At 38.9% G+C, this 72,089-nt stretch overlaps 1 protein-coding gene across 3 annotated transcripts; it reads right to left on the bottom strand.

The window, feature by feature from the left end:
- Window positions 1-49,728: 49,728 nt before the first annotated feature.
- LOC135678977 (nucleobase-ascorbate transporter 6-like) lies at window positions 49,729-54,009 on the bottom strand. Of its 3 annotated transcripts, none has more exons than XM_065192279.1 (15): window positions 53,725-54,009; window positions 53,386-53,620; window positions 52,916-53,013; window positions 52,655-52,831; window positions 52,477-52,577; window positions 52,309-52,384; window positions 52,113-52,172; window positions 51,814-51,998; window positions 51,491-51,587; window positions 51,292-51,378; window positions 51,146-51,204; window positions 50,962-51,053; window positions 50,518-50,595; window positions 50,273-50,433; window positions 49,729-50,205 (listed from the first exon to the last, which is right to left on the bottom strand). In XM_065192279.1, exons 2-15 carry the CDS (start codon window positions 53,507-53,509, stop codon window positions 49,987-49,989), a joined length of 1,614 nt encoding a protein of 537 aa, XP_065048351.1. In that variant the 5' UTR covers window positions 53,510-53,620; window positions 53,725-54,009; the 3' UTR covers window positions 49,729-49,986. The 3 variants fall into 3 exon arrangements, with proteins under 3 accessions (XP_065048351.1, XP_065048350.1, XP_065048352.1); XM_065192278.1 differs by having other exon boundaries at window positions 53,801-54,009; XM_065192280.1 differs by lacking the exons at window positions 52,655-52,831; window positions 52,916-53,013; window positions 53,725-54,009 and having other exon boundaries at window positions 53,386-53,589.
- Between the last annotated feature and the right edge of the window lie 18,080 nt (window positions 54,010-72,089).

Below are 72,089 nucleotides of genomic sequence, written 5' to 3'. Positions count from 1 at the left end.
TTGAACCTTGAAAAGTGTTTTACGTAGAAAGCAGTTTGCAGTTATAAATGGAATCCGAATGTAAGCGTAAACTGCAGTGTGAAGATCGTACGAAAACACGATTTACGTTTGAATGCAGATTCTGAAAGATTAGAGCTTAGAAACTCGTTCGTAAAGGCGCAGAGGGCAGTAGCAATGTAGGAGGTTTGCAGTAATGATAAAGTGCTCAAGGTAAAAGCAAACCAGAGATTTAGAGTGGTTCGGTCAGTCTTGACCTACTCCACTTTTGGCTTCCTCCTCCGACGAGGTCACCGACGTCAACTAGCTGCCTTCCTTCAATGGGCGAAGGCTAACTGCCCTTTTACAGTTTCTCTCCTTTTGACAAGCTTAGGAGACAACCTTTACAGATCCTTTCTATCCTCTCTTTACAACTCAAGACTTAAAGAACAGAAGGAGGAGAACTTTAGGACTTTACACAAATTTGAGCTCTTAGAATCACTGAAAAGATCAAGAATTCGGTGTGGATCTGTTGTCAATTCAGTGTTGAATGGGTGGGGTATTTATAGGCCCCAACCCAATTCAAATTTGGAGCTCAAAACGATCACATCCCGGAATTCCGGGATCAGGCGGTTGCACCTCTTGACTGGAGAGGTGGCACCGCCTGGCAGAGCTCGAAGACTGAGCTCAGGCGATTGCACCTCTCTGCCAGAGCTCGAAGACTGAGCTCAGTGGTTGCATCGTCTGGCAGAGCTCGAAGTCTGAGCTCGGTGGTTGCATCACCTGGCAGAGCTCGAAACTGAGCTCAGGCTGATGCACCTCTCTGCCAGAGGTGGTTGCACCTCTCTGCCAGAGGTGGTTGCACCTCTCTGCCAGAGCTCGAAGACCGAGCTCAGGCGATGCATCACCTGTCCAAAGAGGTTGCACCTCTCTGCCTAGAGTTCGAAGACCGAGCTCGGTGGTTGCACCTCTTGGCAGAGCTCGAAACTTGAGCTCTGGCGGTGCTACCTCTTGACAGAGGAGGTTGCACCGCCCAGTCTCGCCTGGAGACTGAGCCCTGGGCGGTTGCACCTCTTGGCTGGGGCGGTTGCACCGCCCAGTCCCGCTGGAAGACATGGCCTGGGCGGTTGCACCGCCTGGCTAGGGCGGTTGCACCGCCCAGTCCCGCATCCCAGGCGGTTGCACCTCCTGGCCTAGGCGGTTGCACCGCCTGGTGCAATCAGGGTCCGAATGGTTCGCTCCATTCGGCCCAATTTGAATCTTTTCAGGGGCCCAATTGCCCCAAGATTAAGCTAATGGGATCACCTCCCATTTTCAAGCTTAATCATCGTGCTAACTACGATTAACTCTAAGACAACTCCTGCAGCTTTGCTCCGATGCGTCAATCGCTTCTTCCGGCGAGTTTCCGGCGAACTTCCGTCGATCATCCGATAAACCCTCGGTGATCCTTCTGCGGACATCCGGCATACTCCTGGACTTTGCGACGATCCACTTGGCGAGTTCCGACGAGCTTCGCTTGGCAAGCTTCTGGACTTCTCGGATCTGTTCTCGCTGAACCTCCGACGACCGTCCGAACTTCCGTCGAACTCTCGAACTCCCAACGTGATCATGATCTTGACTACGGCGCAACACCTACTGCTTGTCTTACTCTTATCGTAGTTAATCCTGCACAACAAATCAAAACTTCGATCGAGACAATTAATCCTAAGCAATTAACCAAGTTGTCCGACATGTCATTGGTCTCTCGACGCTTCGTCCGATTCTTCGGCGCATCGTCCTCTCCTGCAGCCTATTGCCCAATCGGCCAGTTGACTCCGCAACTCCGATATCCTTGGCACAATACCCGCTCTTCTTGGCCCGATGCCCGAGTCCACGGCCCGAAGCCTTCTGTCGATACGTCGACCGATCCACCGGCCCGACGTCCAATCTTCTGACATGTTCCTTCGGCACAACATGATTTTCCTGCTTTAATTGTCTCATCCTGATCGAAGCATCCTGCGTGACTCAAAACGCAGATTAAATCATAAACATATATCAAGTAGTTTCATCATCAAAATACGAGATTCAACAGTTTCAAGCTAGCAATTCTCGGTGATGTTCAAGATAGCAATTTCTTCTCTTTTGAGAAGTGTAATTTTTGCTTTCTTCTTGAATTGTGCACGCTAGTTATCTCCCCCTTAGTCATTGTCAAAAAGAAGGGAAGACCCTTTTTGTCAATTTCTAAATCATGACAAAGGTGAGTAATCATTCTTATTTCAAAATTTCATAATTGAGATAAACCTTGAATTCAAATTAAGGAAATTTTAATCATGATTCATATCATATGCAATACATCACATCAAAAGCATGAGTATTGCATGCATCATTTTAGCAACAAATCGTAGCATTTCATCACATGGCAAGATATCATCAAGTAAAATTACGATGCAAGTTCTTGATATTTTAACATGATGCAAACATGGCATATGGCAATCATAGCATTTCAATTATCAATTTACCATATATTTCGATAGAAGCTTCTTTTGATATCTTAACATAATTCAAATTCAAATATGGCACTTATTGTAACATCCCTCATTTTTGAAAATTTAGTAAAAGGTTTGTTTGTAAAAACTAAGGATTATTTAATAATTATTTTATATTAAATGATTAAATATTTATGGCTAGGGACCTAAGAGTAAATATTAGAAGTATGATATAATTTATTTAAGATTCAGACTTAAGTTTAAAAAAAAAAAAAAATTTAGTGGACATGTGTCATTAGCTAACCTAATGGTGCCACCTAAGTTTGCTCTAAGGATGACATCTAGCACTTTTCATGCATGCTTGCCACCTTGAAACTTTGCAACTCTTGTGTTAACCAAAAGTAATTAAATAAGAGATTAAGGGAGAAACTAAATATAACATTCAGATGCTGCATCCAACGTGAGTTTAAGAAGAGAAGAGAAGGGAAGAAGAAGAAGAAGAAGAGGAATTGAAGAAGAAGATTTGATTGAGGTTTTAAATCAAATCCCCCCATTTGGGAATCAAATTTGTTTAAGGCAAGTGTTCTAATCTCTTCCTACAGAATTCCTAATCTCTGTTTTCCTTTTAATTCTTCATAATGCAAAAGATTTCAGCTTAGTACCAAACCGTTCTTTCCTTTTGATACAAAGCCATGAATCTGAAATTTTTTGGTAATATGACTTCTGTACATTGTTTTCGATCTAACATTTAGCACTAAACTCTGATTTAGGTAAACCTATTCCATTTGAAAGTAGACTCAAATATCTTTATTTTGACACTAAGATTGAATGATTTGGAGTTTAAATGCCTACTAAGACTTCTGTTTCAATTAACCCTACAGATTCTACAAAATAGAGACTGAAATTTCTGACCTCTTGTTGCTTAACTACTTATAACTTTCTGCTGTGAACTCAGATTCATACAAAGTATGATTTATTCGAAGCTAGACTCAAAATTCTTTCTTTATATACCTGAGTTGAAATTTTCGGAGTATAATTGCTAACTAAAACATCTGCTTTCATCGACCCAATGGATTCAGTAAAACAGAGCAAATATTTTCAGACCTTTGGCTATGAAATTATCTGTAACTCCCTGTTGTAAATTCCAATTCTTGTCAAACTTAATTTTCCTAAAATTAGATTGATAAAGCTTTCTAATGACAAATATTTTGCATAAATTGGAGCATAATTGGTTATCTAAATAGTTCATACAATGTCCCTATCAAATTCTGCCAGAATCGAGCTTTGGTCGATTTCGGCTCTCCTTGTTTCTTTTCTTTGGAAATCGATTTCGGCAAACACTCTTCAGTTAAGCTTTACATTATTACCTTAAATTCCTGTATACTTTTGTCCTTTATTTATTTGTCTGCAGCTATCATCTAAAGTTCATGTTTTCAACGTAATGATTCGGCACATGCATCCCATTGTTCCGCATTTGCTTTCAATATGTGCCTCTTCCAGTTTCATTTCTTTGGATATTGAATTCATCTAACTTTCTTATTTCAATTGAGCCATATGTGATTTCTTGAAATCCTTGTATACTCCTGCTTTTGTTTCCTTTTAAATCTGAATACATTTGTGAAAGATTCTGTTTGTATCGTATTGACTCGAAAGGCATATGTACATTTCGTTGTTCCGCATGTGCTTCTGATATGTGTCAATGTTATTGTTCATACTACCCTTTTGTACTCTGGTGTCTTGTGGGATATTGTGAACCTTTGCCAGAAATGGTAAAGGGAGTTATGCTTAGAGCCCGCGATTGCTCTGTCGGCCCCATTGACTTCACTCAGACGTGGGTGGATGGAGCTCCCAAACGTGGGAGACTTATGCTTGGTGGTCATCCAGAAATGGATGGACCATATTATGTTATGATCCCACTTCACCTTCTATCTGTTTGATATAAAATTCAGAGCCGACCTAGCACTTGGGCAGGGTGAGATGGCTCGAGTAAGAAAGGGCTACCCGTGGATGGAGTCGAGAACTCATCACGGCGTGGAGCCACCACTGAGTTAATCCTCACATGCACTATGCTAGAGTACGACGTTTGAGCTTCTATTTCATATTTGTTCTTTGATATGTTCTGAAATGCTTCTTATGCTTCCGAAATATTTTCATATGCCATTGATACGTTCTGAAGCATTTCATTCACCATTAATATGTTCCGAACTGTTTCGTATGTCATAGATATCCAAAATGCTCCTTACGTCTTTGTTATGCCTTGAAATTATCAAATGTCATCGATATGCTCCTTATACCAATGATATGTTCCAATTTCCTTTCTCCTATTGTTATGTCTAATGCCTATTTTTGAACAAGGTAAACCTTTGTGATTTTATATCAAATGAGATGACTTCAAATGAACACTTGTATTTCTGCTTTTGTTATCTTGATACTAAGCCTGCTTGAACTTCTCCTATCGCCATGGATATGTTAGACACTTGCTGAGCTCTTTATGCTCACCCCGTTGCTATATAAAATTTTCAGGGTAACTTGTCACGCACTGAAAAGCTAGAATTGGGTTGAGGCAGTGGAAAGCTAGAAGGTTTTGGGGCAAATCTTTCGTAATTAATAAGTTGATATTGTATAAGTTCTTTTGTGTATCAACGACAAATCTAGATTGATGTATCTTGTAAATATTTGGAAAGTACCTGTTGCGTTGGGATTTTGGGAATGTTAAAGTTTAAACTGTGTAATGATATAAACATGTAGTACATGTTGGTTTTGTGATTGCATTAATTGCCACGCTTATGGATTTATGATATAGTTATGGTTTAGTTAAGTTGCTTTTGGATTTTAAGAATCATCTAGTGACATGATATATGATTATAAACTGCACATGTTTTATGAATTGAAAAATTATAGATATGAATGACCTGAATGTTTTCTCAGTATCCTCAAATGTGTGAACGGATCCTGGAATGAATTGTTGTTGAATTATAATACAAAAAAAGAAAAAAAAGAAAAATTCAGCGGGGCGTGACAGATATGGTATCAGAGCATGGTTTGAGGATCACTGAAATATTTGATATGTTGACGTACAAAATATATTGAGGTCTGGTGAACTATAGTGATTGGTGAAAATTTTCTTTGATGCATTTTAGGAATCTAGGATGACGAGGACATTTAGTCCTCCTACTTCATCTACTTTTGATTAATTAAGTGCGATAAAAGATTTGATCGGGGATATTAAATCAGAGTGGCTCAATAGAAGCATGGTGAACCTAATACAATGGTAGCAAAATAAAAAATAAAATAAAATAGATGATACGATTGGAGAAAATATTTGATGTACGAAATTGTTCTGATAATCAAAATAATCTTTAGAGATCAAAGATAAGAATAGCAAGGACAAGTTTAAAAAAAAAAAAAAATTAGAAATGAATCAGAATGTGATAATAAGAGGGTCAAGACATAATCGATTTAAAAAGGGAAGTCACCACAAAAGATTTATTGGACCTTTTGAGATTTTTGAGAGAGTTGGTTCTGTCGCTTACAGGATTGCCTTGCCACCATCATTGTGCCATATCCATGATATATTTCATGTTTCATTGATCAGAAAGTATATACCTGATCCCTCTCATATCATTAAGTATTAGTCGATGGTGATTGATAAAGACTTGTTTTATGTGGAAAAGCCCACTCAGATGGTTGATAAAAAAAAAAAAAAAAAGATCTTGCGGAATCGGGTTATCCCTCTAATTAAAGTGATCTGGAGATATCATTCTGGAGAGGAAATGACTTGGGAGCTTAGGAAGAAATGATGAAAGCTTATCATCATCTAATTAAGATCAAATCATGATTCGTGATTCATCATAAAGCAAATTAATTTTCAGTCATCACATAAGGCATTTAAAGAATTTTTGAAACATAGGAGAATGATTAATTTATGCATGCAATGTTTCAATCAAATTCAAGTCATGAATACCAATACTTTCATATTGTGAGTATCAATTCATGAATACCAAAAGATATTATTTGTGATTCTAATTTTGCAAGATCAAGATTATGATTTAGATAAAACTCATTCAAATCAAATCGTTAACTTGAAACTCATAATCAAGTCATCAAAATCAATTTCGAGATTCATAAAATATCATGAAATTATTACTCTCGATCAGATGGGAAAAGCATTTTTTAAGTGATTCTTTTTTATCTAAGCATACCTTAGTCTTTATATGTCAAATCAAGATAAGCATGAAAGTTCAAGACGTAAAGGCAAAATCTTATAAAACAACTCATCAAGCAAGATTTTAAACATCTATTTTCAAGCCATATACAAAGAGTAAGTCAAGGATTCAATTATCTCATGTCATGAATTCCAATAGGCATCTAAAAATATCAACATCACATTAAAAAGATATTTTAAAAAGATATATAAATAAGTGATTCATTTGTATCATTTCATTCATTCGGAAGATTCTCCTCTTTGGTAAATAAATGTAGGAGAATAAAATGAATTAAGGAGATGTAACATGATTGAAGCATTGAACATGATTCATATTTAAAATGTGTTTCATGTCACAAGTATGAATCAAGCATTTGTAAAATCCGAAATCATCCTCAAAGTCATATTCAATAAATTCATACATGATAAGCATAGATTTATTGAAAAGACGATAAGATAGAGGATCACATTTCGTTTTTATAAATTTCTATTCATGTGTTTTGCTTCTTATACGCATGCTTTTACCTTTAATAAAATAAGTGTCAACATTTAAGACTGAAAGGTAAAAAATAAATCATCAAGCATGATTCCATGATAACATCCTTTTAATATCTTGATATTCATCATCAAGTATGATTTCAAAAAGTATGTTAAAGAGAAATCATTAAGACCAAATGCATGATACACTCAAAATATTCATCATGTTTATTTTCATGAGATTCACAAGATTGGTAAAATAAATTCATTAATCTCAATAGGATAGAAAATTATTTCCATTTCATACAATTGATTTTTCAAGTCTTTTGTGAAAACATGTATCATCATTTAAAATCGAAACATAAGTTTCGTCATGAAGCCGTCAAGACCAAACACATCATGATATCACATCTATCATCAAAAGACTATCAAGAAATTCTTACATAGATGTACATGCACTATGTCATCTTAATATGTCATGAGAATGTCATCTTAATTCATCATAGAAACGATTAAACCAAAAACATATTAATCTAAAATGAGAGTTTCAAATCAACATTTACTTCAAAAAACTCATGCATGAAATTGTCAATCATTGTATCAAAAACATTTAATATTTTCTTTACATCATTATGCATTACTTCAAATCAAACATAATTTCATTCAACAATGTTAATCAAACATAATACACATTATTACTTCTTAACCATGATTTCATATTTTCAATCAAAATCATTTTGTTTTTTATCATATAATATACAATATTATCATTTTCGAAATTACTAGCATGATTATAATTTTTGTATTTTTATTTTTAAACATGTAATTTTCAAGAAAATTAATTCTAAACTAAAAAAGAAAATACATCATTAAAGCATCAAGTAATTTCAAAATAAATCAGGGGGATTTCGATTACCATATCATTGAAAGCAGTTAAAGCATAGTTTGCCACCTCGCCTTTCTTGATTTTCTCCTCATCTTCGGAGGAGCTAGATTCATCCCACTTTGTGTTCTTCTTTTTTGGCCTCTTCCTCCGTTCAAGTTCATTGTTTATTTTAGATTTTTGTTTAATAAACTTATTAAGATTTAGTGTTTGAAGTTCAAGTTCATCATTGTCCTCATCACTTGAGTCATCGCTCAAGTGGTATTCATTTGTCCAGAGTTCCAAATCCTTCCTGTTCTTTGGAAGGTTGATTTGTTCATCATGTGCATTGTGCACCATTTCATATGTCATCAACGAACCAATTAGTTCTTCAAGTGGTAAGTTATTTAGGTTTTTAGCTTCTTATATTACAGTTACTTTTGAATCTCACTTCTTAGAAAGAGAACATAAAATCTTGTTTACGAGTTCAAAATCCGAAAAACATTTGTCAAGAGCTCTTAGATTATTGACGACATCCGTGAAACGGGTGTACATGTCGCCTATAGTCTCACTTGGTTACATTCTAAAAAGCTCAAAATCATGCAATAAAATGTTAACTTTCGAGTCTTTGACTCTACTAGTTCCCTCCTGCGTGATTTCAAGTATTCGTCAAATATCAAACGTCGTTTCACATGTAGAAATATGATTGAACTCATTTTTGTCCAAAGCGCAAAATAAGGCATTCATAGCCTTTGCGTTTAAAGAAAAATACTTCTTCTCCAAATCCGACCATTCGTTCATCGATTTAGAGGGAAGTTGAAAACAATTTTCAACAATATTCCATAAATCTAAATTCATAGAAATCAAGAAAACTCTCATTTGAGTTTTCTAATAAGTGTAGTCTAATCCATTAAATAACGATGGACGAACAATCGAAAAATCCTTTTTAAAGTCATGAAGAGCCATTTCTCTCGGGTGTAAATCTGAAATGAGAAATACCGGGCTCTGATACCAATTGTTAGGATCAAGAGCACTAAGAGGGCGGGGGGGGGGGGTGAATTAGTGCCGCGGATAAAAATGTCAACTTCGTCAAATCTCTCGTACGATAAAAACCGTTTCCGATGTAAAACCGATTTCGGAAACTTAGCTTGAAAGCATACGTAAATGTATTGAAGGTAGTAAGCTATTGAAGGGGTTTGCAGTAAGGTAATAGCAGGAAACAAAATGCAAACCAGAGAAGACGGGAGTTTATAGTGGTTCGGTCAATCGTGACCTACATCCACTCCTCCGATTCCTCTTACGTCAAGGCCACTGGCATCTACTAACGATCTTCCTTTACTAAGCAAAGATCAACCTCCTTCTTACACCCCTCTTCTCCTTTTATCGGGTTTAGGAGACAACCCTTATAAGTACTCACTCTCCTCTCTTAAACAGAATTCTAACACTTAAGCTAGAGAAGGGAAATTCTAGAGATTGCAGCAGCGTTTTCTCTCTTTTAATCTCTCAGTGCTTGTGTGTTTTACACAGGGATGAGAGGGATATTTATAGGCTCCAAACGAGTTTGAATTCCGAGCTCAAAATTGTCATCTCCTGGAATTCCGGGGTCTGGCGGTTGCACCGCCTGGCAGAGCTCGGAGATTGAGCCTCTGGGCGCTGCCACCGCTTGGCAGAGCTTAGAGACTAAGCCTCTAGGCGGTGCCACCGCCTGACAAGGGCGGTTGCACCGCCCAGTCTCGCTCGGAGACTTAGCCCTGGCGGTGCCACCGCCTACACTATTTCAGCTTACTGGTTGGGCTCCAAACTTGGCCCAAACCAGTTCGAACTCGGGCCCAATTGGCCCCTACGTGGGTTATAGGATTAACACCTAATCCTAACCCTAATTAATATGCTAACTATAAATTTAAAGACATTTCCTAAGCTATTACAAAGTCTGCAAGTCAAGACCTCTTCCGGCGAGCTTCCGACGAACTTCCGGTGGTTTTCCGATAAACTCTCGGAAACCATTTTGCGGACATCCGGCAAGCTCCTAGACTTCACGATTTAATCTTGGCGAGTTCCAACGAGTTTCTTTTGGCAAGCTCCTGGACTTCTCGGATTTGTTCCCGTAGAACCTCCGACGACCGTCCGGACTTCCGTCGAGCTCTCGAACTCTCAACGTGATCATAGTCTTGACTCCGAAGCAACTCTTGCTGCATGTCTTTCTTTTATCATAGTTAATCTTGCACACTTAAAACAAAACTTCGATCGAGACAATTAATCCTAAGCAATTAACTAAGTTGTCCGGCATGTCATTGGTCCCTCGATGCTTCGTCCGATTCTTCGGCGCATCGTCCTCTCCTACGGCCTATTGCCCAATCGGCCAGTTGACTCCGCAACTTCGATATCCTTGGCACAATACCCGCTCTTCTTGGCCCGATGCCCAAGTCCACGGCCCGAAGCCTTCTGTCGATACGTCGACCGATCCATCGGCCCGATGTCCAATCTTCTGACATGTTCCTCCGGCACAACATGATTTTACCTACTTTAATTGTCTCATCCTTATCGAAGCATCCTGCGTCACTCAAAATGCAGATTAAAACATAAACACATATCAAGGGGTTTTATCATCAAAATATGAGATTCAACAAAGGAAAGAACACATAAGAATTATAGTGGTTTGGTCGTTGTGACCTACGTCCACTTTCGATTCCTCCTCTGTCGAGGTCACTAGTGTCCACTAATGGTCTTCCTTCAATAGGCAAAGACCAACCACCTTCTTACAAAACTTTCTTCTTTTCATGGATTTAGGAGATAACCCTTACAAGCCTCACACCTCTTTTCAAATGATTATAAAGCTGAAGAAAGAGGAGGAGGACTCTTAGCACTTTTACAACCCTTTTACACCCCAACACTTAAAGATTTGTTCACACTTTGTTGCTCTTTTGTTTCCCTTTCACGCAAAAAGGAATGTGGTATTTATAAGCTCCAAAGGTTTCAAAATTGTAGCAAAAAACTGTCTCATCCTGGATTCTCAGGGTACTAGCGGTACCACCTCTTGACACTCTGACCACCGCCCAGTTTGGTGGTGCTATTGCCTGATAGAGCTTCGGAGGTTGGGCTCTGATGGTACGACCACCTGGTAACATTAACTACCGGCGGTACCACCACCCATACCACTTGGGAGGTTGAGCCTTAAGCGGTTCCACCGCTTGACAAGGCTTCAAGTGGCCGAGTGGGCCTTCCATCCTGTTTGGAATAAGTCGGCACTAAGAGGGGGGGGGGGGGGGGGGAGGGGGTGAATTAGTGCAGTTGATAAATGTCGTTGGTTCATAAAATCTTTCGTTTGATTAAAATCGATTTCGATGAAAACCGTTTCGGAGAGATATTAACTTGAAAGTGTTTTTGTAAGGTAGTGAGCATGGTAAGCAAGTAAGCAGTTTGTAGTGAAGGTAAATAGCAAAACAAAAATGCAAACCATTTTATAGTGGTTCGGTCATCGTGACCTACATCCACTCCACCGATTCCTCTTCCGTCGAGGCCACCGACATCCATTAACGATCTTCCTTCAATGGGCAAAGATCAACTACCCTTACAACTCGATTCTCCTTTTAACAGGTTCAGGAGAGAACTTTTACAAGCCCCCTTCACTCCTCTCTTAAGCAAGACTAACACTTTAGAGTTTGAGGAGTTCACACAAGATTACAGCATTGTTTTCTTTTCTTTTTTGCTCTTAGTTGTATGTATGTTAACTAGGGATGAGAGGGGTATTTATAGGCCTTAAGTTGAATTAAACTTGGAGCCTTAAAAAGTCTCATCCCAGGTCCTGGCGGTACCACCACTTGTGTTGGGCTGTACCACTGCTTGTAGCACTGACATTGGGTGGTACCATCGCCTAGTCTATCGGTACCACCGCCTGGGAGACTATGTCTAGGCAGTATCACCACCTAAACTATTGATACCACCATTGGACAATCTTGGAGACTGAGTCTAGGCGGTACCACTGCCCAGATCGACGATACCACCGCCTAACACAATCTCGAAGACTATGCCACGATGGTGCCACCTGTTGGGTCACTGTTTGGGCCTTTCACTTGGCCCAACACAGTCCATACATGGGTCCAACTAGCCCCTAATTGGGTTGGCCCAATTCTAATCCTAATTATGTGCTAGCTACGAATTCTAAGGCATACACTAAATAAATCCAGTCCGGTTAGTCTTGGTTTCTTTCGGTGAGCTTCCGATGATCTTCCAGTGAACTTCTGACGATCTCTCAACAATGTTCCAACGGACTCCCAGTAAGCTCATCCATCTAATATCCCAGAGACCATATATCGAGCATGGTGCTGTCAGACCCATATGGTTTCTACTCGAGTCTTGCTCTAATCGGATTCTCCTAGAGAACTCTTTCTCTCTCAACCCGAATGACCTTGGCCAAGGATTTGTCTGAGCAAGAATACATGGGATATTCCTCTCATGATGCCGAGAGTGGATGATCCTCTATCGACACTCAATAGCCCTCGTAAGGTCGACTGCCACTCCCAATGACCAGCTGTACTAGATCTGGGACATTCAAACCTATAAGTCTAGTATCAAAGAGTGGAGCACTCATACAAGACATCCTTGGTGTCTCAAGTCTAAGGACCAGATACACAACTAGGACTACGGAATTGCTGTCTAACAATAAGGCATCATCAACCATCCAGCATTCCGTAAGTAGATCAATCAGTGAACTCATTCTCCAATGTGCACTTGTACTATATCCCTAGTGTCCCCACATGAGCAGCTATAAGACCAGCTACATCCATCATATGGATGGGTATATAGCACACCAGTATGTCCGGTTATCACGATGTCCCTCTCGAGTAACCTATGACCGGGATTATTTATAATCTATATTTAAATATGAATTGATCTCATTATCGTGATCTCATCACGATCCGATTCCCATTGCACAGATCCAATGACATCACAATATATACATACATATATGCAATAGTTAATATAAAGTGATAAATGTCAAAATATAATAAGCAAAAAAAGATTCTGTGTCAAGTCACACGTGTCATCACTCACGTGATTGGCTTGCTGGGCACCTATTGTTAGGATCAAGAGCACTAAGAGGGGGGGGGGGGGGTGAATTAGTGCAGCGGAAATCTTTCGACGATAAAAACGATTTCAGTGTGAAAGCCGATTCTAAGATTACTTTAACTTAAGATCAAGCGAGATGACGTTAAAGTCAATCTATGAAGGCAGTTTGCAGTTATGATGAAAACTAGAATATGAGCGCAAACTGAAATATGACGTTCGTACGAAGAAACTTATTTACGTCTAAATGCTGATTCGTAAATCACTTGATTAGGCGAGATGCAACTTAAGCAAGGATATTAAGGCAGTTTGCAGTTAAGATAGAAATAAAAACGTAAACGCAAACTGAAATATGATGATCGTACGAAAAAATAGATTTACGTCTAAACGATGATTCGTAAAGTGCAAAGCTTGAAACCCGATCATATATGCGTAGAAAGCAGTAAGCTTTAGAGGAGGTTTGCAGTAAAGATAAAATGCTCAAAGTAAATGCAAACCGAGATTTAGAGTGGTTCGGTCAATCTTGACCTACTCCACTTTTGGCTTCCTCCATCGACGAGGTCACCGACATCAACTAGAGGCCTTCCTTCAATAGGCGAAGGCCAACCACCCTTTTACAGTTTCACTCCTTTTGACGGGCTTAGGAGACAACCCTTATAGAATTTTCTCTCCGTTCTTTACAACTCAGAATTTGGAAGAAAAGAGAGAGAAGGACTTTTAGCCTTTACAACAATTTTGAGCTCTAAAAATCACAGAACAAGATCAAGATTTCGATGTGTATTCTGTGCTCTATCAGTGCTGAATGGGTGGGGTATTTATAGGCCCCAACCCAGTTCAAATTTGGAGCTCAAAACTGTCAATTCCCGGAATTCCGGGATCAGGCGGTTGCACCTCCTAACTTGAGCGGTTGCACCTGTCATGCCCCTAAAAAATATTCATGATATTAAAATTTTCAACACAAACCAATTCAGGATCCAAACACACAAACCAATTCAGGATCCAAACACACATTTGAGGACACTGAAAAATATTCGATCAAATTCACATCTATAAAACTAGTGCAATTCATAAATATACAACACATCTCTCGATGATTCATAAAATCTGAACCCAACTCACTAAAATAATAACCACAACATAAATTCACAAATTTATAAACCCTGTGCAGTTCATAAACATATAACACATCGCTCAATGATTCATAAAATCTGAACCCAACTCACCAAAATAATAACCACAACATAAATTCACAAGTGTTTTCATATCGTTACACGAATTAATCTTAACATTCTAGAATCTTAAACATGAGAGGTCCTTTAAACTTATACAAAATCCATAAGTTTAGATTCATCGTCAACATTTCATTAGATGTAGCGTGTGCTTATACAACAAAAACATATATACTAATAAAGATCTGCCCAAAATGTTTTAGCTTTCTACTGCCTTAACCCAATCTTAACATTTAAGCAAGCGACGAGCTATCCTGAAAAATTTATACAACAACGGGGTGAGCATATAAAGCTCAGCAAGTGACTAACATATCCATGTCAAAAGAAGACAATTTCCAAAGAGATAAAATTTCAAAATGCAAGGCAGAATATAAGAATTCATAGACATAATATCATTAGGTGCAGAATCACAATTGTCATTACAATCATACATATTTGGTTCATAACAGATGGGGCATAGAGTAATTGGAGCATATCAACAACGAATGAAACGTTTCGGAGCATATCAATAACAAATAAAATATTTCGGAGCTTATCAATGACGTATGAAATGTTCCGGAGCATATCAATGGCGTATGGAACATTTCGAAGTATATCAACAATGAATGAAACATTTCGGAGCTTATCAAAGGCGTATAAAATGTTCCGGAGCATATCAACGGCATATGGAACATTTCGAAGCATATCAACAATAAATGAAACATTTCGGAGCTTATCAATGGCGTATGAAATGTTCCGGAGTATATCAACGGCGTATAGAACATTTCGGAGCATATCAATAACAAATACCAAACAGAAGCTCAAACGTCGTCTTTGACGTTGCATTCATATCATTCTTATCCAAAGCATGTACAGAAACACATAACCAAAGCTCTGGATATTATATCAAACATACAGAAGGTGAAGTAGGACCATAACATAATATGGTACATCCATTTCTGAATGACCACCAAACATAAGTCTCCCACGTCTGGGAGGTCTCTCACGTCTGGGAGCTCCATCCACCCACGTCTGAGTGAAGTCATAGGGGCCGGCAAAGCATCTCAGGCTCTATGCATAACTCCCTTCACCATTTCTAGCGAAGGTTCACAATATCCCACAAACACCAGAGTACAAAAGGATAGTATGAACAATGAATAGCACATATTGAAAGCACACACGGAACAACAAAACGTACATGTGCCTTTACGAGTCAATCCGAAGTAAGCAATAATCTTTCACAATTATATTCAGATTTGAAAGGAATTGAAAGCAAGGGCACATATGGAATCCAAGCAATCACATACAACTTAATTCAAATAAGAAGGTTAGATGAATTCTATATCCAAAGGAATGAAACTAGAATAGGCACACATCGAAAGCAAATGCGGAACAAGGGGTTATACATGTGCCTATATAAGTCAATGTGATATAGCATAAACGTTACACAATATGTTCAGGAATGATAATAATTTATAGACAAGAGCAAAAGAGAATTCGAACATTAATATAAGCCACAATTGGGTGAAGGGAACTGAACAAAATATAATTCCAAACGAACGAAAATAGAAGATACGAAATCGATCAAAGCTCGATTTCTGACAGAATTCGAGTGGCTCATTGGATAAATACTTCAGATTGTCAATTATGCTCCAATACCCTCAAGAAGGCTATGGTCGAAAGATATATCAATCTATTTTTTGTTGAAACAAGTTTCGTACAAATCATGGTTTTCAACAAGGAGTTACCTTTGATTTGGTAACACAAGGTCAAAAACAAAATCACTGTTTTGCAGAATTCATAGGGTCGGATTCAACAGATAATAAGGTAGGCATTTGAATTCAAAATTTTTCAATCTATACGTAAAAAGAAAGGTCTACAAGTCTAGTTTCGAACGAAATTAGTTTGGTACAAATCAGAATTTCCAACAGGGACTTATAGGTATTTTAGTATCGAAAGGTCAGAAATTTTGATCCCTGTTCTGCAGCATCTATAGGCTCATTTGAAACAGACGTTTGGGTAAGTATTCAGTATCCAAAATCTACAAAATCAGTTTCAAAAGAAAGATGTAAGAGTCTAATTTCATACGAGCTAGGTCCTGCCTGAATCCACATTTGGTGCTAAAAATTATAGCTAAAAGAGTGTATAGGGGTCAGTTTTCCGAAAAAAATTCAGATCATTGGTTTTATGTCCAAAGAGAGAAATATCAGGTTCTAAGCATAAATCTTTCATAATAAATATAGGAACATAGACTAATACTTCTATAGGATGGGGTTAGAACATTTGCTTTTGAGAATTTTGACCCTAAATGAGAAGATTTGAGCAAGAGCCCTCAAAGCCCCAAATTTTTTTCTTCTTCTTCTTCCCCCTTTTTCTTCTCTTTTTCTTTCTTTCTTTCTCTTGTGCTTCCACACAGCTACCTTCTCTGGTTCCTTATGAAGGAAGGTAGAGAGGCTTAAACGATGGGCTTTGTATTTTTGTATATTTTGTAGTTTTGTCCTTGTATTATTATATTTACAATTAGGTTCTCAGGGTTTACATATAGGTCCTCAGATTTTTTTTTTCTTTTTTGAACAAATCCCCCAAATCTTATGAATAAGTTCTCAGATTCATATTTTTATTATTTTATCAAATTTAAAATAGATACTTACATTACAACTAGAAACTTATACGAAAATTCAGAAATGAGGGATGTTACACTCTCCCCCCCTTAAAAGAAAATTTTAGTCCTCTAAATTTATCATATCTCTATCGATGAAAAGATGCGGATAAACCTTTTTCATTTTCTCCTCTAGCTCCCAGGTTGTTTCCTCTCTAGAATGATGATTCCAAATTACTTGAACCAGAGGGATAACTCGATTCCTTAGGATCTTTTCCTTCTTATCAACAATTGAGTGGCCTCTTCTACATAAGATAAATCTTTATCGATCTCCATCAGCTTATACTTAATGATATGAGAAGGATCAGGTATATACTTTCTAATCATCGAAACATGAAATATATTATAGATATGACACAATGATGGTGGCAAAGCAATCCTATAAGCGACAGAACCAACCCAATCTTGGGCTTAACTTTCCTTTAGGATTTGGTTCTTGATATTTGTCATTAGGTATACATACTCTATCCCCAAATCTCAATAGGCCATCCTTTGAAACTTGAAATTTTGGCTTCGATTCCTTTTCTACTTCATTCCTCAAGTAGATTAAACGTGGATCTCGTAATTGTCCTTAATTTGTTGAATAAGATCATATTGCACCTGAATGGAGGCCATCAATATCATTGAGTCTTGCTCTTTCCTCATAGCATTCAAATCAAAATTTTCTTCTAATAACTTTCATTGCTTCATGACCAGACTAGCCATAAAACATGTAGATTTTCTACTAAGAGGATCAACTACCACATTGGCTTTACTCGGGTGATAACGGATGGCACAATCATAATCCTTAGAAGTTCTATCCATCTTCGTTGTCTCATGTTTAAGTCTTTCTAAGTGAAAATATATTTCAAACACTTGTGATTAGTAAAGATTTCAAATTGTCAACCATACAAATAATGTCTCCAAATCTTTAGAGCAAAAATAATTGCTGCCAATTCCAAATCATGAGTTGGATAATTCAATTCATAACCTTTTAGTTGCCTAGAAGCATAAGCAATCACTCTCCCTTCCTACATCAAAAACACATCCAAGGCCCTTTCTTGAAGCATCAGTATAAACTACAAATCCCTCACTACCACTTGGAATAGTGAGAATAGGAGCACTAGTCAATCTTCTTTTTAACTCTTGAAAACTTTGCTCACAATCATCACCCCATATAAATTTCACATTCCTTTTAGTGAGTTTGGTGAGAGATTGAGCGATTCAAGAAAATCCCTCCATAAATTTCCTGTAATAACCTGCCATGCCCAAGAAGCTTCTAATTTCTATTACATTTGTTGGTACTTCCCATCTAACTATAGCTTCTATTTTCTTTGGATCAACAGATATACCCTTCTCTAAAATCGCATGGCCTAAGAAAGCAACTTTATTCAACCACAATTCACATTTGCTGAACTTTGCATACAACTTCTTTTCTCTTAGTATGGACAATACATTTCTCAAGTGTTCCTCATACTCCTGATTACTCCTTGAATACACCAATATGTCATCAATAAATACAATTACATAGCCATCCAAGAGCGATTGAAATATCCTATTCATCAGTTCCATAAAAGTTGCAGGGACATTAGTCAAACCAAAAGGCATCACCAAGAATTCATAGTGACCATATCAAGTTTTGAAAACTATTTTTGGAATATCCTCCTCCTTAATCTTCAACTCATAGTAACCTTACCTCAGGTCAATCTTAGAGAATACTTGTGCACCCTGTAGTTGATCAAACAAATCATCAATTCTGGGTATGGGATACTTGTTTTTGATGGTCACCTGATTCAACTATCTATAATCAATACAAAGCCTCAATGTTCCATCCTTCTTCACTAATAGTACCGGAGCACCCCATGGAGATACGTTGGGTCGCATGAGACCCTTATCTAATAATTCTTGTAGTTGCTTCTTTAATTCCTCTAGCTTGAGTGGTGTCATTCTGTAGGGAGGCTTAGATATTGGGGTATACTAGGGACCAGATCAATAGCAATTTCACCCTCTCTATCTTGAGGTAAACCAGGCAAGTCATCTAGGAATACATTAGGGAACTCTTTGACCACTGAAATTTCATCTAGATGGGTTTCCTGATTTGAATGCTCCTTTACACACACCATATAACAGAAACAACCCTTCTGCATAAGGCGATAAGCTTGAAGTGCTGATATCAAGCACGGAGGCAAATCATGCCTAATGCCCTCAAAGCAAAATATAGGCTGATCTGGTATGCAGAAAGTAATTATTTTTTTGTAACAATCAATACTAGCGTGATGAGAAGATAACCAATCCATGCCAAGTATAATATCAAACTCCAAATCTTTAGGAGAACTAAATCAGCAAAAAGTTCAAGTTCTCCAATAAAATCAGACAAGAGGAGCAGATTCAAGTTCGTTATCAAAAAATCTCCAATGATCATATTTACATATAACACAATGCAATGGTCTAGGTTGCATACCCAAGTGATAAGCAAAATATTACGAATCAAATCGTAGATAGGACCCATGGTCAAACAAATATTTACATTATTTCATAAGCATGCATAATACCTTCGATCACTAATTCAGAAGTTTTAGAATCATATTCAATGATAGCATACACTCTGATATATGCAGATGATTTATGAGGCAGTGACTCTTTCTTATTGTTCAAAGGGCAGTCTTTTATTTTATGATCCAACTTTCCGCACGCAAAATAGACTCTAGTTACCCACAAACATAAACTTGTTTCATAATTTAACTTATAATTCACACATTATTGAGTCTTTTGTGGTGACTTCCCTTTTTAAATCCAAATGTCTTGACCCACTTGTTATTACTTTTTTATTCATTTCCAATCATATTTTTATTGGTAAACTTGTCCTTATCATTCTTGCCACTGATCTTCAAAAATTCTTTTCATTGTTCCCATTAATGATTAGCCTCTACTTCCAATATAAGGTAGCAAAAGAAAATTTTCGATCATCAGAACAATTTTGTACATCAAATATCTTCTCCATTTGCATCATCCATTTTTCTACCACCAATGAAATTAGGTCCACCATGCTTTTATTTCGCTACTGTGATTTGATATCCTCGATCAAACCTTTCATCCCACTTAATTAATCAGAAACAATTGAAATAGGAGGACCAAATTACGTCATCATTCTTGATTCCTAAAATACATCAAAGAAAATTTCCACTGATCATTATAGTTCACTAGACCTCAATATATTTTGCACGTCAACATATCAAATATTTTAGTAATCCTCAAACCATGCTCTGATACCACCTCTGTCATGCCCCTCAAAAATATCAATGATATTAAAATTTTGAACACAAACCAATCCAGGATCCAAACACACATTTGAGGACACTGAAAAACATTCTATCAAATTCACATCTATAAAACCTGTGCAATTCATAAATATACAACACATCGCTCGATGATTCATAAAATCTGAACCCAACTCACCAAAATAATAACCACAACATAAATTCACAAATTTATAAACCATGTGCAGTTCATAAACATATAACACATCGCTCGATGATTCATAAAATCTGAACCCAACTCACCAAAATAATAACCACAACATAAATTCACAAGTGTTTTCATATCGTTACATGAATTAATCTTAACATTCTAGAATCTTAAACATCAGAGGTCCTTTAAACTTATACAAAATCCATAAGTTTAGATTCATCGTCAACATTTTATTAGATGCAGCGTGTGCTTATACAACAAAAACATATATACTAATAAAGATCTGCCAAAAATCTTTTAGCTTTCTACTACCTCAGCCCAATCTAAACATTTAAGCAAGCGACGAGCTATCCTGAAAAATTTATACAATAACGGGGTGAGCATATAAAGCTCAGCAAGTGACTAATATATCCATGTCAAAAGAGGACAATTTCCAAAGAGATAAAATTTCAAAATGCAAGGCAGAATATAAGAATTCATAGACATAATATCATTAGGTGCAGAATCACAATTGTCATTACAATCATACATATTTGGTTCATAACAGATGGGGCATAGAGTAATTGAAGCATATCAACAATGAATGAAACGTTTCGGAGCATATCAATAACAAATAAAACATTTCAGAGCTTATCAAGGACGTATTAAATGTTCCAGAGCATATCAATGTCGTATGGAACATTTCGAAGCATATCAACAATGAATGAAATATTTCGGAGCTTATTAATGGCGTATGAAATGTTCCGGAGCATATCAACGGCATATGGAACATTTCGAAGCATATCAACAATGAATGAAACATTTCGGAGCTTATCAATGGCGTATGAAATGTTCCGGAGCATATCAACGGCATATGGAACATTTCGAAGCATATCAACAATGAATGAAACATTTCGGAGCTTATCAATGGCGTATGAAATGTTCCGGAGTATATCAACGGCGTAAGGAACATTTCAGAGCATATCAATAACAAATACCAAACAGAAGCTCAAACGTTGTCTTTGACGTTGCATTCATATCATTCTTATCCAAAGCATGTACAAAAACACATAACCAAAGCTCTAGATATCATATCAAACATACAGAAGGTGAAGTGGGACCATAACATAATATGGTACATCTAGTTCTGAATGACCACCAAACATAAGTCTCCCAGGTCTGGGAGCTCCATCCACCCACGTCTGAGTGAAGTCATAGGGGCTGGCAGAGCATCTCAAGCTCTATGCATAACTCCCTTCACCATTTCTGGCGAAGGTTCACAATATCCCACAAACACCAGAGTACAAAAGGATAGTATGAATAATGAATAGCACATATCGGAAGCACACGCGGAACAACAAAACGTACATGTGCCTTTACGAGTCAATCCGAAGTAAGCAATAATCTTTCAATATTATATTCAGATTTGAAAGGAATTGAAAGCAAGGGCACATATGGAATCCAAGCAATCACATACAACTTAATTCAAATAAGAAGGTTAGATGAATTTGATATCCAAAGGAATGAAACTAGAATAGGCACACATCGAAAGCAAATGCGGAACAAGGGGTTATACATGTGCCTATATAAGTCAATGTGATATAGCATAAACGTTACACAATATGTTTAGGAATGATAATAATTTATAGACAAGAGCAAACAAGAATTCAAACATTAATATAAGCCACAATTGAGTGAAGGGAATTGAACAAACTATATTTCCAAACGAACGAAAACAGAATATACGAAATCGATCAAAGCTCGATTTCTGACAGAATTCGAGAGGCTCATTGGATAAATACTTCAGATTGTCAATTATGCTCCAATACCCTCAAGAAGGCTATTGTCGAAAGATATATCAATCTATTTTCTGTTGAAACAAGTTTCGTACAAATCATGGTTTCCAACAAGGAGTTACCTTTGATTTGGTAACACAAGGTCAAAAACAAAATCACTGTTTTGCAGAATTCATAGGGTCGGATTCAATAGATAATAGGGTAGGCATTTGAATTCCAAATTTTTCAGTCTATATGTCAAAAGAAAGGTCTACAAGTCTAGTTTCGAACGAAATCAGTTTGGTACAAATCAGAATTTCCAACAGGGACTTATAGGTATTTTAGTATCAAAAGGTCAGAAATTTTTATCCCTGTTCTGCAGCATCTATAGGCTCATTTGAAACAGACGTTTGGGTAAGTATTCGGTGTCCAAAATCTACAAAATCAGTGTCAAAAGAAAGATATAAGAGTCTAATTTCATGTATAGGAGCTCCATCCACCCACGTCTGAGTGAAGTCATAGGGGCCGGCAGAGCATCCCAAGCTCTATGCATAACTCCCTTCACTATTTCTAGCGAAGGTTCACAATATCCCACAAACACCAGAGTATAAAAGGATCGTATGAACAATGAATAGCACATATCGGAAGCACACGCGGAACAACAAAACGTACATGTGCCTTTATGAGTCAATACGAAGTAAGCAATAATCTTTCACAATTATATTCAGATTTGAAAGGAAATGAAAGCAAGAGCATTCAAGGATTCCAAGCAATCACATATAACTCAATTCAAATAAGAAGATTTGATGAATTCAATGTCCAATGGAATGAAACTGGAATAGGCACATATCGAAAGCAAATGCGGAACATTAGGATATACATGTGCCTATATGAGTCAATACGATATAGTATAAACGTTACACAACAGTTTTCAAGAATGCAATAATTTTAAGGACAAGAGCATACAAGAATTCAAAGTAGTAATATAAAGCTCAATTGAATAAGAAAGCTAAAGGATATCAATTTCCAAAGGAACGAACCCAGAATATGAGAAATCGACCAAAGCTCGATTTCTGGCAGAATACAAAAGGCACATTGAACAAATGATACAAACTATCAATCATGCTCTAATTTACTCAGAAATATATCATTGGATTATACTTTCAGATAAGACAGGCTTCATATGAAATGAACTGTCCAATAGAGAGAGTTTCAAATAATTTTGGTAAACAAGGGTCGTAGAACAAAATCTCTGTTTGGCAGAATTCATAATGTCATATTCAACAGATAACTGGGCAGGTGTTTGGATTCCAAATCTTTCAATCCATATATCAAAAGAAAGATATATGAGTCTAGTTTCCAATGAAATAAGCTTTGAATCAATCAATGTTTGTAACAGGGACTTATAAGCAGTTCAGTATCAAAAGGTCAGAAATTACGATCCCTATTTTGCAGAATCTGTAGGCTCATTTGAAACAGAAGTTTAGGCAGACAAACTTACTCTGAATTCTTAAAATAAGCTATCAAAACAAGGGATTATGAGTCTATATTCTGATCAAATAAGTTTTTTCCAAATCAGATGTCAATACATGAAGTTATAACTATAACAAGGTAGAAAGGTCAGAATCTTGGAAGTTGCACAGATTCCAATCGTTACATCTAAACAGGAGATAAATCAAATGCAAGGCTAGAATAATTCAAAGTTTCTCATATTCAAAGCAAATGTAGAGATAAAATTGCAGTGAGGAATGATCAGGATACTTGCAATAGGAAAGATTAGAACAATTATAGGAGAAACGATCGGGAAACTTGCCTTTCAAATATTTTGATCTGAAGATCCAAGGAAAGTGTCAGCCCAAATCCTTCTACTTTTCCTCCGTGTCCTCTCCCTATTTCATTTTCTACATATGTCTTCTCTTTTTCCTCCACAACTGCAGCTCATGCAGAATATAGAAGCATAATCACCTGCTCTCTCTTACTCTCGTTCATTCTTTTTCTTTCTCAAACGCAGCTGCCACAGCCACCGCCACTGCTGCTACCACAATCGCAGCCCCTTCCACCGCACTACCTTCCTTCCTCCCTTCTCTCGTTCCTACTTTTTCTTTCCCAAACACAGCTGCCGCAGACGCAACCGCCACCACCGCAGTTGCAATCACGGCCACAAGCCCCTTTTTTTTTTTCCTTTCCTTTCTTCCTCTTTCCCAAAAGCAGCTACTGCAGCCACCACCGCTGCCATAGCTACCGCAGCCAACGTCGCAGCCACAGCCGGAGTCGCAGCCATGGCCGTAGCCACCACACCCGCAGCCTCTTCTTCCTCCCCTGCTCAGTTTCCTCTCCTTCACTTCTAGCTGCAGCTGCCACTGCCACAGCTGCCTCCCTTTCTCCTCTTCCTCTCTTCTTCCCTTTTCTTTTCTCTTCTTCTTACTTTCCTTCTCTTCTTTCCCAGCTGCACTGCTGCAGTCGTAGCCTCAGCCACGGCCACAGCCTCTTCTTCCTCCCCTGCTCATCTTCCTCTCCTTCTTCTCTTCCAACTGCAGCTGCCATCGCAGCAGCCGCAGCCCCTTCCTCTCCTTCCCTTCTTCCTCTCCTTCCCTTCTTCCTCTCCTTCCCTTCTTCCTTCCTCTTCCTCTTTCCCTGCCATAGCTGCAGTTGCCACAGCCGCAGCCGCAGCTACTTCTTTCCCTTCTCCTCTTCCTTCTCCTTCCTTTCTTCTTCTTCTCTTCTTCTCCTTCCTCCCCTTCTTCTCCCCGACGAACAACACCTCCTTTCCTCTGTTTCCTCCTGTAGGAAACAGAGGTGCCGCCTCTTCACCCTCTTCTACTTCTTCTCTTCTTCCTCACCATCTCTTCCTCTCCTTCTCTTCCAACTGTAGCTTCCACCACCGCAGCCACAGCTCCTCCTTTCCCTTCTCTTCTTCTTCTCCTCTTCTTCTTCCCTCCTCCCCGGCATCACACACACCCTCTCCTCTGTTTCCTCTGCAGGAAACAGAGGTATCACAACCTCTTCTCCTGCTTCCTCTTCCTCTTCTCTTCCTCTTCTTCTTCTTCTCCTCTTCGAACGCCCCACACCTCTCCTCTGTTTCCACCTGTAGGAAACAGAGGTGCTGCTGCCACCTCTCGCTCCTCTCCCTCTTCCCTCTCTTTTCCCTCTTCTTCTCATTCTCTTCTTATCCTCTTCCTTTTTCCTCCCCAACGCCACACATCCTCCTCTCTTCTTCTTCTTCTTCTTCTTCTTTTTCTTCTTCTCCTCCCCAATGCCCCACACATCCTCTCCTCTGTTTCCACCTGTGGGAAACAGAGGTGCTGCAGCCCTAGCTGCAGTTGCTGCCTCTCTCTCTCTCTCCTCTCCATCTTCCCTCTCTTCTTCTTCTTCTTCTTCTTTTCTTCTCTTCTTCCTAATCTCTTATTTTCCCTCTTCTTCTTCTTTTCTTCTCTTCTCCCTCAACTTCTCTTCTTCTTCTCCCCATGCCCCATCGCTCCTCTCTCTGTTTCTAAGAAACAGAGAGAGCGTGGGAGGCGGTGGGATAAAACCAAAATTTTCGGTTTTCTTTATTTTTTTTTCTTTTTGCAACTTAATAGTTTAGTTCTTGAAATTTTTATATTTACATATAGATTCTCTAATTTACATATAAATCCTTATTAATAAATTTTTAAAAGTGAGGGATATTACACTCTCCCCCCCTTAAAAGAAAATTTAGTCCTCTAAATTGATCATAGCTCAATCGATGTAAAAATGAGGATTATGATTTCTTTATTTCCTCCTCCCGCTCTCAAATAATTTTATCAATACAACACAATTACATAATTTTCCAAGAGTGACCGAAATATTCTCCTCCTTGATCCTCAATAGATGGTAACCCGACCTTCAATCAATATTTGAAAATACTTGTGCACCCTACAGTTAAACAAACAAGTCGTCACTTTAGATAATACTCGTTTTTTTTTTTTTTGTCACCTGATTCAACTTTCTATAATCAATATAAAGCCTCAATGTTCCATCCATCTTTTTAACTAACACCGGAGCACCCCATGATGAAATATTAAGCCAAATAAAATCCTTATTTAATAGTCCTTGTAATTGCTTTTCTAATTCCGCTTACACAAATGATATCATTCTGTAGAGAGGCTTAGATTTTAGGATTGTCCCAAGGACCAAATCAAAAGCAAAATCACGTTTGGAAGTAATCCAAGCAAGTCATCCTGGGATACATTAGGCAAGGAGATAAATCATGTCTAATACTCTCAAAATAAAAGATCGGCTGATCAATTGTGTAAAAAGTGATCATTTGCTATATACTAATCCATACTGGTATGATAGGAAGATAGCCAATCTATACCAAGTATAATATCATAACTCCAAATCTCTAGGAGAACTAAATCAGCAAAAGTTCAAGTTCTCCAATAAAAATCAGACAAGAGGACCAAATTCAAGTTCGTTATCAAAGAATCTCCAATGATTGTATTTACATTTATCACATAATACAGTGGTCTAGGTTGAATACCCAAGTGATAAGCAAAATATTACGAATCAAATCGTAGATAAGATCCATGGTCAAACAAATATTTGCATTCTTTCATAAACATACATAATACCTTCGATCACTAATTCAAATGTTTTATAATCATATTCAGTAATAGCATACACTCTGACATGGGCTGATAGTTTATGAGGTAGTGACTCTTTCTTCTTGTTCAAAGGGTAGTCTTTTATTCTATGATCCAACTTTCTATAAGCAAAATAGACTCCGATCACCCAAAAACACAAACTTATTTTATAATTTAACTTGCAATTCACACATGATTGTGTCTTTTGTTGTGACTTTTCTTTTCAAATCGAAATGTCTTGACCCTCTTGTTATCACTTTCTGATTCATTTTCAATCATATTTTTATTTGTAAACTTATCCTAACTATTCTTGTCCTTGATCTCCAGAAATTCTTTTCATTGTTCCCATTAATAATAAGTCTTTACTTCCAATATAAGGTGGCAAAAGAAATCTTTTGATCATCAGAACAATTTTGTACATCATATATCTTCTCCGTTTGCATCATCCATTTTTCTACCACCAATGAAATTAGGTCCACCATGCTTTCATTGAGCAACTCTGATTTAGTATCCTCGATCAACCCTTTCATCCACCTTAATTAATCAGAACCAAATGAAATAGGAGGACCCAAATGTCCTCATCATCCTAGATTCCTAAAACGCATCAAAGAAAATTTTCACCAATCATTAAAGTTCACTAGACCTCGATATATTTTGCATGTCAACATATCAAATATTTCAGCAATCCTCAAACCATGCTTTGATACCACCTCTGTCACGCCCCTCAAAATATCCATCATATTAAAATTTTTCATCACAAATCCATCCAGGATCCAAACACACATTTGAGGACACTGAAAAACATTCTATCAAATTCACATCTATAAAACCTGTGCAGTTTATAATCATATATCACATCACTCGATAATTCACATTTATGGCAACCCAAGCCAACTTGATAAACATGAATAACATTTATAAATCCACAAGCTAAATAAATTATATAATCAGAACTCCAACTATTCACCACAAGTCCATATCATCATAAATTAGACTTAACATTTTGAAATTCCAAACAAGAGAGATCTTCTAACACTTTTATACAGTATATCCATTTTGATTCATCGACAACATTTCATTACATACAAAACATGCTTATACAACAATAACTTAATAACCAACAAGACTTGCCTATAATTCTGAATAGCTTTCCACTGCCTTAGCCCAATTCAAACATCTCAAAGAGTGACAACTTCACCTGAAAGATTTATATAACAACGGAGTGAGCTAAAAACAGCTCAGCAAGTGACAAAGTATATTCAGAACAAAAGGAACGGTTTCAAACAAGGTATCATAATACAAGGCAGAATACAAGAATTCTCAAGGATAACATCTTATTAGATACAAAATCATATGTGTCATGTCATTCAAAACATATTTGGTTCATAACAGATGGAGCATAGAGTAATTGGAGTATATCAACAGCGTATGAGATGTTCTAGAGTATATCAATTGCAAATAGGACATTTCAGAACATATCAGTTCATAGCAAATGGAGCACAGAGTAATTGGAGCATATCAATAGCGTATGAAATGTTCCGGAACATATCAACTACATATGGAACATTTCGAAGCATAACAATAGCAAATGAAACATTTCGGAGCATATCAAAGGCATATGAAATGTTTCGGAGCATATCAATAATAAATGAAACATTTCGGAACATATCAATGGTGTATGGACCATTTCGGAGCATTTCAAAGAACGAATATGAAACAGAAGCTCAAATGTCGAATCGAAGTTGCATTTATTTCATTCTTATCCAAAGCATATATAAAAACACATAACCAAAGCTTTGGATATCATATCAAACATACAGAAGGTGAAGTGGGACGATAACATTATATGGTACATCCATTTCTGAATGACCACCAAACATAAGTCTCTCATGTCTGGGAGGTCTCCCACGTCTGGGAGCTCCATCCACCCACGTCTGAGTGAAGTCATAGGGGCCGGTAGAGCATCTCAAGCTCTATGCATAACTCCCTTCACCATTTCTGGCGAAGGTTCACAATATCCCACAAACACCAGAGTACAAAAGGATAGTATAAACAATGAATAGTACATATCGGAAGCACACGAGGAACAACAAAACGTACATGTGCCTTTACGAGTAAATACAAAGTAAGCAATAATCTTTCACAATTATATTCAGATTTGAAAGGAAATGAAAGCAAGAGCATTCAAGGATTCCAAGCAATCACATATAACTCAATTCAAATAAGAATATTTGATGAATTCAATGTCCAAAGGAATGAAACTGGAATAGGCACATATCGAAAGCAAATGCGGAACAATAGGATATACATGTGCCTATATGAGTCAATACGATATAGCATAAACGTTACACAACAGTTTTCAAGAATGCAATAATTTTAAAGACAAGAGCATACAAGAATTCAAAGCAGTAATATAAAGCTCAATTGAATAAGAAAGCTAAAGGATATCAATTTCCAAAGGAATGAAACCAGAATATGAGAAATCGACCAAAGCTCGATTTCTGGCACAATACAAAAGGCACATTGAACAAATGATTCAAACTATCAATCATGCTCCAATTTACTCAGAAAAATATCATTGGATTATACTTTTAGATAAGACAGGCTTCATATGAATTGAACTGTCCAATAGAGAGAGTTACAAATAATTTTGGTAAACAAGGGTCGTAGAACAAAATCTCTGTTTGGCAGAATTAATAATGTCAGATTCAACGGATAACTAGGCAGGTGTTTGGATTCCAAATCTTTCAATCCATATATCAAAAGAAAGATCTACGAGTCTAGTTTCTAATGAAATAAGCTTTGAAACAATCAATGTTTGCAACAGGGACTTATAAGCAGTTTAGTATCAAAAGGTTAGAAATTACAATCCCTATTTTGCAGAATATGTAGGCTCATTTGAAACAGAAGTTTGGGCAGACAAACTTACTCCGAATTCTTAAAATAAGCTATCAAAACAAGGGTTTATAAGTCTATATTCTGATCAAATAAGTTTTTTCTAAATCAGATGTCAATACATGAAGTTATAACCATAACAAGGTAGAAAGGTCAGAATCTTGGAAGTTGCACAGATTCGAATCGTTACGTCTAAACAGGAGATATATCAAATGCAAGGCTAGAACAATTCAAAGTTCCTCATATTCAAAGCAAATGTAGAGATAAAATTACAGTGAGGAATGATCAAGATATTTGCAATAGGAAAGATTAGAACAATTACAGGAGAAACGATCGGGAAACTTGCCTTTCAAATATTTTGATCTGAAGATCCAAGGAAAGTGTCAGCCCAAATCCCTCTACTTTTCCTCCGTGTCCTCTCCCTGTTTCATTTTCTACATATGTCTTCTCTTTTTCTTCCACAACTGCAGCTCATGTAGAATATACAAGCATAGTCACCTGCTCTCTCTTACTCTCATTCCTTCTTTTTCTTTCTCAAATGCAGCTGCCACAGCCACCGCCGCTGCTGCTGCCACAATCGAAGCCCCTTCCACTGCACTACCTTCCTTCCTCCCTTCTCTCATTCCTACTTTTTCTTTCCCAAACACAGCTGCCGCAGACGCAACCGCCACCACCGCAGTTGCAATCACGGCCACAGGCCCCTTTTTTTTTTCCTTTCCTTTCTTCCTCTTTCCCAAAAGCAGCTACTGTAGCCACCACCGCTGCCACAGCTACCGCAGCCAACGTCGCAGCCACAGCCGGAGTCGCAGCCACGGCCGTAGCCACCACACCCGTAGCCTCTTCTTCCTCCCCTGCTCTGTTTCCTCTCCTTCTATTCCAACTGCAGCTGCCACTGCCACAGCTGCCTCCCCTTCTCATCTTCCTCTCTTCTTACCTTTTCCTTTCTCTTCTTCTTCCTTTCCTTCTCTTCTTTCCCAGCTACACTGCTGCAGTCGCAGCCTCAGCCACAGCCACAACCTCTTCTTCCTCCCCTTCTTATCTTCCTCTCCTTCTTCTCTTCCAACTACAGCTGCCATCGCAGCAGCCATAGCCCCTTCCTCTCCTTCCCTTCTTCCTCTCCTTCCCTTCTTCCTTCCTCTTCCTCTTTCCCAGCCACAGTTGCAACTGCCACAGCCGCAGCTACTTCTTTCCCTTCTCCTCTTCCTTCTCCTTCCTTTCTTCTTCTTCTCTTCTTCTCCTTCCTCCCCTTCTTCTCCCCGATGAACAACACCTCCTTTCCTCTGTTTCCTCCTGCAGGAAACAGAGGTGCCGCCTCTTCACCCACTTCTACTTCTTCTCTTCTTCCTCACCATCTCTTCCTCTCCTTCTCTTCCAGCTGTAGCTTCCACCGCCGCAGCCACAGCTCCTCCTTTCCCTTCTCTTCTTCTTCTCCTCTTCTTCTTCCCTCCTCCTCCCCGGCGTCACACACACCCTCTCCTCTGTTTCCTCTGCAGGAAACAGAGGTATCACAACCTCTTCTCCTGCTTCCTCTTCCTCTTCTCTTCCTCTTCTTTTTCTTCTCCTCTTCGAACGCCCCACACCTCTCCTCTGTTTCCACCTGTAGGAAACAGAGGTGCTGCAGCCTAGCTGCTACCACCTCTCGCTCCTCTCCCTCTTCCCTCTCTTTTCCCTCTTCTTCTCCTCTTCCTTTTTCCTCCCCAACGCCACACATCTCCTCGCTGCAGCCTTGCCACAGCTATCCTCCTCTCTTCTTCTTCTTCTTCTTCCTCTTCCCTTCTCCTCCCCAACGCCCCACACATCCTCTCTTCTGTTTCCACATGCGGGAAATAGAGGTGCTGCAGCCCTAGCTGCAGCTACTGCCTCTCTCACTCTCCTCTCCATCTTCCCTCTCTTCTTCTTCTTCTTCTTCTTCTTCTTCTTCTTCTTCTTTTCTTCTCTTCTCCCTCTTCTTCCTAATCTCTTCTTTTCCCTCTTCTTCTTCTTTTCTTCTCTTCTCCCTCAACTTCTCTTCTTCTTCTCCCCACGCCCCACCGCTCCTCTCTCTGTTTTGGGAGGCGGTGGGATAAAACCGAAATTTTCGGTTTTCTTTATTTTTTTTTCTTTTTGCAACTTAACAGTTTAGTTCTTGAAATTTTTATATTTACATATAGATTCTCTAATTTACATATAAATCCTTATTAATAAATTTTCAAAAGTGAGGGATATTATAGGTAGGCTATGTTCATTGAACATGGTTCTTGTCATTTCTTGTAAATTTCGATTTTTTCTTTCTACTACTCCATTTTGTTGAGGATTTCTAGGAGTAGAGAAATTATGGTTGTATCCATTGAGTTCACAAAATTCTTGAAAATCATGGTTTTGTAATTCACCACCGTGATCACTTCTAATTGACGAAATCATAGAGCCCTTCTCATTCTGAACAAGTTTACAAAACTTAGTAAAATATCTAAAGCATTCATTTTTTTGTTTTAAGAAGTAGGTCCATGTGTATCTGCTATAGTCATCCACAATGACGAAGGCGTATTTACTACCTCCTAGGCTTGATATAGAGATTGGTCTGAACAAGTCCATATGGATCAATTGTAAGGGCCTAGAGGTGCTTATTTGATTCTTAGATTTGAAACTACCCTTAATTTGTTTACCTAATTGGCAAGCATCACATACATTATCTTTGATGAACTCGATATGAGGAATACCTCTTACAAGTTCTTTAGATGATATTTGAGTGATTAGTTTCATGCTAGCATGACCTAATCTTCTATGTCATAGCCAAGCATCCTCATTCAAAACCGAAAACACATTTCATTACACAAATCATTGATGTCAATAGTGTATACGTTATTTTGTTTTAATGCAATCATGGACGTGTTTTTGTGTGATTTTTCAATGATGCAAGCATTAGACTCGAATCTGACAATATATCCTTTATCACATAATTGACTAATGCTTAAGAGGTTATGTTTTAAACCATCAACTAACAAAACATCTTCGATAAAGAAGTTGGATTTGTTACCTATGGTTCCTTTGCCAATGATTTTACCCTTGTTGTTGTCTCCAAAGGTGACATAGCCTTCGTCTATGCTAGTGAGCTTAGAGAATTGAGATGGATCTCCGGTCATATGCTTTGAGCATCCACTATCAAGGTACCATCTCTTGCTCCTAGCTTGCGAAGGTATAGGTTTCTACAAGAAAGGATGATTTTTAGGTACCCATTTGCTTTTGGGTGCCTCAAAAATAGATCTACATTGTTTATCATGTTGCATAGAATTTATCATGGTTCCTTTATGAACCCAAATTAATTTGTTCGGACTAATGTTCTTGAATGGACAATAATACGTTTTGTGTCCAAGCTTGCAACAAAAGTTGCATTTGCTTTGGTGTCGAACATGTAAGATGGGGCCTTTTATGAAGGTGGTTGGATTTTGGTGAGGACTTCTCACAAATCCGATTCCACTTCTTTTGGGAACGTGACCCTTGTTTGCAAGGATCATGTTCAATGACTTGCTACCAACTTCGAATTTCTTCAATTTGTCCTTAAGTAGCAAGTTTTCCTTTTGGAGAGTTTCTAGATCATGACATTTTATGCATGAACTTAAACTATCATGATATTCAGTTTTTAACTTATCAAAATTACAAGTAAGACTATCATGCTCCTTTTTTAGCAATTTATATTTTCTACTAATAATCTTGCATTCATCAAATAAGTCATGGAAGGCATTTAATAATTCATCAAATGATAAATCTGCATCTATTAAATTCGTTACCTCCTCTCCGATGGCCATTAAGGCGTAATGAGCAACTTGCTCGGTGTTGGACTCCTCTCTTTGGACGCGCTTGAGTCATCTCATGTTGCTTTGAGCGTCTTCTTCTTTGATGTTCTCTTCTTGACTTGGGGATAATCACTTTTGTAGTGTCCCGGCTTTTTGCACTCATAGCAAATAACTTGGTCCTTCTTGGGTTCAAATTTATTTTTTGTTTCATTCTTAAACTTGTTTCTTTTAATGAATTTTTTAAATTTTCTTATTAGAAGTGCCAAGTCATCGTCACAGTCCTCATCACTTGAGTTTTCTCTCAAGTGGTCTTCTGAAATTTTAAGTGTCATATCCTTCCTGTTCTTTGGAAGGATGTCTTCTTGCTCTTCATGAGCTTTGCAAGTCATCTCGTAGGTCATTAATGACCCGATTAGTTCTTCAAGAGGGAAGTTGTTCAGATCTTTCGCCTCTTGAATAGCAATGACTTTAGGATCCCAACTCTTAGGAAGGGATCTTAGAATCTTATTTACGAGCTCAAAATCCGAAAAAAAAATTTCGAGTCTTTTTATACCGTTGACGACATCCGTGAAACGGGTAAACATGTCGCCAATAGTCTCACCCGGTTTCATCCGGAAAAGTTCGAAAGAGTGTAACAAAAGGTTGATTTTTGACTCTTTCACTCTACTTGTGCCTTCATGAATCACTTCGAGTGTGTGCCAAATATCAAATGCGGTTTCACAAACCGAAACACGGTTGAACTCATTTTTATCAAGTGCACAAAATAAGGCATTCATATCCTTTGCATTAAGAGCGAAAGCCTTCTTCTCCAATTCATTCTAATCGATCATTGGAAGAGAAAACTTCGAAAATCCATTTTCGACAAGATTCCAAAGTTCAAAATCCATAGAAATAAGAAAGATCCTCATTCGGGTCTTCCAATAGGTGTAGTCCGTCCCATTGAACATGGGTGGACGTGTAATAGAGTGGCCCTCTTGGTTTCCGACGTATGCCATCTCTCTTGGGTTTTAATCCATTTGAGAGTTAACCCTGCTCTCATACCAATTGTTAGGATCAAGAGCACTAAGAGGGGGGGGGGGTGAATTAGTGCAACGGAAATCTTTCGACGATAAAAACGTTCAAACGATAAAAATGATTTCTGTGTGAAAGCCGATTCTAAGATTACTTTAACTTAAGATCAAGCGAGATGACGTTAAAGTCAATCTATGAAGGCAGTTTGCAGTTATGATGAAAACCAGAATATGAGCGTAAACTGAAATATGACGTTCGTACGAAGAAACTAATTTACGTCTAAATGCTGATTCGTAAATCACTTGATTAGGCGAGATGCAGCTTAAGCAAGGATATTAAGGCAGTTTGCAGTTAAGATGGAAATCAAAACGTAAACGCAAACTGAAATATGATGATCGTACGAAAAAATAGATTTACGTCTAAACGCTGATTCGAAAAGTACAAAGCTTGAAACCCGATCGTATATACGCAGAAAGCAGTAAGCTTTAGAGGAGGTTTGCAGTAAAGATAAAATGCTCAAAGTAAATGCAAACCGAGATTTAGAGTGGTTCAGTCAATCTTGACCTACTCCACTTTTGGCTTCCTCCACCGACGAGGTCACCGACGTCAACTAGAGGCCTTCCTTCAATAGGCGAAGGCCAACCACCCTTTTACAGTTTCACTCCTTTTAACGGGCTTAGGAGACAACCCTTACAGAATTTTCTCTCCTCTCTTTACAGCTCAGAATTTGGAAGAAAAGAGGGAGAAGGGCTTTTAGCCTTTACAACAATTTTGAGCTCTAAAAATCACAGAACAAGATTAAGATTTCGGTGTGTATTCTGTGCTCTATCAGTGCTGAATGAGTGGGCTATTTATAGGCCCCAACCCAGTTCAAATTTGGAGCTCAAAACTATCAATTCCCGGAATTCCGGGATCAGGCGGTTGCACCTCCTGACTGGAGCGGTTGCACCGCCTAGCAAAGCTCGAAGACTGAGCCTCTGGGCGGTGCCACCTCCTGTCAGGGGCGGTTGCACCTCTTGCCAGAGCTTGAAGACCGAGCTCAGGCGGTGCAACCTCCTGACTGAGGCGGTTGCACCGCTCAGCTAGTTCTCGGAGACCGAGCCCAGGCGGTGCTAGCTTTTGTCAGGGGAGGTTGCACCGCCCAGTCTCGCTTGGAGATTGAGCCCAGGCGGTGCAACCTCCTGTCTTGGGCGGTTCAACCGCCTGGTAGAAATCAGGGTACGAATGGGTTGATCCATTCGGCCCAATTTGGGTTTTTCAAGGGCCCAATTGTCCCAAATTAAGTTAATGGGATCACCTCCCATTTCCAACTTAATCATTGTGCTAACTACAATATTCCCTAAGACATTTACTGTAACTTGCTCCGGTGCGTCAATCGCTTCTTTCGGCGAGCTTCCGGTGAACTTCCGTCGATCATCCGATGAACCCTCGGTGATGCTCCTATGGACTTCCGGCAAACTCCTGGACTTGCGACGATCCACTTGGCGAGTTCCGACAAGCTTCTTTGGCAAGCTCATGGACTTCTCGAATTTGTTCCTACAGAACCTCCGACGATTGTCCGAACTTCCGTCGAACTCTCGAACTCCCAACGTGATCATTGTCTTGACTCCGGCGCAACTCCTGCTGCATGTCATACTTTTATCGTAGTTAATCCTACACACTTATCTCAACATATGGATTAGATAACAAATGACAATTGACTTCTTCATCAAAATCCGAGATTCAACACCTATGACTAGCAAGTATTTGTTTCACCAATCCCAAGTCTTTCATGGCAGAAGACTTAGCTCTTTTTTACGTTTTTCAATTTTACCAGCATCATGGCCAACAATCAGCATATCATCAACATATAGTAGGATAATAATGAAAACATCATATGAAAATTTCTTCATATACACATAATGATCAGATGTGGTTCTATCATACCCTTGGCTCATCATAAATGAATCGAACTTCTTGTACCACTGTCTAGGTGCCTGTATGAGTCAATATAAACTTTTTGTAAGCTTACACACTATATTTTCTTTTTCATTGACTTTGAAATATTCTAGCTGCTCCATGTAAATTTCTTCTTCTAAGTCACCATGACGAAATATTATTTTCACATCAAGTTATTCAACTTCTAAATTCAAGCGGACAGCCAAACTAAGAATAACTCGGATAGAGGATATTTTCACAATTGGAAAAAATATTTTTTCAAAGTCAATATCTTTCTTTTGACTGAATCCTTTCACAACTAGTCGTGCCTTATATTTTTATTGTGAGCTATTATTTTCGGTCTTCAATTTATAAACTCATTTATTCTTGAGAGTTTTCTTCTCTTTAGGCAACTTTACCAAGTCATAGGTGTGATTCTCAAGCGAGGATTTCATCTCTTCTTGCATGGCTTTAACACACTCAATCTTATGCTCATGTAGAATAGCTTCTTGGTAAGTTTTTGGCTCTCCCCCGTTAGTAAGCATAACATACTCATGTGGAGGATATCTGGTAGATGGTTGTCGCTCTCTAGTGGATCTTCTCAATAGAATCTCAACTGATGGTGGAGGTGCTTATTCAGTTAGTTCTGCATCATCAACTGTATGAGTATCATCACTAGCATTCTCATCACAATCTTCTTGTTCATCTCCCCCATGATCATCATGAACTATAGGTGAAGGAATTAGACCCAGACTCCAAGGAATATAAACAGAGGTTTTTGGCTTATCAACATTATCACCATCATCAAACAATTGGTCTTTAAGAAATATAACATCTTTGCTTCTAATAATCTTATTTTTCACTAAATCTCATAATCTGTACCCAAACTCTTCATGACCATATCCTAAGAAGATACATGCTTTTGCTTTATTATCAAGCTTGGACCTTTCATCTTTGGGAATATGAACAAATACTTTGCACTCAAAGACTCTCAAGTGATTATAAGTTATATCTTTTCCTTTCCATACTCTCTATGGAACATCACCTTTCAGAGGAACTGATGGAGAAAGATTTATCAGGTCAATTGTAGTTCTCATAGCCTCCCCCCAAAATGGCTTTGATAACTTAGCGTGGGAAAGCATATACCTAATCCTTTCTTCAATTGTTCTATTCATCCTTTCTGTCACACCATTCTACTGAGAAGTTTTAGGAACTGTTTTCTCAAGCTTTGATACCATGAAACCTGCAATAATTCTCGAAAGGACCCTTGTACTCGCCATCATTATCTGATTGAACACACTTTAGCTTTCTGCTAGTTTCTCTTCAACATTGACATGAAACTCTTTGAAAATATCGAGTACCTGGTCTTTAGATTTCAAAGCAAAAGCCCAAACTTTTCTAGAATAATCATCAATAAAAGTAACAAAATAAAGAGCACCTCCAACAGTTCTAGTTTGTATAGTACAAACATCAGTATGAATCAAATCAATAACATCTAATTTTCTAGATGATGGATGTATAAAAGGCAACTCTATGTGTTTTTCTAACTAAGCAATGATCATAAGATTTAAGAGATGTACCTTGCAACTCTGGTAAGAACTACTTTCTAGCAAGAGTTTGAAGTCCCTTCTCATTGATATGACCAAGCCTCTTGTGCCAATGATCTATACTTTCACCCTTCTGAATTGCATTAATCTCTCCTTTGTGTAGCTTAGCTTCCATGACGTAAAAAGAGTTAAGCTTATTTCTGTTAGGATCGAGAGCACTAAGAGGGGGGGGGGGGGTGAATTAGTGCAGCGGAAATCTTACAGCGATTAAAAACCAAAAGCTACGTTCGTTCAAAAACTATTATGATGCAAAAGCAAATTCTCAGTTTGTATCTAAGTGCAGTTTGCGTCTAAGCGCAGATTGCGTCTAAGCGCAGTTTTGCGTCTAAGCGCAGTTTACGTCTAAACTCAGATTTACGTCTAAACGCAGTTTTACGTCTAAACGCAGATTTACGTCTAAACGCAGATTTACGTCTAAACGCAGATTTACGTCTAAACTCAGATTTACGTCTAAACTCAGATTTACGTCTAAACGTAGATTTACGTCTAAACGCAGTTTTACGTCTAAACGCAGATTTACGTCTAAACGCAGTTTTACGTCTAGACGCAGATTTACGTCTAAACTTTGAAACTCGTTTGTATACTCGCAGAAAGCAGTATGCAGTTGAAATCAAGACGTAAACGTAAACTGAGATCTGATGATTGTGCGAGGAAAGCCGATTTACGTCTGAATGCAGTTTTACGTCTAAATGTTGAAACTCGTTCGTAAAATTGTAGAGGACAGTTTGCAGTTATCAATAGGATCAAAATGTAAGGGTAAACTGCAAAGAAGCTCGTTCGTAAAAGCACGGAAGACAGTTCTGCAGAATCAAACGTAAACGTAAACTGTAATGTATGAAAATACGAATTTACGTCTGAATGCAGATTCGGAAGAACAGCACTTAGAACTTGTTCGTGAAAGCGCAGAGAGCAGTAGTAATGAAGGAGGTTTGCAGTAATGATAAAGTGCTCGAGAATAAACGCAAACCAGAGATTTAGAGTGGTTCGGTCAGCCTTGACCTACTCCACCACTTTTGGCTTCCTCCACCGACGAGGTTGCCGACGTCAACTAGGTGCCTTCCTTCAATGGGCGAAGGCTAACTGCCCTTTTACAGTTTCTCTCCTTTTGACAGGCTCAGGAGACAACCTTTACAGACCTTTCTCTCCTCACTTTACAACTGAAAACTTGAAGAACAGAAGGAGGAAACTTAAAGGCTTTACAACACTTTTGAGCTCTTAGAATCACAGAAAAGATCAAGATTTCGGTGTAGGTCTGTTTCTTTTTAGTGCTGAATGGGTGGGGTATTTATAGGCCCCAACCCAATTCAAAATTCGAGCTCAAAACGATCAAATCGATCAAATCCCAGAATTCTGGGATCAGGCGGTTGCACCTCTTGTCTGGAGAGGTGGCACCGCCTAGCAGAGCTCGAAGACTGAGCTCAGGCGATTGCTCCTCTCTGCCAGAGCTCGAAGACTAAGCTCGATGGTTGCATCACCTGGCAGAGCTCGAAGACTGAGCTTGGTGGTTGCACCACATGGCAGAGCTCGAAGTCTGAGCTCGGTGGTTGCATCACCTGGCAGAGCTCGAAACTGAGCTCAGGCTGATGCACCTCTTTGCCAGAGCTCGAAGACTGAGCTCGGTGGTTGCATCACCTGCCAGAGCTCGAGACTGAGCTCAGGCTGATGCACCTCTCTGCCAGGGCTCGAAGACAGAGCTCGGTGGTTGCATCGCCTGGCAGAGCTCGAAACTTGAGCTCTGGCGGTGCTACCTCTTGACAGAGGAGGTTGCACCGCCCAGTCTAGCTCGAAGACTGAGCTCTGGGCGGTTGCACCTCTTGGCTGGGGCGGTTGCACCTCCCAGCCTCGCAGCCCTGGCGGTTGCACCTCCCAACCTCTCAGCCCAGGCGGTTGCACCTCCTGGCTGGGGCGGTTGCACCTCCTGGTGCAATCAGGGTCCGAATGGTTCGCTCCATTCGGCCCAATTTGAATCTTTTCAGGGGCCCAATTGCCCCAAGATTAAGCTAATGGGATCACCTCCCATTTTCATGCTTAATCATCATGCTAACTACGATTAACTCTAAGACAACTTCTGCAGCTTTGCTCCGATGCGTCAATCGCTTCTTCTGGCGAGTTTCCGGCCAACTTCCGTCGATCATCCGATAAACCCTCGGTGATCCTTCTGCGGACATCCGGCATACTCCTGGACTTTGCGACGATCCACTTGGCGAGTTCCGACGAGCTTCGCTTGGCAAGCTTCTGGACTTCTCAGATCTGTTCTCGCTGAACCTCCGACGACCGTCCGAACTTCCGTCGAACTCTAGAACTCCCAACGTGATCATGATCTTGACTCCGGCGCAACACCTGCTGCTTGTCTAAGTTTCATCGTAGTTAATCCTGCACAACAAAACAAAAACTTCGATCGAGATAATTAGTTCTAAGCAATTAACCAAGTTGTCCGGCATGTCATTGGTCCCTCGACGCTTCGTCCGATTCTTCGGCACATCGTCTTTTCCTGTGGCCTATTGCCCAATCGGCCAGTTGACTCCGCAACTCCGATATCCTTGGCACAATACCCGCTCTTCTTGGCCCGATGCCCGAGTCCACGACCCGAAGCCTTCTGTCGATACGTCGACCGTTCCACCGGCCCGACGTCCAATCTTCTGACATGTTCCTCCGGCACAACATGATGTTCCTGCTTTAATTGTCTCATCCTGATCGAAGCATCTTGCGTCACTCAAAACGCAGATTAAATCATAAACATATATCAAGTAGTTTCATCATCAAAATACGAGATTCAACAATCTCCCCTTTTTTATGATGACAACCACTTGATGACGGAGTTAAGCTTAACTCCCGGAGTTTAAACAAACTCCCCCTATCAATAATTGATAGAACCTTGAATTCAAACTGAATTCAAGTCATTGCAATATTCATCATGAATACTTGCAACACGACAACATGAACTTATGCATAAACTTATGCATCACATGTCATGTCGCATCAACATACTTCTCCCCCTTTGTCATCAACAAAAAGGAGAAGTATCACAATCAAGTGTTTGTGATATTGATTCAACTCATTGCATGAAAAACATAGTATCAAGTTTTATCATCATGCAATCTTGGAGCTAGAAGATTTAGCAAGTGTTATATCATGCTTAGGACATTCATGCTATCAAGTTTTAGATATTCAAGTTTTATAACATATAAGATAGCACTTTTGGTAATGTTCAAGATAGCAAGTTCTATATTATGCAAGCTAGCAAATTAGAGATGTTCAAGAAGGCAACTCTTGCTTCTTGAAAATTTTGCTCAATTTGCTAGATGCGCAAGTTAGCATTTTTGCCTCTTGAGATAAGCAAGATAGCACATTTGCTTCTTTTGAGATATTCAAGATAGTGATGTTCAAGAAGACAATTTTTCTTCTTGAAATAAGCAAGTTAGCAATCTTTGCTTCTTAAAATAGGTAAGCTAGCAATCAAGTTTTTGCATCTTCTTGACTTGTACAAGCTAGCTATCTCCCCCTTTGTCATTGTAAAAAAAAAAGAGAGAATACAGTTTTGTAGTTCTCTTTTCCTTTTACAACGATTTCAAAATCATGACAAATGATGAATAATCAAGTTATGAATGTCAAGATAATTTTTCATCATGAATATTTTATCATTGAAAACAAGAAGAAAGTAGGGGGATAGAGCATAAAAGTGTTAAATATTTCAATCATTTCAAGGCATTTATATCATAGATCAAGTCATGATTCGTAATTCATCATAAAGCAGATTAGTTTTCAATCATCACATAAGGCATTTAAGGAATTTTTGAAACATAGGAGAATGATTAATTTAAGCATACAATGTTACAATCCAATTCAAGTCATGAATATCAATGCTTTCATATTGTGAGTATCAATTCATGAATACCACAAGATATTATTTGTGACTTCAATTTTGCAAGATGAAGATTATGATTTAGATAAAACTTATTCAAATCAAATCATTAACTTGACATTCATAATCAAGTCATTAAAATTAATTTCGAGATTCACAAAATATCATGAAATCATTAATCTCGATCAGATGGGAAAAGCATTTTTTAAGAGATTCTTTTTGATCTAAGCATGCCTTAGTCTTTATATGCCAAATTAAGATAAGCATTAAAGTTCAAGACATAAGGCAAAGAAATCTTGTATTATGAAATATATGATATCAAGGCTCATGATTCATTCGAAAAGATATAGTACAAAGAGCAACTTGAAACATTCTTATCAAGATCACATTTTAAAATATTCCAAGTTTCAAGATATCAATATGACACTTCATTGAATTGCATTTCATTTGAAGAACTCCTTTTTGATAAATGTAGGGAGCATAATGAACGATCTTGATTTATAAAGAGCTTCATGTTATCAAGATCATGATTTTAATAATTATTCTCTTTAGCAAAGAATCACAAAAGCACTTTATTTTTGCATAAGAAATCACATTGTGTTATGATTTATAAATTCTTTTTCTGCACACGAATCATAGGAGATATGAATGTGAAACAAATCTTTGCAAGCAAAAACACTATCATTCATATTTCAAGATGGAGTTTATAAGCATGAATCATTTCATCAAATCCATTTTATAAAAATATTTTTCATAAGTGTATGAGAAAATCCGATTGTTAGGATACCAATTGTTAACTGAATCCGAAAATGAAATTAACACTTTCATATATTCAAACATGATTTTTGCTATAGATCTTGAAATTAAGTCAAGAAGATCAAACAAGCTCATGATCATGGATAACTTAAAATCACATGCATAAAATTGTTAATAACCATTTCATATTACATCTTTATGCATTACTTTAAATCAAACGTGATTTCATTCAACAATGTTAATCAAACATGATACACATTATTACTTCTTAACCATGATCAAAATCATTTTGTTTGTTTATCATAAAATATGCAATATTATTTTCGAAATTATCAGCATGATCATAATTTTTGTATTTTTATTTTTAAACATGTAATTTTCAAGAAAATTAGTTCTAAACTAAAAAATAAAATATATCATGAAGGCATTAAGTAATTTCAAAATAAACCAAAGGCATTTTAATTACCTCAATGTCGTAAGCTAGTAAGGCGTAGTTTGCCGCCTCGCTTTTGTTGACTTTCTCGTCTTCAGATGAGCTCGATTCATCCCAATTTTTGTTCTTCTTCTTGCGTTTAAAGCAAGTAGTTCCATTCTTTTTGCTTTTTAATTTTCGTTTCATTTGTAGTTTAAGTTCACCATCACTTGAGCTTATGCTCGAGTGGTCTTCAAATGTTCTATGTCCCAAATCCTTCCTGTTCTTTGGAAGGTGGTTCTCAAGTTCTTCACGTGCATTGCACGTCATTTCATATGTGATCAATGAACCAATTAGTTCTTCAAGTGGAAATTGGTTCAAGTTTTTCGATTCTTGAATAGCAGTTACTTTTGAATCCCAAGTTTTAGAAAGTGAGCGCAAAACTTTGTTAACGAGTTCAAAATCCGAAAAGCTTTTACCAAGTGATTTCAAACCATTGACGACATCCGTAAATCGGGTGTACATGTCAACAATGGTTTCGCTTGGTTTCATATGAAAAAGCTCGAAATCAAGCAGTAAAATATTAACTTTCGAGTCTTTGACTCTACTAGTTCCCTCGTGCGTGATTTCAAAAGTGCGCCAAATATCGAAAGCCGTTTCACACGTAGAAATCCGATTGAACTCATTTTTGTCCAATGCGCAAAATAAGGCATTCATAGCCTTTGCGTTTAAAGAAAAATTCTTTTTCTCCAAATCCGACCATTCGTTCATCGGTTTGGAGGGAAGTTGAAAACCGTTTTCAATGATATTCCATAAATCCAGATTTAGAGAAATTAAGAAAACTCTCATTCGAGTTTTCCAATAAGTGTAGTCCAATCCGTTAAAGAACGGTGGACGAAAGACCGAACAGCCCTCTTGAAAAGTCATTTCTCTCGGGTGTAAATCCGAAATGAGAAATACCCCGCTCAGATACCAATTGTTAGGATTGAGAGCACTAAGAGGGGGGGGGGTGAATTAGTGCAGCGGAAATCTTACAGCGATTAAAAACCAAAAGCTGCGTTCGTTCAAAAACTATTATGATGCAAAAGCAAATTCTCAGTTTGTATCTAAGTGCAGTTTGCGTCTAAGCGCAGATTGCGTCTAAGCGCAGTTTTGCGTCTAAGCGCAGTTTACGTCTAAACTCAGATTTACGTCTAAACGCAGTTTTACGTCTAAACGCAGATTTACGTCTAAACACAGATTTACGTCTAAACGCAGATTTACGTCTAAACTCAGATTTACGTCTAAACTCAGATTTACGTCTAAACGTAGATTTACGTCTAAACGCAGTTTTACGTCTAAACGCAGATTTACGTCTAAACGCAGTTTTACGTCTAGACGCAGATTTACGTCTAAACTTTGAAACTCGTTTGTATACTCGCAGAAAGCAGTATGCAGTTGAAATCAAGACGTAAACGTAAACTGAGATCTGATGATTGTGCGAGGAAAGCCGATTTACGTCTGAATGCAGTTTTACGTCTAAATGTTGAAACTCGTTCGTAAAATTGTAGAGGACAGTTTGCAGTTATCAATAGGATCAAAATGTAAGGGTAAACTGCAAAGAAGCTCGTTCGTAAAAGCACGGAAGACAGTTCTGCAGAATCAAACGTAAACGTAAACTGTAATGTATGAAAATACGAATTTACGTCTGAATGCAGATTCAGAAGAACAGCACTTAGAACTTGTTCGTGAAAGCGCAGAGAGCAATAGTAATGAAGGAGGTTTGCAGTAATGATAAAGTGCTCGAGAATAAACGCAAACCAGAGATTTAGAGTGGTTCGGTCAGCCTTGACCTACTCCACTTTTGGCTTCCTCCACCGACGAGGTTGCCGACGTCAACTAGGTGCCTTCCTTCAATGGGCGAAGGCTAACTGCCCTTTTACAGTTTCTCTCCTTTTGACAGGCTCAGGAGACAACCTTTACAGACCTTTCTCTCCTCACTTTACAACTGAAAACTTGAAGAACAGAAGGAGGAAACTTAAAGGCTTTACAACACTTTTGAGCTCTTAGAATCACAGAAAAGATCAAGATTTCGGTGTAGGTCTGTTTCTTTTCAGTGCTGAATGGGTGGGGTATTTATAGGCCCCAACCCAATTCAAAATTCGAGCTCAAAACGATCAAATCGATCAAATCCCAGAATTCTGGGATCAGGCGGTTGCACCTCTTGACTGGAGAGGTGGCACCGCCTGGCAGAGCTCGAAGACTGAGCTCAGGCGATTGCTCCTCTCTGCCAGAGCTCGAAGACTGAGCTCGATGGTTGCATCACCTGGTAGAGCTCGAAGACTGAGCTTGGTGGTTGCACCACCTGGCAGAGCTCGAAGTCTGAGCTCGGTGGTTGCATCACCTGGCAGAGCTCGAAACTGAGCTCAGGCTGATGCACCTCTCTGCCAGAGCTCGAAGACTGAGCTCGGTGGTTGCATCACCTGCCAGAGCTCGAGACTGAGCTCAGGCTGATGCACCTCTCTGCCAGAGCTCGAAGACTGAGCTCGGTGGTTGCATCGCCTGGCAGAGCTCGAAACTTGAGCTCTGGCGGTGCTACCTCTTGACAGAGGAGGTTGCACCGCCCAGTCTAGCTCGAAGACTGAGCTCTGGGCGGTTGCACCTCTTGGCTGGGGCGGTTGCACCTCCCAGCCTCGCAGCCCTGGCGGTTGCACCTCCTAGCTGGGGCGGTTGCACCTCCCAACCTCTCAGCCCAGGCGGTTGCACCTCCTGGCTGGGGCGGTTGCACCTCCTGGTGCAATCAGGGTCCGAATGGTTCGCTCCATTCGGCCCAATTTGAATCTTTTCAGGGGCCCAATTGCCCCAAGATTAAGCTAATGGGATCACCTCCCATTTTCATGCTTAATCATCATGCTAACTACGATTAACTCTAAGACAACTTCTGCAGCTTTGCTCCGATGCGTCAATCGCTTCTTCTGGCGAGTTTCCGGCCAACTTCCGTCGATCATCCGATAAACCCTCGGTGATCCTTCTGCGGACATCCGGCATACTCCTGGACTTTGCGACGATCCACTTGGCGAGTTCCGACGAGCTTCGCTTGACAAGCTTCTGGACTTCTCGGATCTGTTCTCGCTGAACCTCCGACGACCGTCCGAACTTCCGTCGAACTCTAGAACTCCCAACGTGATCATGATCTTGACTTCGGCGCAACACCTGCTGCTTGTCTAAGTTTCATCGTAGTTAATCCTACACAACAAAACAAAAACTTCGATCGAGACAATTAGTTCTAAGCAATTAACCAAGTTGTCCGGCATGTCATTGGTCCCTCGACGCTTCGTCCGATTCTTCGGCGCATCGTCTTTTCCTGTGGCCTATTGCCCAATCGGCCAGTTGACTCCGCAACTCCGATATCCTTGGCACAATACCCGCTCTTCTTGGCCCGATGCCCGAGTCCACGACCCGAAGCCTTCTGTCGATACGTCGACCGTTCCACCGGCCCGACGTCCAATCTTCTGACATGTTCCTCCGGTACAACATGATGTTCCTGCTTTAATTGTCTCATCCTGATCGAAGCATCCTGCGTCACTCAAAACGTAGATTAAATCATAAACATATATCAAGTAGTTTCATCATCAAAATACGAGATTCAACAATTTCTTTTTGTCATAATTAGAGAACCTTTAGTGAGTTTCCATTTGCTTTCACCAAAAGAATGTGCAAATCCCTTATTATCAAGTCTGCATATAGATATCAAGTTAAGACAAATATCTGAAATATACCTTACATCTTTGAGTATCAATTTGCTTCTAATACTGGTCTCCAAGCAAATATCTCCAATACCCATAATCTTAGATGTACCATTGTTTCCCATTCTGACATTACCAAAATCACCAGTAGTGTAAGATCTGAAAAAATCACCATGAGAAGTAACATGAAATAAAGCACCAGAGTCAATTACCCAGTTATTGTCTTGAGCTACAAGACTGACACAACCGTCATCACAAACAATAATGATATTACCTTCAGCAGCAACTATATTGGTCTATTTCTCATTTTTCTTCATTTCATTCTGTTCTCGCTTCCAAAACCTATACTCTTTCTTCATGTGACCAGGTCTGTTACAGTGGAAACATTTGATATCTTTTCTATACTTGGATCTTCCTCTATAACCATGTGGATTTCTGCTATGACTTCTTCCATGTCTTTCTTATTTTCTAGTAATAAATGCACCAGAAGAAGATTCACCCTGTTCTTTCCTTCTAGCATCTTCATTTAGCAAACTGTCTTTAACCATACCTATAGTTAGAGTCCCTTCTAGCGTGGAGTTACAAATTGTCACCATATACGTTTCCCAACTTTTTGGTAAAGAGCTGAGAAGTAATAATCTTTGTATCTCATCATCAATATTCATTTTCGTAGCAACTAACTTGTTTGTAAGACTCTAAAATAGGCTTATGTGCTCAACAATATTACCACCATCTTTATACTTTAAATTTACAAGTCTTTTGAGGAGAGAAATTATATTTCCCATTGTCTTTTTTGCAAAGAGATTTTCTAACTTTTGCCAAACAACAACATCAGCTCTGGTTTCATCAGAAATATGCTTATGCAAATTTATATTCATCCATCTTCTAATATAGACAATAGCTTTTCTATGTTGAACTTCTTATTTCTCATCGTCCATAATAGAAGGTTTATCTTTAACCTTGATGGGCTTATATAAATCTTTACAATAAAGCAAATCTTTCATTGTATGTCTCCAAGTAGAATAATTTGATGAGTTCAATTTAATCATACTATATGACTGTTTCATTTCAATCACATAAGAAAAACTAGCACCAAATACCCTATTGCTCTGATACCACTTGTTGGGAAAAACTTGTTAAAGCGGAATAATTCTTTTCCCTCTTTGTGTATCAAAATGAGTTCCTCGTCAAAATACCAACTTGATATCAAAATGCAAATATCAACCAAAACAATATAAACAGTAGAGTGATAAATCAATCATACAGTAAAATCAAATATTTAATGTGAAATACCCAATGTGAGAAAAACTACGGGACCGTAGTCCATCTCAAACTTCCACTATCAATAATAATGATAACAGGTTTACAATAAGTCTTTTCTAAAATAGCAAGAGGATCACAATAACATCAACATCATATATCTTGGCTTAAGAATAGCATATCTTCATCGTATAGATGGATCTCATTATAAGAGAATTTTAGGTTTTACAAACTGGATATCACAGGAAAGTACCTCAGAGATGGTAAACTGCATATCAACATCGTTAGGATTATAAAGCTTGCTGTAAAGATTCTCTATATAAAATTTGGGTCAAAATTGACAACGTTTAACTACCGATCGTTAAGCAAAAAACTCATAATTCTATTTTTCTTTCTCTTTTCTCACGTTCGTTATCTTTTTTTTAATAATTGATTTGAGTTTCAAATGTCCAATTGTCCAAATCCACGTATGGACTGGATCAACAATATATGAATTTTCTTAATGTGCTTAATTTAAACTTAGTTGTCGTCATATTAAATTTACTATAAGTTATAAAAAAAAAGTCTATACATGGGTCTGATCACGAGCTAGAATGCTACAGGTACTTGTGTTCCTCTGCATCAAGTCTGTGCCAGTGCCATATGTCCGACACGAGCGGTTCCTTGTGGGCAGAATTGGCCCAAAAGAATGCAGGGTCAATAGGTGCATTGCACGGTATGGGTATCATAACATTCACAAAGATGATTTAGAGTTCGAGAAGGACCTTTGTTTGCAGTATAGCAGAGTTTATTCGGTCAGGTGTCTCTCGGCCGAGTGGTATTGCAGAACAATCCGAGAAGAATGATGACAGAATGGCTGTCGTTGCAGCTGGATTACGAATGTGTGAAGAAGATGCTGACCTAGGAGATGAAATTGGCGCTTTGGGTGGAAGGGAGGTACAATCACCTGTTACCAGAAGGAAGAAGAAGGTGAGGTTTGTGCTGCCGGAGAGCCCACATATGGATGCCAACGCAAGGGAAGAGCTCCAGGAGCTCATGGATGCAAGGGACGCTGGCATGGCATTCATACTGGGGCATGCCGATGTCAGGGCGAAGAGTGGATCTGGTTTGATTGAGAGGTTTGTGATCAACGTCGAGTACAATTTCTTGAGGAGGAATTGTAGGAATCCAGCTTATGCAGTGAGCATTCCTCGTGCATCAACTTTAGAGGTCGGGATGGTATATGATGTCTAGGTTGTCATAATAGTGATATAGATTGATATTTTGCGTATATGATGTCTAGGTTGTCATAATAGTGATATAGATTGATATTTTGCATTTAAATTAGTAAAGTATTCAATTTCTCTTTTCATGCTATCGATTTTAGAAGCTTAGATCGGCTATGCCAGCCGTCAAGAACGTATATGATGTTGTAGCATGAAAAGGGATCCTTTTTTGTGGATTCTTATGTATTGTGCTAAAGGGAGCAACCTCTCGTGTTGAGTTACCATTATTGGAGATTCATGTATCATTAAAAGAGAATAGGGTATTTAGCATGAATTGAGTTACCATTATTGGAGATTCATGTATCATTAAATTAACAGGATGTTGGCCATACCTTCTTGTTCATTGTTACCATGCTGGACTTCCCATTCTCAAACTTGTAATAAAATCTTTTGGCACCTAATACATTTATTAGCAAAGAATAATATATTACATCTACAGAAATGTAATCAGCAATTAGGAATTGTTTCTATGCCTTCAATTTATATTTCTACAGCTCCAACACAAAAATTTGACATGAAAAAAATAGATGAAGCTTTGCAAAGCCAAAAGGCCTAACTTTTTCTTGATTCTCAATCCAAGAGTAGCAGAGTTCATATCATTTGCATGTAACAAGGATATCCACAGCTAGGAATAACAAAGCGAGATCTCTGTTTGCACCCACCAAATACACAAAGTAAACATCTAGAAGAAAATACAGGGAAGAAAACAGTGATATTATACCTCCGCAGATGGCCAGCAGGAAAGGACTGGCCACAACTCCCGAGTGATGAGCGATGCTTCCAGTTTCAGTCTGGTGTGAAGAACCTGTTGAGCTTAAATGGCAAGGAGTAGAACTCCTCACTTCTGGGGTCCTTCTTAAAGGTCCTGAACTTGTCCCAGAAGTGATACCCCCTATCTTTCCTGGTTGAGCTCTCATGCAACTGCATAGTGTTGTCCAAGAAATATGCCACAAAACCCGCAACAAGCGCTTCCGAGGAGAAGATGACGTTGACGATATCGTTGAACTGGAGAAGCAGAGGGCATTCAGTCTAGAGATAGGCAATGTGGAGAAATCATAGTTCATGAGCGTACCCATCTTGCACCAGTATGTACAGGTCCATAGCCAGCAACAGAAGTATACTCCTTGAAGTATTGTGGAATGGACAAGCCCAGAAACACAGAGAATCCTAAGATGAACTTTGTCCTGAAGCTGTTGAGGTTGCTGAATTGAAGTAAACCGAGTCCTGCAGCACCTGTTTGTAGATGACAACATAGTTTCCATATGAGACAGTACTCATGTCTAATTTGCTTGGTACCGAGGTCTCAGGGGGGCGTACCAACATAAGCAAAGAAAAGACAGTATAGTGCTGCAATGATTGATCCTGGAATGGACGCAAAAACAGCTCCAAATTTTCCTGCAAGGAAGCGAGCAGAAGAGAGATAGTATACACTGTTCTAGTTGACATTTTCGATTTGTAATTAACATCAGACAACATGAACCCCTAATCAAGAAGACGAGTTAGATTCATGGAACCACCACAGTGCATGATATAACAGCTAAAGAACTGGCTATCGAATGTGCAATGCACAAACTATGCTTATGTTTATTGAGATTTTGAACTTTCCAAGAGACTGATTCACCAATATCCTACAACTTTTGATCCATAGCACCCGATCGATGCTACTAACAATATGTTCATCCTTTTCCTTTCAGGTGAAAAAAGAGGTGTGCTTTAATTCATACCATCACATTTCTATAGACAAAAGTTTGAGCAACTCACCGAGTATGGAAAAGAATATCATGAATCCTGCAGATATTTGAACCACTCTTCGGCTGCCAACACGAGTCAAGGCTAGCAAGCCAGCATTTTCACTGCATGATCAAATGTTCAGACCAGTAGACTAGACATAAATAATATTAAAGCATGTCCATTATGATCATGTTAATCTAATCCATGGCCTTACACGGACGCTGTGGAACCATTGGCCGTTCCAAATATCCCATCCAACAATATCCCAATTCCCTGAAGCAAACAGATGATTACAACCGGTGCTACAAGACTCACCTACATGTAAATCTTGGTCTGCAGTAAATACATGAAGTCGTGTACCTGCCAACCGACGCCCCGACTTAGGATCGAAGGGGGCACTTGTGTCGCGCTTGCATACCTCGAGACCGCAATGAAAGTACCAGTTGACTACATTGAAAAAATGTTTGGGCAATTATATTTCACAGACAAATTTCATCATCATCAGCTGCAGAAAAGAACGTGACATAAACTTGTAATGAGATACGGTGACATAACAGACCTCCACAAGAGCAACAAAAGAAGCAACCATCATTGCAAAAGCTTCTCCGGCTTCAAAGGTTGGGGCTCCCCATTGGAAGGGGTATGGTATTCTTATCCTGCAGATGAGAAAGAAATTGCAGATAGTGGTGCTAGCTTCTCGTGGAATCTGACTCAACATGTTCATGTTGATGATACCAATAGCATGGTAACCACCTTTTAGCGTACAAGTCTATCTGAGCCTTCTCCTCTGAGACCGGGCAATTCAACAATACACACTTGGGACTTGATATAAGACAGAGAAACATGAAAATATAACCACAAAGATGAACTACTGGGCATTACCAAGGAGATGCAGCGACGAGACCAGAACGATCGGTACGACAATGTTGTTGAGTTTTTGGTGCCGCATGCCTATATGCACCTCCTACAGTGAGGATGAATGCATAAAGCCATACAATAGCGACGGAGAATATGACAGCAAAACGGTCAAAGATGTTCTTCTTCAAATGTATTGCATGCGGTACATACTGCAAATAATCAAACTTGTATTGAGTAGCAAAAGTCAAGAAACATGCCACGAAACTATCTGCATGTTGTGTGTGGTAGGCAGCAGTTCAGAGCTTCAAAGTTGATCTCTATACCTGCGAAACTATTACTAGCACTATTAGCTGTGGAAGTCCAATCTCAATGCATTTTGCAACCTGTACAGAACAACGCGTGTTATCAGTAATCGCAAATCATGTACCAAAACGAATGTAATAATAGTCAAGTGTTCCCTCATGCATCACAGTGTAAAAGAGATCAAACAGAGGCCAAAGCCAGCCAAAGAGATCTTACTCCAGGGAAGCCAAGTTGATAGAGGCCGAAGCCAGCCAAAGCGACCAACGGTGCAGCCGAAAGAGGACTAAGGAATCTGCAGCCAGTACACGTTGAAGATTCAGCTAAGCATAAACTCAAACACCCCGTTCGAATGAAACTAAGATGCAACGCTATTCCACGTCAGACCTTGTGACCAAACGCCATAGGCCGCTGAAGCCTATTATGATCTGGACGACTGAAGCAACGATCAGCGCGCCCTGCGTCCCCCGCATGGTCCGCAGGAATCTCTGCATGCCAAGACCAATCACTTGAATTTTATAGTGACATATTTTGATGCAATTAGGAGTATCACAAAGCTGGGAACCTTGTGAGGATCGATGATGTCGTTGTAACGATCGTTCAGAATGATTGAGATGGTGGGCACAACAAAGGTGTATGAACCTCCAATTACAGCGGGTAAACGAGTGCCAAAAAGTGTTTGCAACAGAGTGTTCAACCCAGCCACAAAAAGAAATGTTTGTATGACTCTGGCCTTCTCATCCTAAGAAAAGAAATTGCTTTAAGATCAATTAGAACGACAGCTTTCGAAGTATGAGATCGTCACTATCGAGCGGGAGAGCCTCACATTTCCTCCACCCATCTGAGGAACAAGAACGGTAGGAATGATAACGGTGGTGCCTAGCATCACGAGGTAATGCTGGAACCCAAGAAGAATAGCCTCGGCTGCATGAGAAACCCCGTAAATGAATCAGATGACATCCCAACTTCAAGAACCCGTAGTCTACGAATACTTGGTACTGAAAAGACTGCAGCTACAAAACTATGAGTAGCAGCGGTACAAGTAGCTGCAGCAATTTCTAGATTCTAAACAGAAGCTTTCTTCTGCTTTTGTGTAGATCCAGTCTGAAGGCTAATTGAAACTAAGCTTTATAGGCATAGAAAACAGAAAAAAAACAAGAGTTACTTAAACAAGCAAGCAATGATTCCCTTGACGATGCAAGGAGATTCAGCAGTACAGAATTCATGAATCATAAAGAAATTATAAGTATACTTGTCATAAAACAGAGCAGCAAGTATAGTTTGGTTGGAACGTACGCCAGGGAGGAGGGCTGGTGATGCAGTAGGAAACATTAGGTAGCTGCTCCTTCACGGGGTGGGGCTGTGTGTCGTCTTGCTTCGGCGCTGCTCCCGCCGATCCTCCACCTCCACCACCAGCCATCCTTGTTTCTCCCCTCCTATTACCACAACCCCCACAACTGAACCCTCCGCTCCCTCTGCCTCCAGGAAATCAGATGATGCTCATGTCCGGCACTATCATCATCCAGACTGACTGCAAATAAATAATCATATCAGGAAAGCTAGCAACAACAAGTAAACAAACGAACCGATAAGAACTAGCCAACAAGAACAAGAGCAGGAAAGAAGATACTGAACCGCCATCCTTTTCCTTCCAATTTTTATGAATCACTAAAGATGCGAAAGAGATTAAACAAGGCTAAAAGGTGGACACCTTCACTTGCTTCCAAGCTCCTCTTTTCTTCCTTGGTGCAGAGTCAACGGAATCGGCAAACTTGTATGGGAGCGAGGCAGGGTGTGCGAAGAGACGTGTTTGGACTCGGAAGACAGAACGGATAGTGGAGCTTGAAAGGAGGGTTGGAGCAGGGTAAACCTGAAACAGTCCACATGAATCAGTGTAGCAAAGATGTGCAGCCGACACCTTCCTCCTGCATGCGGTTGTCACCCATAACACCATTCACGTCTTTATCAGAAACTTACAAGAAGCTGGTAATTGTGGCGGTAATCTTTTCAGTTTACCATGTCATCAAGCTTGTCTCGTTTCCACTTCGTTCTCCGCCTTCACTGCTCCCTGCTGCGTACCCCTCACGCTCGACGTCACCTTCATCATCTTCATCACCAACACCACCTCAATCACCATAAATTCCCGTGTCTGCAGCGAAATGTACGCATCCATCAGAGTCATAGGGCCATTATCGATGGATACATAGGAACTAGGGATATTATATGCATGCCATCGTGCTGCAAATCGACTGCTTGATATAGCAATTTCATAAATAACACTCGTGTCGATGGAAAAAATACTTTGTACGTAAGAATGTCATCTACAATTTTGGTTCCGGGATTTGGCGAGCTGATGCATATGCTAATAAATTTGGCTTTGCTAATGATGGTAAAACTAATTCCAGATCCTTCGAAGTTTGATTGAACTTACTGAATAATTGAATAGTCTGTTTTGATATGTTTGATTTGTCCAATTCCAACACTTACCAGACAATGACTCCTCACTGCCTCACGACGCGTCGCCCAATCGCCAGCCTTGGCGTGGGCTGTGTGAGTTATTTCGAGGAAAGGGAAAGGCCACGAGTCCTGCAACAGATAGCCACATCCACACAAACAAATATTCATAAAGAAATTTATACCAAGTGGTGGATTATTGATGACGGTTTCCGGTCATAATGTCAAGCATACTCGCCAATCGATCCACCTTCATGAGATTTCTGGCTGAAGGAGAGCAGAATATGGCCCTCAAAGGTGACTAAAACCAACAATGGTTCTCTCTTCTTCTCACTTTCTGGTCTCCCTGTTATGTTTATGCAGATGAAACCAAATTTAATGTCAGCAGACGTACATCTTTGAGCGAATAAAACCTACATTTCTGTAAGGTTTTAGGACAGGTAGAATCTCATTCACTACATCGGAGGAGAGTATGTAATTTCAGTTGCTACAGTATAAGCCATCAAGGATTGTCCAGGGTTGTGCAGCATCACACTTCCTGCATTGAAAAGGAGATTATTAACCCTTCCGAAGAAGTATTTTCTATATCAAAAACCGAGTAAGAATAATCTGGCATTTGTACAAACACTAATACTTGAATCTATGCACAATCATTCCCCACGCATTCAAGATTGGACATGGAGCATAAGACTTCCTGCATCCAAAGCAGAGCCTTAACCTTTCCAACAAATCGACTTGTCTATCTTGAAATATATAGTAAGAAGAATGTGACATTGATTACAAAGAAAATTATAAGTCTGGCTATCATCATGACAAGGACAAGCATGTGCCATAGTTTAAATGCAAAATCCCAGACTTTACAGAACTGGTTTTGTCATTGATGAACTGGCAAATGCTTCTTAGCAGATGACAAACACAAAGGATTCCACAAGCTTATCCTATATCAAGCAACACGTAACCCTAAATGCCGAGACAAGACTTATATCATAAATATGTAAACTCGACACTTTCCCATGCTCAAATCAGCAAAAGGACGGAGCACCTCTGGGCTATCTTTTAGAGAGCAAAACCCAAACAGCATATGAACACTGAACAAGCAAGATCATGCACATTCATATTTCATTCATTTGCCGGAAGTGGTAAATCATTTATTGTCTCTCCTTCCAGTTGACTATCCTTCGCCTGGGTATTGAAGGCGAAAAAGACAGTTTGAAAGGATGAAAAACTTGTATTGCAATGTGCATATTACAAGTCCTTATAGACACTTAATCAATATAGAGAAAAGTAAAAGAATGACAAGGGAAAAAAATAATCAAATCCCTAAAATTATGTACTTACATTAATCAAACATCTAAATTTATGAAATTGAATTTGGTTGAGAATCTTCTTTAATGGAGTGATTTATTGGATAAGATTTTTTCTTAATATGTCATGGTGCTTCCATTAGAAATACTAATCTTGAATCATGACGAAAGCCCGATTTGACCACGAGTTTTATAAGGATTTCAGCAACTTGATCATGTGTGGAGACATGAGCAACTTGAAGAGAACCAATGACAACCTTATATCAAACAAATGATAATTAAGGGCAATGTGCTTCATATGAGAATGAAATATCCGATTAGTGCATAAGTCACACCAATATTATCATAAAGAAAACGAGGAGGTTGACTAAGCAAGACATCCAACTTAGATAGAAGATTAGTGAGTTAAGATAACTCGATCATAGTAAAGGCAATGGAGTGATATTTAGTTTTCGTGGATGACCGAGCAACTATTTGTTGCTTTTTAGAGCATCATGCTATTGAGTTGGCTCCAATAAAAATGACATAAGCCAAGATGGATGTGAAGTCATTATGATTACGAGCATGATTGAAGATCATAAGAGATGGTATGTTTGAGATATTAGTGAAGATGCTTGGCAGCCATCCAAAGAGTTTGAGCGGGTAGGTGCACATATTGAATAAGTTCGTTGTCGATATAAGTGATAGCAGATAAGATTTCCCTAACTATATAAGTAAATCTCTCTATTCTAATAAGATTTTTACGAGGAAATCTCTCTACTTTATTGATGAAAATTATCTCTCTTAATCTGTATAAATAGGGGGAGAATAGGTTCAATATAAAATAGCTTCTTCAATAATTCTTCTTGTCTTTTATTCTTTCCAACAATAAAAAATATCTGAATAGGAAAGTGATAAGTATTGCATGACACTAATAAGACAATGATATTAGACAGCATTTGTAGGATGAGAGCTATCCAGGACCCATCATGTTGTGGTGTTGATAGAGGTATGACTATCTCTTATATGCTTTCCATCTTGAAGTGCTCAAGTAAATCTCGAATATAATCATGTTGTGAGAAAAAGAAGCCTTCAACAATAGATATAACTTCGATTCCCAATAAGTAGTAGAGATTGCCAAGACTTTAATCAAGGATCTTCTAGAGAGAACAGCAATAACATCCCGAATATATAGCTGAGTGTTTTTTTTTATTAATAAATCATCTACATAAATGACAACATAAACTATGATAGGCTTGTCAGTATATATATAAAAATAAATATTTAGAATTAATAAAGCTAAGGGTGAGAATAAAATTCTTCAATTCATAAAACCATGCATGCGGGTGCTTGTTTTAACTCATAGAGTGACTTATGAAGACGACACAAATAATTCGAGCATAAGACATCAACGGATCCCAACGATTGAGATATATAGATTTTTTCAGTAAAATGACTATGAATAAAAATATTATTAATATCCAATTGATTTATCATCCGTCCATAAGTGAGAGCAAGAGAAAGAACAAGTCAAATTATCTGTGATTTGATTACCGAGTTGAAAGTTTCATGACGGTCTAATATAAAACATTGATGAAATCCCTTAGCTATAAGTCGAGCTTTATAACGAGCAATACTTTTATCTAGATTTAGCTTAATTCTAAAAGCTCATTTGTAATTGTTGATGTTTTGGTCGAAAGAACAAAGAATATACTCGAATTTTTCATTTTTTATGAGACCATTAAGCTCTTATGTGGCCTCTCTCCACTTGCTTGAGACCAAGGAGCGTTCAAAGTGTCGAAGGAACGAGATATTTAGTCGTGAGATGAAGCATTTTTTATTTAAAAATATTATTTTATGATATGGTGATCATGCTATGGGTACGTTGAGGGATTGCAGATGTTTATGGTGTCCGATAAGAGATCGAAAGTGATGGACCATACTTTGAAAGTAACTTGCTCTAAGGTAAGTCAAACGATGCTGCTAGAGTGGTGTTCATACGATGAAGATCAACCACCAATGATCAATTGCTAGCTTGCATTGAGTTGAGGGGCCTGATGTATCTGAATAGGAACTGGATGTAGTTGATGCATGAATCGAACTTTGCAGCGACTCATGAATGGAAGGTGAGAATGCATGATTACCTACCAAAGCTGGGTTTTTAAAAAGAATGTTAGAAGAATCATGAATGAAAGGCTATTGAGTTTTTAACGGATATTGATTAATAGGAATTTTCAAATATAGAGATTGCAATGATAGTGCCGTATTTTATCATCAATTTGTGGATGAAAATTGATCTTCAACAAATTGAATATAACATGAAAAGTAAATCTTAAGTTTAATTAGATCAAAGCAAATGTCAGAATTATAGACGTTTGAATAACTTTAAAAAGTATAAGGTTTGGGACGTTGCTCTAATTTATGTTTGTTATAAGGCTGAAGCCATGAATAACAAAGACATCAAAATATTCATAATTTTAAATAATTAGATTTGGTGTGAAATAAATGCTAAAAAGGTGATTTATTCTTAAGAAAAGGTATTGGAAGTCAATTAATAAGATAAACAATAGTTTTAAATATATAGGTTCAAAATGCTTGATGAAGGAGGGTAAAGTCTATTTCAATAATATATCGATGATGACGACATTCAACGGAATGCATGTGTTGGGGGGTGTGAGGAGGAGAAATTAAATATTGAATTGTATGATATTTTGTTAGGCCTTGATATTCTTTTTCCATGTCCAAATATATTGTGTTAATAGATGTTTTAAAAAACTTTTCGACCATAGTTTTAAATTTTGAAAAAATATATATAATATTTATGAGCTATTGGGAATAATCATGAATATTTTATGAAGTAATCAACAAAGATAACAAAATAGGAAAGACCATCCATTGAACAAATTGGATGACCCCGAATATCAAAGTAGATGAGATCCAATAGACTATAACTTTCTAAGGTTGAGACACTAAAGAGTGGCTTGTGACTTTTATTTGAATTACATGAATTACAAAATGAAAACTTGGACTTACTCATGGGAATAGGAAGATTAGTTTGGGATAGAACATGAGAGATTACTTTTATTAACGGATGGCCAAGTCATTGATCACGCCAATGATTAAGTGATGTTTTAACTTCGTTACAAGCTTTCTTTTTCATCATTGTAGATTCCATCATGCTAAGCCACTCACATACATCATTCCAGCTGTATTCCAGCTGCACCAGGAACCATGGTGATAATATGTGTAATAGGTAGACCAGAACCATCGCCAATAATAATGTCATGTGGTCCCTCACATGACTACTGAATATTCAAATTTCATAAATATGATGTGATATGACGAGAAACTTTAAAATCCACCGCTTGACATGGTATGATTAGTAGTGGATAGTTGTTGAACTAATCTTTTGACGGTATAATATTGTTGACCACGCTTCTCATAAAATTGACAAACAACTTTAGTATTCTATTTTGAATTTTCTACCAAAGGATTTCCTTGATTATTAGGTTGTGGTGCTTGAGTACTATAATTTTTGTTGAATCTCGGATTTTGATGATGAAACTAATTGATTATGTTTAGATGTTTAACTGCATTTTGAGTGATGCAGGTCTACCCAATCAGGATTAGATCGTTAACGCAGGAGGAATTGACGTTGCGCCGGAGGAGATCACGTTAGGATATTGGATGGCAGAAGGCTTCGGACATCGGGCATCAGGCCAAGAGCGAAATTGCGCCAAGGATATCGGGGTTGCGGGGGTCAACCGCCGATTGGGCAACAAGCCGCAAGAGAGGATGATGCGCTGAAGAATCGGATGAAGCGTCAACCAATGACGTGCCGGGCAACAAAATGTCAATTCGTGTCGTAATAATTATCTAGATCGGAGTAGAGTTTTGACTTGTGTGTGCAGGATTAACTACGATAATGATGAAGACATAAAGCGAAACAAAGTGTCGGAGTCAAGTGCGAAGGATTTGTTGCGAGTTCGAGAGTTCGACGGAAGTCCAAAGGTTCGTCGGGAATGCTGCCGGAACTAGCCGAGAATGAGTAGGGAGCTTGCCGAAAGGGTTTTCGGAAGCTCGCCGGAAGGTTCGTTGGAAGTTCGCGGAGCTCGGCGAGAAAGATCAGAGCTTGCTGAAGAAGCTCGTTGGAACTCGCCAAGATCAAATCGTGAAGTCTAGGAGCTTGTCGGGAGTCCGCAGAATGGTTTTCGAGAGTTCGTCAGAAGACCGCCAGAAGTTCGCCGGAAGCTCGCTAGAAAAAGTCTTGACTTGCAGACTTTGTAATAGCTTAGGAAATGTCTTTAAATTCATAGTTAGCACGTTAATTAGGGTTAGGATTAGGTGTTAATCCTATAACCCAAGTAGGGGCCAATTGGGCCCGAGTTCGGACTGGTTTGGGCCAAGTTTAGAGCCCAACCAGTGAGCTAAAATAGTGTAGGCGGTGGCACCGCCTAGAACTTGAGAGCCAGGTGGTGGCACCGCTTGGCTGGGTGGTGGCACCACCCAACACCCGAGAGCTAGGCGATGGCACCGCTTGGCTGGGCGGTGGCACCGCCAGTACACTGTCAGTGTCAGACACTGATAGGCGGTGGCACCGCCATTGACAAGCGGTGGCACCGCCAGCATCGGGAACCAAAGAGAATTCAAATTTTGGAGCCCAAATTTGAATCCTCTTGAGGCCTTTAAATACCCCTCAATTCTCAGCAGAGAAAACAACCTTTGAGAAGCAATAGATTGAGATAAAAGTCTTAGCAAAGTCTTTAGCAAGTTTTTATTTTCAATTGCTTGAGTGTTCACCTCCTTATTTCTCTTTAAAAATTTGTAAGAGAGTGAACCACTTGTAAAAGGTTGTAAGAGGGGTATTTGTCCTTCCCCTTCAAAGTGATTTGCTAGTGGAAGTTGGGAGCCTCATCGAAGAAGGCTTCGCAATTGGATGTAGGTCGCATGACCGAACCACTATAAATCGGTTTGCGTTTATCTTATTGTCATTTATATTACTGCAAACCATCTTCACTTTGATGCTCTACTTCTTTGTCTCCTTCTTACGTATCTTGAAGTCTCCTTCTTACTTATCCCTTCAAGTTAAAACGCAATCAAAACGATTTCAAACGAAACGTTGCTTTTATCTTACGAAGTTTCCGAAAGTGTTTAAATCGTTAAAAGTTTATCGTACTTTACCGCTGCACTAATTCACCCCCCCCTCTTAGTGCCGCTCCGATCCTAACAATTGGTATCAGAGCCACGTTTTTCTACTTTGATTTAACACCCAAATAGAAATTGCTCTTTACGGCTTTCAAGAGAGTCACTCTCTTATTTGTCCTCCCTTTTTCAATGGGACGGACTACACTTATTGGAAAACTCGAATGAGAGTTTTCTTACTTTCTTTAGATTTGAATTTATGGCACATAGTTGAAATGGATTTGAAATGTCTTCTTTTCCAATAAACCATTGGAATGATTTGGAGAAGATGTTTTCTTTAAACGCAAAGGCTATGACTGTCTTATTTTGTGCTTTGGACAAAAATAAGTTCAATCGGGTTTCTTTGTACGAAACGACTTTCGACATATGGCATACTATTGAAATCACACACGAAGGCACTTCTAGAGTTAAAGATTCGAAAATCAACATTTTAATGCATGATTTCGAGCTTTTTCGAATGAAGCCGAGCGAAACCATTGTTGACATGTACACCCGTTTTACGGATGTCGTCAATGGTTTACAAGCTCTTGGCAAATGTGTTAGGATCGAGAGCACTAAGAGGGGGGGGGGTGAATTAGTGCAGCGGAAATCTTACAGCGATTAAAATCAAAAGCTGCGATCGTTCAAAAACTGTTATGATGCAAAAGCAAATTCTCAGTTTGTATCTAAGTGCAGTTTGCGTCTAAGCGCAGATTGCGTTTAAGCGCAGTTTTGCGTCTAAGCGCAGTTTTGCGTCTAAGCGCAGTTTTGCGTCTAAACTCAGATTTACGTCTAAATGCAGATTTACGTCTAAACGCAGATTTACGTCTAAACGCAGATTTATGTCTAAACGCAGTTTTACGTCTAAACGCAGATTTACGTCTAAACGCAGATTTACGTCTGAATGCAGTTTTGCGTCTAAATGTTGAAACTCGTTCGTAAAATCATAGAGGACAGATTGCAGTTATTAATAGGATTAAAATGTAAGCGTAAACTGCAAAGAAGCTCGTTCGTAAAAGCACGGAAAACAGTTCTGCAGAATCAAACGTAAACGTAAACTGTAATGTATGAAAATACGAATTTACGTCTGAATGCAGATTTGGAAGAACAGCACTTAGAATTTGTTCGTGAAAGCGCAGAGAGCAGTAGTGATGAGGGAGGTTTGCAGTAATGATAAAGTGCTCGAAAATAAACGCAAACCAGAGATTTAGAGTGGTTCGGTCAGCCTTGACCTACTCCACTTTTGGCTTCCTCCACCGATGAGGTTGCCGACGTCAACTAGGTGCCTTCCTTCAATGGGCGAAGGCCAAACTTCCCTCTTACAATTTCTCTCCTTTTGACAGGCTTAGGAGACAACCTTTACAGACCTTTCTCTCCTCACTTTACAATTGAAAACTTGAAGAACAGAAGGAGGAGACTTAAAGGCTTTACAACACTTTTGAGCTCTTAGAATCACAGAAAAGATCAAGATTTCGGTATTGGTCTGTATCTTTTCAGTGCTGAATGGGTGGGGTATTTATAGGCCCCAACCCAATTCAAAATTCGAGCTCAAAACGATCAAATCGATCAAATCCCAGAATTCTGGGATCAGGCGGTTGCACCTCTCAACTGGAGAGGTGGCACCGCCTGGCAGAGCTCGAAGACTGAGCTCAGCCGATTGCTCTTCTCTGCCAGAGCTCGAAGACTGAGCTCGATGGTTGCATCACCTAGCAGAGCTCGAAGACTGAGCTTGGTGGATGCATCACCTGGCAGAGCTCGAAATCTGAGCTCGGTGGTTGCATCACCTTGGAGAGCTCGAAACTGAGCTCAGGCTGATGCACCTCTCTGCCAGAGCTCGAAGACTGAGCTTGGTGAATCCATCACCTGGCAGAGCTCGAGACTTAGCTCAGGCTGATGCACCTCTCTGCCAGAGCTCGAAGACTGAGCTCGGTGGTTGCATCGCCTGGCAGAGCTCGGAACTTGAGCTCTGGCGGTGCAACCTCTTGGCTGGGGCGGTTGCACCTCCCAACCCCACAGCCCAGGCGGTTGCACCTCCTGGCTGGGGCGGTTGCACCTCCCAACCCCACAGCCCAGGCGGTTGCACCTCCTGGCTGGGGCGGTTGCACCTCCTGGTGCAATCAGGGTCCGAATGGTTCACTCCATTCGGCCCACTTTGAATCTTTTCAGGGGCCCAATTGCCCCAAGATTAAGCTAATGGGATCACCTCCCATTTTCATGCTTAATCATCATGCTAACTACGATTAACTCTAAGACAACTTCTGCAGCTTTGCTCCGATGCGTCAATCGCTTCTTCCGGCGAGTTTCCGGCCAACTTCCGTCGATCAACCGATAACCCTCGGTGATCCTTCTGCGGACATCCGGCATACTCCTGGACTTTGCGACGATCCACTTGGCGAGTTCCGATGAGCTTCGCTTGGCAAGCTTCTGGACTTCTCGGATCTGTTCTCTCTGAACCTCCGACGACCGTCCGAACTTCCGTCGAACTCTCGAACTCCCAACGTGATCCTGATCTTGACTCCGGCGCAACACCTGCTGCTTGTCTTACTCTTATCGTAGTTAATCCTGCACAACAAAAACAAAACTTCGATCGAGACAATTAATCCTAAGCAATTAACCAAGTTGTCCGACATGTCATTGGTCTCTCGACGCTTCGTCCGATTCTTCGGCGCATCGTCCTCTCCTGCAGCCTATTGCCCAATCAGCCAGTTGACTCCGCAACTCCGATATCCTTGGCACAATACCTGCTCTTCTTGGCCGAATGCCCGAGTCCACGGCCCGAAGCCTTCTGTCGATACGCCGACCGATCCACCGGCCCGACGTCCAATCTTCTGACATGTTCCTTCGGCACAACATGATTTTCCTGCTTTAATTGTCTCATCCTGATCGAAGCATCCTGCGTCACTCAAAACGCAGATTAAATTATAAACATATATCAAGTAGTTTCATCATCAAAATACGAGATTCAACAATCTCCCCCTTTTTGATGATGACAACCACTTGATGACGGAGTTAAACTTAACTCCCGGAGTTTAAACAAACTCCCCTTATCAATATGCCATATTGATAGAACCTTGAATTCAAACTGAATTCAAGTCATTGCAATATTCATCATGAATACTTGCAACACGTCAACATGAACATATGCATAAACTTTATGCATCACATGTCATGTCATCAACATACTTTCATCAACATACTTCTCCCCCTTTGTCATCAACAAAAAGGAGAAGTATCACAATCAAGTGTTTGTGATATTGGTTCAACTCATTGCATGAAAAACATAATATCAAGTTTTATCATCATGCAAGTTTGCTAATATCAACATGAAAAATTACGATGTAAGCTTTTGATATCATAACGCAAACATTTCAAGTGTTTATCAATTGTAGCATTTCATCACATGGTAAGATATCAACGCGTAAAATTACGATACAAGCTCTTGATATCTTAACGCATGATGCAAACATGGCATAATGCAAGTTTGGCAATCATAGCATCAATTCATATATTTCTCACCCTTTGTTATCAACAAAACGGAGAACGATATAAGCAAATTTTAAGCATAAGTGTTTGTAATTATTCATGTCATAACTAGGTTCATGTCATTTTCCAACAGTGAGTGATAGGATATCAATTATACAAACATCTCAAGGAAAACATGACATGGAGATAGCTTTGAAAACTTCTTCCTTTTTTTGTTATTATCTTTTTGCATGAAGGAGGAAGACTATTTGTGATACATGCTATTTGTGAGTTTACTTCGAGTGAAGTTAGAATCGATGAGAGATTAAATCATGCTTCATTTTTACAAGGACCAAGATATGTATGTGAAATAAATCCTTGCAAGTAAAAACACTTTCATCCATATTCATCAAATCCATTTCTCAAAAAATATTTTTCACATGATGTGTGTATGAGAGATGTATTTGCTAGTTAATTACATATGTCAAAAATCAATGAACTAAACTTGATATGACATATGCTTGTTAAGTTTGGAAGAGAGTGAACTTGATATGTTAGATTCAAGAGAATCCGAAAATGAAATTTGACTCTTTCTTCCATTCGGACAAGGTTTTGCTATAGATATTCAATTACAATCATGAAGGTAAAGCATGCTTGTTATCATGGAAGTTTTGTATTCAAGCACATAATTTTCAACAAGTAATTGTGTAAAATCATTATGCCAATCAAGTGATTCGATCATTCAATCAAGAAGGTTCGAAAAATAATTTTAACACGTTCAATCATTAGGACGTGTTTTTGCCATAGTTTTTCAAATACAATCATAAAGATAAGACATACTCATCATCATGATAGTATGATAGCAGGTTTACCAAATACAAGCTGGCAAAAAATTTGTACATTTTAAGGCCCGCAAGCTAGCAATTTTGAGATGTTCAAGAAAGCAACTCTTGCTTCTTGATATATGCAAATTTGTCAAGTTTTGCTAGATGTGCAAGTTAGCATTTTGCCTCTTGAGATAGGCAAGATAGCACATTTGCTTCTTTTGAGATAGCAACTTTTTGCTTCTCTTTAGACCAACAAGCTAGCAATTTTTACGATATACAAGTTTCACAATATATAAGCTAGCAAAAATTTTGAAAGCAAATGCAAGATAGCTTTCTTGTGTAAGCTCATGATTCTTGCTTCCTATTGCAATGTGCAAATTGCAAGTTTTGCTTTTTGAGATATTCAAGATAGTGATGTTCAAGAAGACAATTTTTCTTCTTGAAATAAGCAAGTTAGCAATCTTTGCTTCTTAAAATAGGCAAGCTAGCAATCAAGTTTTTTTTCATCTTTTGTACAAGCTAGCTATCTCCCCCTTTGTCATTGTCAACAAGGGAAAAACCCTTTACATCAATTTCTAAATCATGACAAAGGTAAGTAATCATTCTTATTTGTGCATCATTATAGTTTCAATGCACAAATTCATTAACATTACATTTCAAAAAATTTATGCATGATACCGAAAAATCAATCATCATCATGAGCATATCAAACATGATATTCAAGCATCCATGATATATCATTTTGGCAGCATGATCATAGATATTCAAACGATGGTATCTAGAATTCATTACATCCTATTATGCATGATCATTAACTCCTCATTTGTATTTCATGCATTATTTCATTTCATCTCATAAGGAATATCAAGAAGAGTTATTGGATGATGAGATAAATATTTTATGAATACACAGAATATCATAAGTGTTTCATGTATCCATATTATCACATGAAGCATATTATCATTTTTAAGATTCATAACATGAATAACGTTATTACTATTTCATCAAAATCAGTTTCGAGATTCACATAATATCATGAAATCATTAATCTCGATAAAATGGGAAAAATATTTTCTTTTTAAGTGATTCTTTTAACACATCATAAAAAAGAAAAACTCATTCATAATTCAAGTGATTTACAAGATATCATAAATGAATTTATCACTTGTATTTCACCAAAATCGAGAACTCTTAGAGATAGAAAATGATTGAAGCATTTAATCTGATTGAAGAATGATTCATATTTAAAGTGTAGCATTTGTCAAATCTGAAATCATCAAGTATAACTTTAATATTTTCATTGCAACATTAAGCAAGGTTTCATTGAACATAATTTTGAATGATTCTTATAAATGCCTAAAACTTCTTTAGTTTTAATTTATGATTGACTTTATAATAGCATGCTCAAATTTTTATTTTTATGTCAAAACCATACATTATCTTTAATAAACAAAGACAATGAAAAATATCAAGCCTTCCAGACAAAAGACATGTATCGTCATTGAAAAGCAACATGAAAATCATCAAAATATACATTCTGGCTTCTCAAGCACATAAATAAGATTAATCTCACTAGGTGTAAGATCATTAGATTTCTATCTTGCATTTACATAAGACATGCAATTTTCATTATCATTTTCAAGATTACAAGCATGATCATATTTTTGCATTTTCATTATTAAAAATATAATTTTCAAGAAAATTTAAAGAGAAAGAAAAATGCATCATGAAAAGCATCATGTAATTTCGAAGTAAATTAGGGGGATTTCGATTACCTCATCATTGTAGGCTATTAAGGCGTAGTTTGCCGCCTTGCTTTTGTTGACTTTCTCTTCTTCGGAGGAGCTCGATTCATCCCAATTTTTGTTCTTCTTCTTGCGTTTAAAGCAAGTAGTTCGATTGCTTTTTAATTTTCGTTTCATTTGTAGTTTAAGTTCACCATCACTTGAGCTTATGCTCAAGTGGTCTTCAAATGTTCTATGTCCCAAATCCTTCCTGTTCTTTGGAAGGTTGGTTTGTTCATCATTGTCCTCATCACTTGAGTCATCGCTCAAGTGGCATTCATTTGTCCAGAGTTCCAAATCCTTCCTGTTCTTTGGAAGGTGGTTCTCAAGTTCTTCACGTGCATTGCACGTCATTTCATATGTGATCAATGAACCAATTAGTTCTTCAAGTGGTAAGTTGTTTAGATTTTTAGCTTCTTGTATTGCAGTTACTTTTGAATCCCACCTTTTAGAAAGAGAACGCAAAATCTTGTTTACGAGTTCAAAATCCGAAAAACATTTTCCAAGAGCTCTTAAACTATTGACGACATCCGTGAAACGGGTGTACATGTCGCCTATAGTCTCGCTTGGTTGCATTTGAAAAAACTCAAAATCATGCAATAAAAAGTTAACTTTCGAGTGTTTGACTCTACTAGTTCCCTCGTGCGTGATTTCAAGAATTCGCCAAATGTCAAAAGCCGTTTCACACGTAGAAATCCGATTGAACTCATTTTTGTCCAATGCGCAAAATAAGGCATTCATAGCCTTTGCGTTTAAAGAAAAATTCTTCTTCTCCAAAACCGACCATTCGTTCATCGGTTTGGAGGGAAGTTGAAAACCGTTTTCAATGATACTCCATAAGTCTAAATTCGTAGAAATCAAGAAAACTCTCATTCGAGTTTTCCAATAAGTGTAGTCCAATCCGTTAAACAACGGTGGACGAAAGACCGAAAAGCCCTCTTGAAGAGCCATTTCTCTCGGGTGTAAATCCGAAATGAGAAATACCCCGCTCTGATACCAATTGTTAGGATCGAGAGCACTAAGAGGGGGGGGGGGTGAATTAGTGCAGCGGAAATCTTACAGCGATTAAAATCAAAAGCTGCGATCGTTCAAAAACTGTTATGATGCAAAAGCAAATTCTCAGTTTGTATCTAAGTGCAGTTTGCGTCTAAGCGCAGATTGCGTTTAAGCGCAGTTTTGCGTCTAAGCGCAGTTTTGCGTCTAAGCGCAGTTTTGCGTCTAAACTCAGATTTACGTCTAAATGCAGATTTACGTCTAAACGCAGATTTACGTCTAAACGCAGATTTACATCTAAACGCAGTTTTACGTCTAAACGCAGTTTTACGTCTAAACGCAGTTTTACGTCTAAACGCAGATTTACGTCTGAATGCAGTTTTGCGTCTAAATGTTGAAACTCGTTCGTAAAATCATAGAGGACAGATTGCAGTTATTAATAGGATTAAAATGTAAGCGTAAACTGCAAAGAAGCTCGTTCGTAAAAGCACGGAAAACAGTTCTGCAGAATCAAACGTAAACGTAAACTGTAATGTATGAAAATACGAATTTACGTCTGAATGCAGATTTGGAAGAACAGCACTTAGAATTTGTTCGTGAAAGCGCAGAGAGCAGTAGTGATGAGGGAGGTTTGCAGTAATGATAAAGTGCTCGAAAATAAACGCAAACCAGAGATTTAGAGTGGTTCGGTCAGCCTTGACCTACTCCACTTTTGGCTTCCTCCACCGATGAGGTTGCCGACGTCAACTAGGTGCCTTCCTTCAATGGGCGAAGGCCAAACTTCCCTCTTACAATTTCTCTCCTTTTGACAGGCTTAGGAGACAACCTTTACGGACCTTTCTCTCCTCACTTTACAATTGAAAACTTGAAGAACAGAAGGAGGAGACTTAAAGGCTTTACAACACTTTTGAGCTCTTAGAATCACAGAAAAGATCAAGATTTCGGTATTGGTCTGTATCTTTTCAGTGCTGAATGGGTGGGGTATTTATAGGCCCCAACCCAATTCAAAATTCGAGCTCAAAACGATCAAATCGATCAAATCCCAGAATTCTGGGATCAGGCGGTTGCACCTCTCAACTGGAGAGGTGGCACCGCCTGGCAGAGCTCGAAGACTGAGCTCAGCCGATTGCTCTTCTCTGCCAGAGCTCGAAGACTGAGCTCGATGGTTGCATCACCTGGCAGAGCTCGAAGACTGAGCTTGGTGGATGCATCACCTGGCAGAGCTCGAAATCTGAGCTCGGTGGTTGCATCACCTTGGAGAGCTCGAAACTGAGCTCAGGCTGATGCACCTCTCTGCCATAGCTCGAAGACTGAGCTTGGTGAATCCATCACCTGGCAGAGCTCGAGACTTAGCTCAGGCTGATGCACCTCTCTGCCAGAGCTCGAAGACTGAGCTCGGTGGTTGCATCGCCTGGCAGAGCTCGGAACTTGAGCTCTGGCGGTGCAACCTCTTGGCTGGGGCGGTTGCACCTCCCAACCCCACAGCCCAGGCGGTTGCACCTCCTGGCTGGGGCGGTTGCACCTCCCAACCCCACAGCCCAGGCGGTTGCACCTCCTGGCTGGGGCGGTTGCACCTCCTGGTGCAATCAGGGTCCGAATGGTTCACTCCATTCGGCCCACTTTGAATCTTTTCAGGGGCCCAATTGCCCCAAGATTAAGCTAATGGGATCACCTCCCATTTTCATGCTTAATCATCATGCTAACTACGATTAACTCTAAGACAACTTCTGCAGCTTTGCTCCGATGCGTCAATCGCTTCTTCCGGCGAGTTTCCGGCCAACTTCCGTCGATCAACCGATAACCCTCGGTGATCCTTCTGCGGACATCCGGCATACTCCTGGACTTTGCGACGATCCACTTGGCGAGTTCCGACGAGCTTCGCTTGGCAAGCTTCTGGACTTCTCGGATCTGTTCTCTCTGAACCTCCGACGACCGTCCGAACTTCCGTCGAACTCTCGAACTCCCAACGTGATCCTGATCTTGACTCCGGCGCAACACCTGCTGCTTGTCTTACTCTTATCGTAGTTAATCCTGCACAACAAAAACAAAACTTCGATCGAGACAATTAATCCTAAGCAATTAACCAAGTTGTCCGACATGTCATTGGTCTCTCGACGCTTCGTCCGATTCTTCGGCGCATCGTCCTCTCCTGCAGCCTATTGCCCAATCAGCCAGTTGACTCCGCAACTCCGATATCCTTGGCACAATACCTGCTCTTCTTGGCCGAATGCCCGAGTCCACGGCCCGAAGCCTTCTGTCGATACGCCGACCGATCCACCGGCCCGACGTCCAATCTTCTGACATGTTCCTTCGGCACAACATGATTTTCCTGCTTTAATTGTCTCATCCTGATCGAAGCATCCTGCGTCACTCAAAACGCAGATTAAATTATAAACATATATCAAGTAGTTTCATCATCAAAATACGAGATTCAACAATCTCCCCCTTTTTGATGATGACAACCACTTGATGACGGAGTTAAACTTAACTCCCGGAGTTTAAACAAACTCCCCCTATCAATATGCCATATTGATAGAACCTTGAATTCAAACTGAATTCAAGTCATTGCAATATTCATCATGAATACTTGCAACACGTCAACATGAACATATGCATAAACTTTATGCATCACATGTCATGTCATCAACATACTTTCATCAACATACTTCTCCCCCTTTGTCATCAACAAAAAGGAGAAGTATCACAATCAAGTGTTTGTGATATTGGTTCAACTCATTGCATGAAAAACATAATATCAAGTTTTATCATCATGCAAGTTTGCTAATATCAACATGAAAAATTACGATGTAAGCTTTTGATATCATAACGCAAACATTTCAAGTGTTTATCAATTGTAGCATTTCATCACATGGTAAGATATCAACGCGTAAAATTACGATACAAGCTCTTGATATCTTAACGCATGATGCAAACATGGCATAATGCAAGTTTGGCAATCATAGCATCAATTCATATATTTCTCACCCTTTGTTATCAACAAAACGGAGAACGATATAAGCAAATTTTAAGCATAAGTGTTTGTAATTATTCATGTCATAACTAGGTTCATGTCATTTTCCAATAGTGAGTGATAGGATATCAATTATACAAACATCTCAAGGAAAACATGACATGGAGATAGCTTTGAAAACTTCTTCCTTTTTTTGTTATTATCTTTTTGCATGAAGGAGGAAGACTATTTGTGATACATGCTATTTGTGAGTTTACTTCGAGTGAAGTTAGAATCGATGAGAGATTAAATCATGCTTCATTTTTACAAGGACCAAGATATGTATGTGAAATAAATCCTTGCAAGTAAAAACACTTTCATCCATATTCATCAAATCCATTTCTCAAAAAATATTTTTCACATGATGTGTGTATGAGAGATGTATTTGCTAGTTAATTACATATGTCAAAAATCAATGAACTAAACTTGATATGACATATGCTTGTTAAGTTTGGAAGAGAGTGAACTTGATATGTTAGATTCAAGAGAATCCGAAAATGAAATTTGACTCTTTCTTCCATTCGGACAAGGTTTTGCTATAGATATTCAATTACAATCATGAAGGTAAAGCATGCTTGTTATCATGGAAGTTTTGTATTCAAGCACATAATTTTCAACAAGTAATTGTGTAAAATCATTATGCCAATCAAGTGATTCGATCATTCAATCAAGAAGGTTCGAAAAATAATTTTAACACGTTCAATCATTAGGACGTGTTTTTGCCATAGTTTTTCAAATACAATCATAAAGATAAGACATACTCATCATCATGATAGTATGATAGCAGGTTTACCAAATACAAGCTGGCAAAAAATTTGTACATTTTAAGGCCCGCAAGCTAGCAATTTTGAGATGTTCAAGAAAGCAACTCTTGCTTCTTGATATATGCAAATTTGTCAAGTTTTGCTAGATGTGCAAGTTAGCATTTTGCCTCTTGAGATAGGCAAGATAGCACATTTGCTTCTTTTGAGATAGCAACTTTTTGCTTCTCTTTAGACCAACAAGC

Source organism: Musa acuminata, chromosome BXJ1-7 (genome assembly GCF_036884655.1).
Source record: "Musa acuminata AAA Group cultivar baxijiao chromosome BXJ1-7, Cavendish_Baxijiao_AAA, whole genome shotgun sequence".
NCBI lineage: Eukaryota > Viridiplantae > Streptophyta > Magnoliopsida > Zingiberales > Musaceae > Musa > Musa acuminata.
This window is presented reverse-complemented; position numbering and strand designations above follow the sequence as displayed.

Coding starts and splice junctions, on each gene's coding strand:
- LOC135678977 (XM_065192279.1), bottom strand. CDS start 53,509: ATGGCTGGTGGTGGAGGTGGAGGATCGGCGGGAGCAGCGCCGAAGCAA. Junction 52,385..52,476: donor CTATGGCGTTTGGTCACAAG/GTCTGACGTGGA, acceptor TACTGGCTGCAG/ATTCCTTAGTCCTCTTTCGG. Junction 50,596..50,961: donor GATATTCTTTTCCATACTCG/GTGAGTTGCTCA, acceptor GCTTCCTTGCAG/GAAAATTTGGAGCTGTTTTT.